Source organism: Mytilus edulis, chromosome 7 (genome assembly GCF_963676685.1).
Source record: "Mytilus edulis chromosome 7, xbMytEdul2.2, whole genome shotgun sequence".
In the NCBI taxonomy this organism is placed as follows: domain Eukaryota; kingdom Metazoa; phylum Mollusca; class Bivalvia; order Mytilida; family Mytilidae; genus Mytilus; species Mytilus edulis.
In genome coordinates, this window is record NC_092350.1 from 39025683 (window position 1) to 39085802 (window position 60120).

Below are 60120 nucleotides of genomic sequence, written 5' to 3' on the forward strand. Positions count from 1 at the left end.
ACAGGATACGTATACAGAATCATCAGAAATGGAATCACATTGAGCAAGTTCTCATAGGTAAATCATAAACAAAAAATACTACTTCAAATTTAAACAAGGGAATTTATTAAAAAAACAAAAACAAAACAAATAAATATATATAACATGTTTGTAAAGGCATTTACTTAACAAGGGGTATCTTAGTTATGTGAAAGTATGGACAAAACTCTATGGAGAATGATAAAAACAACTTCTATATTTTCTCAGTTTAATTTTTTTTTTCAAAATGCTTTTTATATATTAAAATCTGATCAAAACAATGAAAATAACAAAACAATAAATAAATAAATATATACATAAATTCATTACAAATTCAACAAAATACATAATGTAGATACTGCTATAAAAAAAGTATGACTCATGACTTAAATAAAATGATAATTGTGACTGAAACATTTTAATATTAAAGTTAGGAATGTCTGTTATAATACTTTTTTAAAAATGAAATGAGATCTGATTTATGGACATTTTTTATAACATTATTTTTTGTTATCACAACTCTGTACAATAACCATGTTTATCTTTTTAATTTGACTAGTGAATGCAGGTACATACAATCTTGTTTCTATTATTCTTCAACAATTTATTCTTTACCCGACTTTAGTTATTGAAAGTGTGTTTTGTTTGATTTCAGTTCTTCAAATTTTCTTAATTTCTTTTAAATTTCCTACTGTTATTTTGAAGTCAGGGAAAAATGCAACCATGTCTGATGATGTAGCATAGAAAGAACACATCTTTTTGCAGATCATTGGAAAAGAAGGAATAAGTTTGTCTGCATATCTTTTAAAAATCGTTAGAGACACAGATTCTACCACCAAATCTCATGCAACTTAATATTTCTCCACTTAAAAAAATGAATTTTCTATATTCTAAACCCTTGGTGAGCCTCAGGACATAAATATTGCATTACACTCAATGCAGTGGTATGATCTATATTTACATTTTAATCAAGTAGACATGAGAGAATATAATGTGTGTACTCTTTTACAGTAATGAAATATACACGATCTGACGTTTTTTGTTTACAGTTTATGTTCTTCACAACGCTATGAAAACATCTAAAAAGGATATATATGTAAATGAAGACAGATGTAAAAGTATTTTGCAGTGATAGTTTGTAGTTAAAAATACACAAAATATGACTTCAATAAAACAAATACCCTTTATTATGCATAAGGAGCAAAAAATTTGTCGCAAGTTTTAAGGGTGTAAAAGAGAATGAGTGAGTTTTATACACATCAAAAGATGGTAAGTTAAATAATTAAAACTTCATATGAAATCCTTACTTTCAAAATTTGAAGATGTATATTTGTTGCTATTTCATATCTAAAGAATTTTGGAAATGAAAAAACACACAATTTTGATTTATCATGATAGTCTGTTTCAAAGAATTGGTATTCAATTGCAAATTTAATAATACTGATCTTTTTTAATTTTCCAGTTGGCTATCTTGGCTGATTATCCATCATAGTTATCCTGATTTTCACAGACATTGTAATTTCAAAGATATGATACTTTTAAAATGTTTTGATTCAGCATTGATGGCTATGTTAATTTTTTTGCAGCACAACACAACATTAAATTAAAATATACATCATACATGTAATTCAGGTCATATCTAAGATATGGAATGTGTTACCTAACAATTGACCAAAATGAGACATGTATTAAAACAAATGAAATTGTGTTATCTGGTTATCATAGGTGCACATAGAAATCAAACATGGAGAAAAGAGTTTGTCTTCCTGATTAAAATTTTTTTTGGCATAGAACAGAACAATGTTATAAAGTCACAAAGGAAAGAAGTAAGTATATTTATATATGAAATATTGAATGCACTTTCAGCCCCCAAAAAAATCTGTAAATGCATTAAATTGCATGCAAAATCAAACAAATATAATTTAACATGTTTCTTTAAATGTAGATTTTTAAAAAATCTTTAAAAGCAATGGAATTGCTATATTTTCCCTTCAAAATGATCTGGATTTACAATTTTCAAGTTTTAATCCCATTATTAAATCAGACAATTTTTAAAAGCTTTCTGCCTATATAAATAAAGTTATTCTGTTAGATACAAAAATAATATTGAGAGGTTACTAAATAAATTATCAAATCATTGCACTAGATATATTTCAATAGCACCTTCTTTTAATATGCATTAAAAAAAAAAATTTAAAAAAAAACATAAATATGTATATGTAAATCACATTTCAAATTAGTACCTCATAAAATGCTTCATATAACATTCATATAACAACAAATGGATTTCAGTGAAAAGCAAAGATCGCCAAATAAAAAGCATTGCACAAATACAACATCTTGAAATAAATATGATACATGGTCCCTTATATTTTTAAATCAAAAAGTCTCTGTTTATATTGTACAAATCAATTATAGAAATATGTTTATTCTAAGATAAAACTTTAAAAGTTAAAATCTTTAAAGAATTTACTATCATTGTTATCAGTGTTTTGTATGTACCAATCATTATAAAAAAAATACACAAAAACATACATTAATTAAGAGGGTCTAGAGATAAACAACCAAACCTACTCCCTCCCTTTTTTGAACCAAAAAATATAAAGGATTAACTTGATAGCAAGAGAATATCCCATAAACACAAGGGACATTGATAATGTACTCAAACCAATATAAATTCTAGTAGTTCAGGATATCATTTGAAGATTTAGGCAAATGGTAATTCAAATTTGAGCTGACAACCTAAAGCAATCTCATAACTTATTTTATACATAAAAAGATCTTTCAAAATCACTGAAATAAAATCTTTTGATATTGATGAACAAGATTTCAAACCTTTTTCACACAGCCATATCTTGTTTTTTTAAAACTCGCACATTTCTTAAAAATTTGATTGTTTTTTAATAAAAAATCTGTTGTACTAAAGCTGCCATATCAATGTTTTTGTTGTCCTATTCTTTCTTTTTATCTAATATACACATTCATAGTCATTTACAGGGCACTTTGTCTCACATGCAGTCATGTAGAAAATCCCTGATGATCTGTGATATTACAAAGACATGGAACTTTCAACTTGAAATTGATAATACTTTGTTGTTTCTAAGAGTTAGAACACTAGAACTGGCTGTTGTCGTACATCTAAAACATCTAAAATATAGAAAAAATAATGTATAAATATGTATTCATGTTCATATTCATGGTTGTTGTTTGTTGATGTGGTTCATTTTAAAGTGTTTCTCATTTTCTTATATAGATTAGACCATTGGTTTTCCTGTTTGAATGGTTTAACAATAGTCACTTTTGAGGCCCTTTATAGCTTGCTGTTCTGTGTGGGCCAAGGCTTTGCATTTATTAAACATGTTTAAGACCGTACTTTGACCTACAATAGTTTAATTTTACAAATTACGACTTGGATGAAGAGTTGTCTCATTGTCACTCACACCACATCTTCTTATATCTATCTAGAACCGGGCAGATTGACATGTTGTAAAGTCAGTAAAGACATTTTACTGTTGAAGACATCTTTTGACAGTCATTAAACATTTATTGAGAAATTACTGTGTCATTGAATTAAACTTCATTCCCCACATCTCCTTTGATCCATATTTTCTTTCCAACAATTGCATCCGAAACCAAATATATAATAGATTGATTATAAATACCTTTTATTCAAAACAAATGGGTACCAATCTCAAATCATTATTTTTTCTATGGCATCTTTAATTTCATCTTTTTATTTTTTATATCACAGAAATTGGTAATTTTGTCAGGCTACTGATTTTGATGTGTACCACTTCATTATTGATAACAAAGCCTTAACTTACCAGCTATTATTCTATACCAGGGTAAAGTCACATATGTCAGATATGCATTTAATGCCACACTATTAGCTCTTTTCCTTTCTTTAAATAAATGCCATGCTTGTCCAAATGTCCTTCCTATAAATCCAACACTTTCTTCACCATTTTCTAATTCTGAAATACATCATTAATTAGTTAAAAGTCCATGTGTTTAAACAAAAAAATATTTAACAAGTTCTTAAACTTTTATGACTTCAACAGAACAAACTTTGTTATATATTTGCAAATAATTAGTGTTCAATTGTATGAAGTAACAATTACCAAGTTTCAATTTGAAGTGATGAGTTGTCTCCCCTCTGATTTTACAATGCATCCTTTTTTATTTATTTAGTTCAGAACAATATCACAGTGTAGATACTATTCTGTACGCTATCCGGAAGTCACGATTTTCGAAGCGAGAACTTTTTGGATCACATTTTAAATTTGATGGGTATACTGAATTAAACGGTAAGTTGATCATCTGTACATTGCTTAATCATTAATTCAGCCGACATCGATATTTTCAAATGGTTTAGAATTAAATTCAGCACATCCATTATTCGTATCTTTACCTTAATCAAGAGATTTTCAAGTGCATCACTAAGAAAAATCAGTCGGCGAACCTAAAAACAATCTTTTTACCCTCCATGCCCTCTTAGTGTACAAATTAACGTAAAAACCTGACTTAATTAACTAAATGAAGTATATTTCAAGTGGTGGTAAAAGTTTCAACCAGATCTTTGAAGCCAGAAATAAGAAAATTACACTTGTTTGAATTTCTCACTGTACGATCAGTCTCGCTTGTATATTTTAAAACTGTATGATCAGTCTTTATGTCACTGTATTCTAGTGATGATTTCAAAGTTATTTACGATACATTAGAAGGTGGCATTTTTCTAAAAAAACACAAATATATTTCAATACATTCACATCCTGAAAACTTATGAAACATGTTTTAGCTTGATGGGGTGTATTCGACTTACTACATTAAGTATAAGGATGTTTAAATGTTGCTTAAATAAGAGAAAGGTTTGATGTATACTAGTATATAAGTTTCAGAAATGTCCTCCATTATACTTAAAATTGTACAAACACACAGATTTAGTTGTTATATAAAAATGCATGTATTTACACACATTTGAAGCCGTACTGTAGCCTTTAATTGATCACAGTTCCTTCACTTAGTTTAAGATGTAGAGCTGTCTTTTTGACACTCAATTGTACACCACTTTGTCAAGCGGGGGATTATAGTGATAAAGAAGTCCGTCTTTCCGTTCGTCCATTGGACCAGTACAATATGTTTCGCCGGTTATGTAAGCGCATCTCCTCATAAACCACTTAATATACATTGGGGGTTCCGGCCATTTTTGTATGGAGAGGGGGTCCAATCTAGGAGAAAAGGGGATTCCAAATATATGTTCCCATACAAATGCATTTATAGTTAAAAAAGGGTTTCAAACTGCCGGATCCCCTTTTTTTGAATCCGTCACTAATATAACTATTAATTAATCTTATTCGGTTTCCTTATCATAAATGATAATGACTGTATTGTGCACCGTCTATTTCGAATTTTAGTAAAAATCATTTTATGGGGTTACTTTATATAAGATACGGACTTGAACATTGCATTATGTGGGGGCACCCATCAGGTATTTCCATCACCTCCTAAACCAATCGTTAAAGTTTTCTGAAATTGCTCCATTTTTACTCGATTAATGCTTTATGGACCTTCTATTTCTGTAAACTTACCAAAATTTTATCACATGAATTACCCTTCTACGCTAAACTGTCTTTATCAATTTTTTGTTATTTTAAAAGAGACAAGCTTGATTTATGTTATCATCAATTGGTCAACGGCGGACGGTGTAAATAATCTTTAAAAATGTAATAGCTAAACAGATAACTGTAACGATACACTATTACAAAGTCCACAAGCGAATCACGTATTACTTTTTAGGCATTTGATTTTAAATAAGACTGATGGAACAAAAATACAATTATTTTGCCGTCTAAAAAATGTATCAGAAATATATTTGTATTGTCTGAAGAAAGTAATTACATGTTATAGTTCCCTGGATAGTTCATAATATCACATATACACGTATACACCTTCAAATTGCTTTTGTTTTTTCTTCAAAATCACGACTGGTCATACAGTCAAAAAATCTGAAATCGCTTCTAGAATACAGTCAGTTCTAGACTGATCGTACAGTAATTTATTTTGGGATCCTCAAGGAAAACATATTTTTTATGGGAAATACGAATATTCTACTTAAATACGAAAATAATATTGAAACAGTATATATTTAACTGTAAACTGATGCAAATATTTGCAATAAAAGATTATTTGCTTTGTACTACGAGAGCAAACTTGTCCATCGATTTAACTTTTTTCTACCAAGTTGATGTGATGCACACATATATTTTATATTCTAATGCATGTTTTTGTTACAGTTACTCATATTTATGATGCTATATATACATTGAAGATGTTCAAAGCACTTTGTAGATATAGGAGTAAACAAATGATGAGAAAAGCTACCGTAGGCAAAACCGTCCTGTTAGCCAGTTTGAAATCATCGCTTCGAAAATCGCGACTTCCGGATAGCGTACAGGATAGTATCTACACTTTGAATATGAATCAAAATTATTTTAAACATAAGTGAACAACATTTATAACCAGATTTTACCAATGGTATAGTACAAGCATTAACTTACCTGTAAATCTAATCAGGAGCAAATATAAAATCAGCACAAATGAAACTAGAGGCTCTCAAGAGCCTGTGTCGCTCACCTTGGTCTATGTGCATATTAAACAATGGACACAGATAAATTCATGACAAAATTGTGTTTTGGTGATCATGATGTGTTTGTAGATCTTACTTTACTGGACATTCTTCTTGCTACAATTATCTCTATCTATAATGAACTTGGCCCAGTAATTACAGTGGATAATATATTCTAAAAATTTACCAAAATTTACCAAAATTTATGAAAATTGTTAAAAAATGACTATAAAGGGCAATAACTCCTTAAGGGGTAAACAGACAATTTTGGTCATGTTGACTTATTTGTAGATCTTACTTTGCTGAACATTATTGCTGTTTACAGTTTATCTCTATCTATTATAATATTCAAGATAATAACCAAAAACTGCAAAATTTCCTTAAAATTACTAATTCTGGAACAGCAACCCAACAACAAGTTGTCTGTTTTGTCTGAAAATTTCAGGGCAGATAGATCTTGACCTGATACACAAATTTATCCCCAGTCAGATTTGCTCTTAATGCTTTGGTTTCAGAGCCAAAATCTACATTTCGCCCTTATGTACTATTTTTAGCCATGCCGGCCATCTTGGTTGGTTGGCCGGGTCATGCCACACATTTTTTAAACTAGATACCCCAATGATGATTGTTGCAAAGTTTGGTTCAATTTGGCCCAGTAGTTTCAGAGGAGAATATTTTTGTAAAAGCTAACGATGACGGACGCCGTACGCCAAGTGATGAGAAAAGCTCACTTGGCCCTTCGGGCCAGGTGAGCTAAAAATGTTTAAAAATTGACTATAAAGGGCAATTACTCCTAAAGGGGTCAACTGACCATTTCGGTCAAGTTGACTTATTTGTAAATTTTGCTTTGCTGAACATTATTGCTGTTTACAGTTTATCTCTATCTATAGTAATATTCAAGATAATAACCAAAAACAGTAAAATTTCCTTAAAATTACCAATTTAGGGGCAGCAACCCAACAACGGGTTGTCAAATTCATCTAAAAATTAAAGGGCAGATAGATCTCAACCTGATAAACCATTTTACCCCATGTCAGATCGGACGGCAAGTGATGGGAAAATCTCACTTGGCCCTTTGGGCCAGGTGAGCAAAAACTGAAATCGGTGCAAATGAAAGAATGAAAAAGTTTTAAATCAGCACAAATGTCATAAGCCCCTATGAGGTTTATTAATAATTATCTGATTAGTGACCCATAGGATGGTGAGAAGCGGATTAGTTGTAATTATAACTTGTAACACCTGTTCTACATGTTAATTACCTGGGGTCATAAACTTGTCAAAAACATGAAGACAGGTAGATTTACAGTATTTTCATGCGAAAATATTTTTACTTTCCAATTTTAAGTGACGAAATTGATATGAATTACTTTTGTAATTTTGAAAACCATTTAGTAAATTACGAAAATGATGAGCGCTAGCAAAATCAGATTAATCGCTATATAATTCTAAGAAATTCCAACAGATTGGTACATGTATATAGAATCAATTTTCATACAATTTTGTCACTTCTTGATTTACACTTTATAGTGGCATCTACATGTTATCTTATACATTATCTTACATGTCAAAGGTTTAAGTTGCATCCTTTTCACTTTCCTTAATACATCACTCAGAAAATAAACAAGTATTAAATATATCTACCATCATGTACAGAGCTAGCCTCTACTTCATGAAAGCCGTCTGTCATGTCATCATTTATCCTTTCAGCTTCTGACCTTGACTTTTTCAAACTTAATCTTTTTATACCACCTCTGACAAGAGAGCCAAAAGAAGCATTTGGATCACTCATTCTTCTCTGTGTATACTGGTTTTCCTGTTAAAAAGATAGTACATGTAATGTAAATTAATACTTGCAATATCAGAAACACCATTAATTTAAAGTTATCTAATAAACTTATCATAATAAATGTGTAATGATGAAATCCATACTTCAATAATATTTAAACCCATAAATAAATAGAGAATGTTTCCATGGGACAAACATGATGCCCCAAACTTGCATATATTTTTATGAAGGGACATAAATAGAAATTGTAAAAGTAATGTCACCCAAATTTGAACTGATAACAGGTATAGTGTTGAAGATTTTATAACATTTGGTTGAGGCAAAATAAAGCTAGAGAACAGAAAAGAAAAATTCAGCAATTTTTCCATTTATAAAGGGGTACAACTTGCGAACAGTAAAAGTGACACCACCTAAATTTGACCTTGATCTGTTTTGTGGTAATAAGTATTGTGTATCAGTTTCATAATATTTGGTTGAGTTAAACTAAAGTTTATAGAGAATAGAAACTAATATGAGGACGTAGATATGGATGGATAAGGGTAACACTTAATGCCATCTCTGATACAATATGATCCAATCAACATGTTTTTCCTTCAGCTATCAAAAGCATTATCAATATTTCTGTTCTATGATTTTTTAGGCAAAAAGAACCATGCAAATCTGAGTTTGTTTTTTGTTGTTTTTAAGCTGCTGTCACATTGACCAAATACCAAGTCTCTAAGTCCTCTCAAATAATTCTGTCCGAAACATATGATGTATTCAAGCTAGCACCTGAATCATATTATTACCGTATAAAGCCTTGTATAGTCCGCGTTTTTTTTCTCCAAAATTGGACCTTCCAGAAGGGGTGCGGACTATAGAGTACAATAAGCAAGAAATAAGAGAACAAGTTCATTTTCGCGGCTGAGGTGGTTTGTTTAGGTTCCGACATCTTTGTTATTGATATTGTAGAGGGCGCTTTCATCATTTTTCAAACTAATAATTTTAACTCATCCATATTAATAAGTTATTTCTATTCAATATCAAATTAATACTGATAAATATAAAAACTAAACCTTTCATTACAAATTTCTCGTTTCTTTTCAATGCATTGGTTGAAATATACTGGTATCTGATTAATTAAAACAATACAAACATAGTAAAAAAGACAACTGTAAATTAAACCAGCTTAGAATTTGTAAACTACAAAACGTAGTCGGTTATTGTTCATTCTGTTTTGGTGTTTCATACTGACTGATATGGTTTGTATTAGCTTAAGACCCTTCAAACATTAATGTGATAGGTATATAAAAGACTGTTTTACAAAAGGATGGAACTGTTTTACTTTCAAAGTCGTATTATAGTGATATCTGTCATGTACGGATTTCGACTCTCACTGGTTGATTTCTTCTTTTACACATGCTTTTTAAACTTCCTGTTTAAAAACATACACACGTTTCTAAATTGTTTTTTAAGTGAATTAAACTTATATTAACAATCATGAAGCGTTCTAGAATCATTAACAAGCAGTTTCAGCTTCTGTTTGATGATGGAAAACAGGTTTTCCCAAGAAAATACCGCAAACGATCGCACAGGATTTTACCGTAGTTTCATTAGATCTTTTCTAACATTTACAAAAAGTTTTTTTCCCTAAAATTTCGTGGTGAGAAGGGGGTGCGGACTATGTATCAGTGCGAACTATACAAGCCTTTCTACAGTACTATTAGTCCTTTACCTCTTGTTGACTGTCTAAGTCTTCAAAATCATTGACTGGGAAGTTTTCAATGTCTGGTGTTTCTGGTCCTGACCCTTTTACTCTACTGACAGCCATTTCAGCATGACCTTTACTATGTGGACCTCTCATTCTTACAAACTCTACTCTCTTGTGGGACTTTGTCAACCAGCCTAAGGACATGGACTGCACCACTTTGGATGTAAGGCTTGCCTGTAACAAGATATAGTATTTACTGGTTTATAGATTATTTTAAAGATTTTTTTAACATTTATGAATCTTATATAGTACAAGTATATTGTACAAGTAATGGGGTAAATGCCAATAGGAAAAGACAATTTCTGATATATGAGTTATGGACTGACTGATTGTTGGTGACACTGATGTCAACAATGATAATGCAAATTGACTACAGTAACATAACAAATTCATATGCAATAAGATGTTGATTTATTATAATTATTATTTCAGAATGCAAACAGCATTTCTATGAGATTTATATAGAAAAGTAAGCATAGTTATATGCTTGTTCATTCAATTTTAATGTTTCGTGTCTTTGGGTATCTCACCAGTAGCTGTCTCACAATCACTTCAATGATAAAATTGTATCAATAGTTTTGGGGAAAGTCAAAACCACCAACAATTTGCAGAAAAGAGAAAGTAGCTAAACCAGGAAGTTGTTGAGTGATGAATCTGAAAAAAACATCACACGATATAGCTGACTCAAATTAACCATGTAACCAAATTTCAGAAATCCTTGAAATGTAATTCCTGAGAAAAATGTGACAGGAAATTTCAACTTTGATGTGATGTGTAAAATGATGTAAGTGTTCGGTAAACAGGAAGTTGTTGAGTGATGAATCTGAAAACCTATCACAAGGAATAGCTGACTCATATAAACCCTGAAACCAAATTTCATAAATCCTTGAATAGTAGTTTCTAAACAAGAATGTGTCCAAAGTACACAGATGCCCCACTCGCATTCTCATTTTCCATGTTCAATGGACCGTGAAATTGGGTAAAAAATCTAATTTGGCCTTAAAAGTAAAAAGATCAACCAAAAGGGAACATGTGTACTAAGTTTCAAGTTGATTGGACTTCAGCTTCATCAAAAACTACCTTTACCAAAAACTTTAACCTGAAACTCACACTTTTAATTTCTATGTTCAGTGGACCATGAAAATGGGGTCAAAAGTTTAATTTTGTTTTAAAATAAGAAAGATCATATCATAAGGAACATGTGTACTAAGTTTCAAGTTGATTGGACTTCAGCTTCATCAAAAACTACCTTGACCAAAAACTTTAACCTGAAGTGGGACGAACGGACGCACAGACGAACGGAGGCACAGACCAGAAAACATAATGCCCCTCTACTATCGTAGGTGGGGCATAAAAAGATGTCGAAAGAGGTCTAATTGGCACTCACACCACATCTTCCTATATCTAATGATATAATTAATTATACAGTTTAACTTGGCTTGATTTAGCAACAATCATTCCTTAATATTGAGCAGAGTAATAATTACAAGATTTTCAGTAAAGCATAAATGATGAATGCAGTATGATTCTAATTTGTTTGCAAAAAAATTACAAAAACTTCTTGTCAAATAATATGATAACACTCTGAAATCATATGCAAAAACAAAGAATAAAGTTTTCCTTTTACAATTCATATTCATTTAGTAATTTCCTACTAGAATACAAGTACTCACTCTGGCATCATAAACTTTTTTTAAGGATTCATATCTTATAGAACCAAGAAAGATAACTCCTTGAAAAACACCAGTTCTATCAGCAGCTTTTAATTCTACACAAACCATTTCACTATCTCTTACAATGATATCTGTAAAGGCCTGGAAAATAAATATAGTCTGAAAATACAGCTTAAATAGCTCAAACACTGAGCAGAATAAATAAAATAGGTTAGCAAGTTTCAATTAAGTCTGCAAAATTGTTAAGGATATTTGCAAACTTATTAATAGAGTTTTGATATAGCGTTTGTATTGTATCAATATCATGTAGCTATCTAAAGAAAAGAGGTATTTATTCATGCAAATATATAAACAGTATATTACTAGTTCCTCCTCCAATTTTGCTCTTTTATTTGTTACATTGTCATTTTGACAATAGTCATAAAATTTACAACTGTCAATATTAGTGACTAATTTTATCAAAATTCACACAAAAAATTACTGAAAAGTCAGTCTTAAGAATTTTGGTGAACTGGTGAATTCATGGATGAGGGACAAACCTTGTTGCACTAATTAACATTTTCAGAACAAAATGAAGGATACCATTATTATTTTTTTCCCAAATCAGTGACATTCACATCACAAATATTTTCTAACTTACATCATCAAAATTATCAACAGTAAAATATATATTTGGGTAGGCAATTTCTTCATGTGTTCCTTTACTGTCCATCTGTCTTTTACTCGGTGAAGGATATACACGCTGAAATAAAGATATTGCAAAAGTATTAATTATCTATTTTTTCATTAGGGGTAACATAAAGGATTTTTATTTGAGAAGTATAAAATAAATGAATAGATAGATGCTACAATAAATGTTATTTGTTTTTGTAAATTGTTTTGTTAAAAATAAGTAGTTTTTGTTTGTTTGAATTGTTTCACTTTTTATGTTGTGGCCTTTTATAGCTGACTATATAGTATGAATTTTTTTATTGTTCAAGGCCGTACAGTGATTATATTTGTTTACTACCACTACATTTTTAACTATGATGGATAGTTGTTTCATTGGCAATAATATAACATCGCCTCATTTTTATACACGTAAAATATAAATAAAGATAAAGTTTTTATGACAATGGAGAAAAATTACTATACTATATCTGGAGCTGGCATGTCAGTTAACTGCTAGTAGTCTGTTGTTATTTATGTATTATTGTCATTTTGTTTATTTTCTTTGGTTACATCTTCTGACATCAGACTCGGACTTCTCTTGAACTGAATTTTAATGTGCGTATTGTTATGCTTTTACTTTTCTACATTGGTTAGAGGTATAGGGGGAGGGTTGAGATCTCACAAACATGTTTAACCCCGCCACATTTTTGCGCCTGTCCCAAGTCAGGAGCCTCTGGCCTTTGTTAGTCTTGTATTATTTTAATTTTAGTTTCTTGTGTACAATTTGGAAATTAGTATGGCGTTCATTATCACTGGACTAGTATATATTTGTTTAGGGGCCAGCTGAAGGACGCCTCCGGGTGCGGGAATTTCTCGCTACATTGAAGACCTGTTGGTGACCCTCCGCTGTTGTTTTTTATTTGGTCGGGTTGTTGTCTCTTTGACACATTCCCCATTTCCATTCTCAATTTTATACAAGAGGATTGTAGCAATTAAACATCACTGACATCAATACTTCTAATCACAAACAAAAGAAATGTCTTATTAAGTGACCACAGGTTTACAGCAATATTTATTGTAAACTATTGCTATATTAATCTGGTTATTTTTAATCAAACATACCTGTGAAAATTTCTTCAAAATCTGCAACTCTTTGTTACTAGTTCTTGTACACACTGCACATGTAATTGTGTACTCAAACTAAAATTGAAATAAAACTTAATATTTTATTATCATTTTTTGTAGAAGCAAAGTTAATTAAGAAATAATTGATGCAAGATATACTTTATTGTAGTTTTAACATGGCCTACCCATGTTAAAACTACAATAAAGTATATCTTGCATCAATTATTTCTTAATTATAATTTCATTATATTATTTTTGCCTGAGCGATAGCTTGCATCAATTATTTCGATTCTGATTAGGACAATTAAGGTAATTTCTATGTCCGATGTGATTAGGTGTAAAGTGTTTGTGAACAAGAAAACTACTGGCAATGTGATTTTTAAGAGGGAGGAGTTTTGAACAGCCAGCATGAACGGATGTCATATATAGGTCAAATATGTCAATTTCGAATTGTAACACATTACAATCATGATAAATGAATTAGTAACAACATGTGCATCATTTAAGAGTTTGAAAGCTTTTTAAGTTAATGAATTATATTAAATGCATGCCAATTTGATAAAATTCATTATTCTGCAGTAGTCAATATACCAATGTGCAAATTAATTTTATTGGATTTAGAGCATGGGTTTATTCACAGAGCAAAAGAAGCACATCATATTAGAATTATATGCCATAATTTAAATTTGTTAGGAAAAAAATGTTTTACAACTGTAATAAAAGTAATATTTTTGAAGATGACAATTAAATGTATTTCACAATACAATGCATAAGGTATCACTGTTTAATAAATGCTTACTCCACATACTTGACATCCTTTACAATTAGCTATGAATTGAATAATGCAAAGAAAAGTTGAGTTTTTTTGCATGACACTTATCAGTACTGTACTACATGCACTCATAATCAAAAGAAGAGTACAGTTCTCCATCAACTTGCGGCAAAATCTTTCACCTCATTGCAAGATGGCCCTTAGCATTAGTTCAAACAGAATTCTTTGATAGAATTCAATCACACTACATCTATTTATTTTATGTTATACCTGGTGTAAAATGATATTGAGGTAAACTGTTTCTTCCCAGTCCACACTTTCATCTTGTAGTGATGGCTTCAACTTGGAATCTTTTCTGTAAACTTCAATCTCTGGCTACAATAATCATCAATAATGATATTAATTTTTTAATCAAATTTGTAGATGATAAGATCAACATATATGTTTAAAAAAATTCAACAAACACTGACTGGTGGATGCTGAATATCCAGCAACTAATATTACATGCATATTCAAGATGGTTACATATTAATATTCCATGTGTTCCCTTTTATTTTAGTATCATCAATTTATTATGTTGGATTTTCTTATCAAGTATCGAGTCTGAAAGTTGACAACTGAGCTGGAAAGATATTGATTGAAATATTGATTGTTGTTTGCAAATAGTCTATTGGCACATTTATCTGCATATCCAAGCAGTTGAAAAAAATATCATAAAATGATTCAATTACTTGCAATGTGTGCACATTTTCTTTTCTTAGTTTAAGCATATTGGAATGGTTTAAATATCTATAAAATAATATTATTTTTTTCCCCAAACAATTAAGTTTAAAAAGACCTACTAACCTTTAAGAAAGACTTGTTTTTCAAGTCTGGTGACTTTCTAATATAAAATAACATATCATCTCTACCGTCATCACTTCCAAGTGAACTCTTCAAGAAATATTTGGAAAACAGTTCAGTCCAGAATTTTGATACCTCGTTTGTAATCAACTCAAAATCTGAAGAAAAAAAAACACAAATCAGAAAATTGAAAAAATCAAATAAATGAAAGTGTTATAAGCACAGTCAGCTAGAATTCACAATGATTAATTTTTGAAGAAGATGCATGCAAAAATCTCTGAAATACAGACACATCAACATATGTTTGACAATAAACAAACTACCCATCTTATAAAAAAATCTGGAGTAGGAATTTTTCGCATGCAAACTAAGATGACCTATAGTTTTTAATTTCTGTGTCAAGACAACCAAATTCTTCAAATGTGGAATCTTTGGCCATTTGGCTAGGGACTTGAGTATACATCACTACATGTAAGTTGACCGGAAAAAAAACATACAGAAAGCCCAATTAATTGACATTGTGAATAAACCAATATTTCTAGAATCACCTTTTATAATTTTAATCTTTTTGCATAAAACACTGAAAAAATATATATTCAACATACATTGTATCTTATATGGGTGCTGAAACGACTACATCGATGCTGTTTAACCAGGTTACACTTTGACTAAGTGCCAATTAGAAAATACCTGGTACCGATTTGACTAGAATTCAGTGATACTGATTATATAAAGTCACTACTAAAAGATAAACCTTAATCAAAGAGCTGAAGAGCGCTGAAGAGCTCTGAAGGGAAAAGACAGCCATTGTTCCAATTTTTAGGGGGGTATCTTTTGATAGTCTACATACAAAGAATGAGCAAAAGAACAGCTAGAACATATAGAAAGGCTGACAATAATGAAACTAATTGTTGTTTATTGTTATTTCATTTCCTTAGTCAAGAATTCATCATAGAGACAATTTGGACCAATGAGATCTGCACCTTCTAAATCAAAACATTTGATTTAAGTTGGGAGTTAATTATCTAAAATTCAATTGAATTTAACAACTACTACATTATATTTTAAAATTTTAATTATGTACAACTGAACGGCAGGCTAAGACTATTTTCCATTTTTTGTGACAATATTCTCAAGAAAGTGAGGACTGAAAAATCTTTTCAGTTTTAATTTTCCATTGATAAAGTTCCCAGTTACAACTCTCATCACAGGGATACATGTACTTATAAAATCAAATATGATGGATATAAAAGCTGTGTGAAGTTTGTTTCCAGATCCCACATTTTGATATATCTGTAAAATTCATGAATAAAAAGCTTTAAACTACAAAAAGCAATATTTAAAAAAAAATGAGAAAAAAAAAATGACCACTACAATAATTATGTTGGTACGCAAAATTATTTTTTAATTGATGACTACTTATCACATATATACTTAATGTGACATTTTTAGTGTTCATATACATTAACTTTCATTTTAGTGGGTAATTACTCATCAATTGAGGTGCTCCTTAATTGGATAAAGATTCTAAAAACATAAATTTACAGAAAGAATGAAAACTGCAGTTGCTCTCCCCAATCTCAATAGGTATAAACTACAAAAAGCAACATTTTTTTTTTTTTTTTTTTTTTTAACCATTTCAATAATTATGTTGGTTTTTTTTTCTCGTTAGAAGACTACTTATCATATACTAAATGTCACATTTTAAATGTTCAGAAACATTTACTTTGATTTTAGTGTAAAATTACTCATCAATTGAGGTGCTCCTGAATTGAAGGAAAATTCTAAAAACAGAACTTTACAGAAACAATGAAAACTGCTGTTTCTCTCCCCAATCTCATGTATCCCCATTGACATTGTTTACCGCGAAAGTTGACCTACATATTATCTGATTATAGCCTCAGATTCAAGCATTTCATGTTGGTGTGTGAATCATCTACACTACAGCAAACATCATTAGGTTTATATTTAACAAATACAGATTTTAAATTAGTATACAAGTACTGTGAATGATTTTTATAATGAATAAAGGATATCCCTGTGTAGTGTGGCATTCCAACAATGACGTCACTAGGTTAGATATATTTAGAATATTGCGTAATACTGATTTTTCCGGACTGTAAAAGAAACGTATATAGTGTAAGAGAAAGCTCAATATACGATAATTTCATGAGAAACAGAAGGGAAATGTGTAAAAAATGTTTTTAAAGTCAATCTGTTCTCCTTGTCATCAATTTCAGTATGACATTTTGAGGGGGTTTCCAAACTATCAAAACAAAATGATTGACGTGAGGGAATGATACTCTGGCCAACCCCATTAGGGAATTGACGGCTTCAAGCCGTCTTTCCCCAAAAACTACAATTTTGAGTTTCATTGATTGTTGGTTGCTTAACGTCCAGTGGCAAATATTTCATGCATATTCAGGACGAGAACAAGTTAACAATAAATACAATAGGTAGGCTGTTGTAATAGAGGCCATCTAGGATGATGGTCGGGGAAATTTGAACTGCCACTGGAAAATGAGGGTATATTGGATAGGGACAGAAATTTGGCCTTGCAACAGGCCACCTACGGACCCCTCAAAGAGTTGTTGCAAGGGTTCTTAACGTGCAAAGAGCGTGGCACTCTCTTTACACGAGGCATCGGATTTAACGTCCCCCTTCTGACCGGACGTGACTGCGAACTTGATACATCCCGCACAGCCAAACGGACGCCCCACTTCAGCAACCGTTTTACTGCCGGTCGGGAGAAGACCGAGTGACCATATTTCTATACCCCAGTCACCCTGGGGTTTCAGAACATCAGTGACTATCTATCTACATGTAAATATACTGCACTGGATAAGGGACTCCCTTCAAAACTTAATAGTGATTCAAAGTGGGAAACAAATTATATATATATGTTATCAAATATGCATTTAAATTTACATTAGGCCTAAAAAAAAAAAGATATGTGTTTCCGGTAACATCATTTTGAAAAATAGGGTCGGTAGGTCGGAATTCTTTTTTTTTTTTTTTTTGACATCGTAAATGAAATCCGGAAAATTATCATGTTTTTTCCAAGTCCGGATCCGTAATTAGTTTCAAAAACCGGAAGTGTGCCATTTGCAATGTTTTCGAAGCACCTGCTGTGCAAATTTCTTGGATTTTAACCTATTTGGAATACCTTTTGACATTAATAAAATGTTTTACTGGCTTTCTATGCAAGAGGAAGCAAGAGAGAAAAAATATTATGTCATCTATCAGAAGCCTGTGTCAAAAACAGGGTCGGTTGATAAATTTTTTTTTTTTTTTTTTGGAAGATCCAATAAAAAAGTTAGGGTCGGGGCTAAAAAAAACAGGGTCGGTCGGGTTACCGGAAACACGGATCTTTTTTTTCTCGGCCTTAGTTATTTCTTTTACATTTAATAAATTATTAGTATACTATGAGGTGTGCTGTCCAATAAAGGGACCCAGTGATATTGTTGTCTTTTTTCAAAACTACCTCTACCGTTTTTTATTGGGAAAATTGCATATTTTTTATTGAAATTGGGAAATTTTTATATTTTTGATTCTAAACACATCTCCGATTTTTTGCTGACCTTTGCTGTCTTTTTTGCACTGTTTTTTCATGTATATTTTGGTTGTCAGACATTTTCAACCTGAAAGGTACTTTTCGAGAGGGGAGTGAAACCAAAACAATGATGGTACTTAATGCATTGAAAACCATGTGTCTTACAAACACCATGATGATTCTGATCAGAAAACTGGATCTCAAAAGTGCTTTCTAATATCAAAATAATAACATGAATACGAAATTTACAAACATTACTACCAATGCCATCACTGTTTTGGGAAAATGTTGAACTTTTTGGGAGGAATTTTAAGCCATTTTTTTTAGTAATTGGGAATTTTCTCTAGGGGAAAAGGCCGAATTTCGGCTGTAATTTGAGGCAAACAATATCACTGGGACCAGAGTAACAGACAATGGGTCATTTTACATTATATATTTTTATTATTACAAATTGCTTACTTCATTTGCTTTAATATTTTATATTAAAGAAATAATTCATGGAAGCCATAGATTTGTTGGAAATTTACACATGGCCTGGGCCGTGATATTCGAATTTTATCCTGAGCGTTAGCGAGGGATAAAATTAACGAATATCACGGCCCAGGCCATGTGTAAATTTACAACAAATCTATGGCTTCCATGAATTATTTCGATTCTAATAGGACAAATACGATCATTAAAAACTGAAGCGATGATGGGTATACCGTGTGTGTGGCTGTTCTATTTTACCCACTGTTCGATAAATGTAAAACAAATCTGACAAACCTGCATGAATGATTTCTTAACTAACCGCTAGAAAAAATGTGATTACTTTTTTTACTTCTCAGTAAACCCAACATTTGCAATTTTAGATTTGCATTTTTTATCGTAAGTTACCGTCAAATTCACTGTTGACATGTTGTAACCAAGGAGCCGCCATGTTGACTTGCTGAAATCAGTAAATGTGCGAATATTGCAATAGAACAGAAAACTAACAACACCTACCTCAATACTTTATTTTAATGCAATTGTATCCGAGTTTAGAAGGTAAACGCAATAGAAAAACCTTCAGATTTGACGTTTTCATTCGTATGACGTCATGTTTTGAGATGACGTTCATGCGCAAAAATCATTACTGGAATTTCGCGGAATTTTGATTTGTTTTGTTTTTGTCCATTTTTCCGTTCTCTAATGTGTAAATTCTTTTTGTTATGCATCAGAATCAGAATAAATGTTCTGTAGGGTTTTATTCAATTGTAATTGTTAACACAGCGAAATCCACAACCGTTTACACATAGGTTACGATACATGTGGATTTACGTGGGAGGCATATTTAAACAGCCATTTGTGTACATCTTGGAGTCTGCGCTAAGTATAGATATATCGAGAATTTTATCACGGTGTTGTTTACAAAGCGAAAGAAGCACGTCATATTAGAATAATCAATTAAATCAAAATCAATCATATTATGTACTTTGTTTAACCTATTTTAATTTACTTTACATTATGTTTGAAAATTATATTGTAATTATTCTGCTCATTTTGGGCGCCGTGATTGGAAAATAAAATATTTGTTTTTTTGTTTTTATTTTTCATGTTTTTGTTTGTTAAATTATATTCATTTTTTGTGTTTTTGTTACATCAAATATTCAAAGAGGCCAGAATCAGAAACCTGAATTTAGCTACTATGCTAACCAGACTAGACATGCTAGACAATTTTAAACTACAAATTATAAAGAGGGACAATATTACATTGAACGTAATATTAATTAACAGATTTGATATACAACTGTTCCTCAATCCAAATCTTTTCCAGCACATACCAAAGCACAAAGAGGAAAACATGCTAGCAAAACGTAGGAAAGAGACAACCTGCACATTGGGATAATTTGTGTCAAAAAGTCTTAAGATTGAGGATTGTGTTAAAAGTGGACACAGGACGTTTCGACCATGGAGCCATGCAGGTTGGCCTTGGTAGGTTAGGACTTGGTCGTTTCGTCCATGTACCATTTGGGCCATGTAATAAAAGTATAGTTACAGTCATAATCTATACTATTAAACGAGAAGACCTCATTTTGGGTGTCGCTTCTCTTCTTTCCACAATAAATTGATCAACACGCCTCTCTGTCCTATAGGTACAGTGCATAGTGCCATTTGTCATCCATTCATATGATTATTCAGATTGAGTTATTTTTGGAGAAAAACGAGATATAGGCATCCGGATATTGTCCCGTCATTGGACGAAATTTTATGTCAGATTATACTTCCGGTTTGCGTTTTTCTGTATACTTTGAGCATACATATACAAAGAATAAAGTGTATTTTCAGAATTCTATCTGCTATCATTTCCAAGTTTACTATCCACGGCAGTCACAGAGTTTATTAAATAGAGAGGGTCTGTAAACTGTAATGACCACTATGGATCGATTAGTAAACTTAGAATTGAAAGTAAATACACTATATTTACATAGTAAGGGGACGACCATTTGATATTCTGGGGGGTGGAGGGTGGGCAGAAGGATTTATTTTTGTAAACTGAGCGGACAGATTATTCATTTTTTGAACTATTGAAGCAAGATTTTTCCTTTGCATTACAGCAAGGGACTGATTATTCATTTTCGCAACTATATTTATGATATTCGAAAACACAATTTTTAAAGTATTTGTTAATTATGAAAAATACATGTTGTATAGTCAAGTTATTGTGTACCATTTAATCAAAATTAATCTTTATCCCCTGCAGACATTTTAAGATTCAAGATTTTATTCATATCCCCGGACACAAATTTGTGTACAAGAGGACAATATATATATATATCTATACAAACATATTAAGATAAAACATAGGGAGACAGGACAAACGAAACACATGCAAATGCATAGTATATTATAAAAGACAATGGGTATAATAAGTTTAAGTATTTTATACTTTTTCTTCGCAGAATGAATTACTATTTATATTCCCAACCAATATACATGTACTGCATACTATCATAGTATTAAAGTTTGGTTTTACCTAGCCTCTTTCAAAAGTATTGTAAACCATGTTACGCCGAGCGGAGCGAGGCAATTTTTTTTTAAAGGGTTTTGAAAATGCTGAAGGCCGAAGAAGCTATAGACCTGCTGAGTTATTTATTTTCAATACATTGCAAGTCAGGTAATTTATTTTCAAACTACCGAAGAACAAACCATTTACTTTTGTGATTATTAAGGCTGATTTATTTATTTTAAAAATCCTCCTGCACCCCCTCCCCCCAGAAAATCAAACGGTTGCCCCCTAATGAATGTTCATAATATACAGATAAGCGCTAAAGATATTCATGTGAACTTTTAATACCTTTTCTGAAATTCTCCAGTCATTAAATCTTTTACAAAATTCATTGATTACAAAATAAAGGCAACAGTAGTATACCGCTGTTCAAAACTCATAAATCCATGGACAAAAAACAAAATCGAGGTAACAAACTTAAACCGAGGGAAACGCATTAAATATCGGAGGAGAACAACAACACAACACAGAAACGGACCAAGCATCAGACAAAACACCACGAGAATAACAAATATAACATCAAAACCAAATACATGAATTTGGGATAGACAATTACCGTGCCACGTCTTATCTCAATATCTCAAAAATAAGAGAAAACACAAACAACTCAACGTTAAAATGCAACACACACAGAAAAAAACAATAATATAACAATGGCCATCTTCCTGACTTGGTACAGGACACTTTTAAAGGGGAATAAAAGTGGTGGGTTGAACCTGGTTTTGAAGCATGCCAAACCTCGCACTATAATGGCAAAGTTAAATACAACACTAAAATGACAACACAACACTACAGGACCACAACACAAACAAATAGGAGAACATATTAGACAAAGAAACAAAAAAAGAAGTTATGGTATGATTGCCATGTTGAGACAACTCTTCACAAGAGACCAATATGACACAGATATTAACAACTATAGGTTATCGTACGACCTTCAACAACGAGCAAAGCCCATACCGCATACTCAGCTTTAAAAGGCCCCGAACTGACAATGTAAAACAATTCAAACCAGAAAACTAGCGGCCTTATTTATGTACAAAAAAAATGAACGAAAAACAAATATGTAACACATAAACAAACAACAACCACTGAATTACAGGCTCCTTACTTGAATGTTCATAACATACTAAATGTATGTTCATATTGAAATTGATAGAAAACCAAAAAATGGGAATATTGGAAATAAAGGGGGAGGTATAAAAAAAAGCATTTTCCTGTCCCCAATAACCTATGACTTATGATACTTTTTCTGAAATTCTTCCAACAACATTTACATACTATAAACTACGCTCTGAATGCCCGAGATTTCGCGGGTGTTTTCTAGTATATTATTAAAGATCAAAAGAGTTGTTGTTGTATACACGGTATATGCGTGGGTGTTTCTAAAAATTAAAATACTAAGGTCGTCGGTTTTATTGAATTCGGACTAATTTACCACCACTTATGGAAAAACTTGGCTTTGATCGTTCTTTCGTTATTGAATCAAGCATTTGTTGCAGTGAACTGCTCTGTTTCATTTCGCTGTTAGTCACATTTCCACGATTTGGTTCCTCATCGTCGTCTGCCATTTTGAATACTGTTTACTTCCGACGAATGGGCCATTCCAATATACAGGAGAGAAGCTTTGTAAAAAAAAATGACAATCTGTTCATTTATTCTTAAAACTGATTTATTATTCTCCTGTTTTAAATTTTACTACTTTTTTCATCTTAAAACCCTTAAATTCATTGACAGTGAACATTTATTCAAATATGTGAATAAAAGAATAGTATCCTTTCCTCCTAAAATAATAATGGAAGCGTCTTCAAAACATCACATGACACAGTAAAGTAAAAATAACACGTGATACGATCTACTATATTTAGCTCCCTTTCTTGCAGCAATGATGGTTTTCACATATCTTACCTTATAAGTGAAATGACAACCAATATGGATTGTTGGAAATAGATTCCACTCATGTTATCACCAGCAATGGATGCAAAAATATCTTCAGAACTTGATAATTGTATAGTATGTCCAGTGTGTTCTACCAGGCAAGCCTATATATAATTTACATTCTCTCATTCTGCTGTCTGCAGCTGTAATTAATTAGAAGAAAAAAACCTGGTTGGAAGATATATTTTTTCTTGTGGTAGTCGCTTTGTTTAATCATAAGCTTAAAACATTTGTATATTCCACTACAGTGCATGGTCTTGTGGGTATACTGGGACCCTTTTCTTTCTTCTTCTTCAAGGTAAGGAACCTCTGAATGTTATTGGTTCTGTGGGAAACTTTACGCAGTTTCAGGCTACACAAAGTTCTCTCTCAGCTATTTACATTTAAAGACGTTTACAATATACAATTAATACCCTTCACCTTCCTAAGAGGGTTGTAATAAAATCAACGGTAACTTAATGGGGGTAATTGACCTTCATCACAAATAATGGTAAAATTTTTGTCAAACGATGTTATAAATTAAACAGTAATCTTTAGTTCACAACAATAAAATGTACACTTTCTTTTAAAAGATAAAAAAAATCGACTGATTTTGACAAATCACAGTAAGATTTTATTGTGATGACCATTGTCCTCCTCTAATCTTATTGAGGCATGCTTCCTTTTCTTTGGGCGTTTTCTCCTATCACACTTAGTGCAACTAGGGACATATGCCCTAACGTCAGACTGTATACCAGGCCAATAGTAAGACTGACATATCATCCCTCGAGTCATATGAGTACCTAAGTGATCAGCATACTCTGTGGCATGGCAGTATTCTAATACTTTCTTGCGCTCCGACATTGGAATTACCGCTTGTAATTTCACAATGTTCTGTTCCCGATTGTCATGTCGTCTGACTGCTACATCACGGTGGACCTCTAAACAACCAAACTGACTCCATAATCATGATAATGACCTCTTGTACAATATAATTATAATTACCATGCAGTTGTTGGAAAGAATATTATTAAAAAAGACGTTACACATGAATCTACTATAATTACTTAATTTGAGAAAAAAAAATGCTATTTCCATTTAATGATCATGCAGTATGAAAATGATGGTTAACTTTTATATATAAATGTATTTTTTTAATAGGCATCTTTGTGGAAAAGATCAGACAAAAGATGGAGTTTTTGCAGGCAACTGTGAAGGTTGTGGATATTTTTTCAAGTTTCGTGTGAAGTCTGATATTAATTCAGAAATCTCTGTAACTATAAATGGACAGAAATATACAGGTATTTAAAAATAAAATAGTATGAAAGTTCAATGCTTGCAAGTTAAAAACTTAAAATATTTGATTGCACAGTATTATAATGATGTATGTCTCAATCTACATACAGAATTTACTCATTTTCAAAAACTGTAGCTTATGCAAAAACATTTTTTTTTTTATCAAAAACGCAAATTACGTTTATGAATAATTCAAAATAACAAAATATGCTAAATGCTACTATTCAACTTGGGGATTAAACATGAAAAACTAATAAAACACCCTGATTATAAAATTGAGTTATATTTATCCACCTTGCTGTAATGATATAAATTAAACTAATTTTCTTATATTAAAGTTGGAAATGAATACCAACCATGGACTTCACTGAACACATATCTAAGGAAAGAGAGGATTTCTGTTGGTACAAAGGTCATGTGCCATGAAGGAGGATGTGGTATTTGTATGGTGGAGGCTAAGTTATATGAACCCATATCAGATACCATGAAAAGTTATCCAATTAATTCTGTAAGAACTGATGTATCAATGTAAATTTGCCTTGTTTCAGATCCATATGAAAATGTTTGAATGCAATTCTTATCTTTATGTCATCATCATGATTAAGATAACAAGTTCTTGTAATTTTTTTAACTTCTTAATTTAGTGAACACAGAAAAAAACACTTGAAACAAAGAAGCTGCTGGATGTACAGTATAAACTATGGGAATTATTTTTATAATTTTATGCAGAGTTAGTATGAATGGATGCTTGATATAGGGATAGCAAAGGACATACAATTTAGAATATATTGTTAATAGCAATGAGTGCCTAGTCTGAGATGGATGTTTTCACATAAATACATTTATTGATGTCTCACAATAAGAATTTTAAGTCCTGAAAAAGATTGTCAGAGACAATTATTTCACAAATCATGGTAAAGTGAACAAATAGGATTACACATTTATTATTTCTGTTTGTACAGTGCCTATGTCCATTATTTATGTGTGATGGGATGGAAATTACTACTATAGAAGGTGTTAATGATGTCATACCAAAACGACTGGCCAAGTATAATGGTTCTCAGTGTGGATATTGCAGTCCAGCCCAGGTCATGAATATGCATGCGTAAGTATAATATTTTCAAATCAACTTTTGTTTGTTATCTCCCCTTTTGACATATTTTATCATTTTTCATTGTCTCGAACAGAAGGAACTAAAACATAAATTTATACCAAAATATTTATCATTGTTTAAATTATTATTCAATTTGTTTAATATGCAATAATCTTCAGAGCTAAATTTCTTCTATTCAGGGTTTTTATTACAAGCCTTTTTGTGATCTTTTATTCATGTGTAATGAAAAAGTTGTGCTTTTCAGATTACTAGATTTCAACAAAGGATCAGTATCAATGAAGGAGGTAGAAGATGCTTTTGATGATGTTATTTGTAGATGTACAGGTAGGTAGAAGATATGTATTCAGATACATGTGTTTTAGTTATTTGATGATGCAATTTGTAGAGTAATAATACATTTGCTGATATTTTGATGCACCACATTTATAAAGTGTTATTGTCATTTCTAATAATATTCCTGCTGGTGGACTGCTAGTCGCCAAGTATTTTCATTGATTCTAAAACTTTAAATGGCTTAATTTGTTAAGTTGTATTATTTTAAAAACCTTTGATAAAAATTAAACAGATAATTGGTATGATAATCAATTGTTATGATTTCTGGAAAGGTTGTGTTCAAATTATGCCAAAAAAAGTTGAAACGGAAATTTTTATTTTTGCTAAACCCAGGCCATTGCATAGCAATTTTTGAAATAAATTAAAGCTATGAAAACATCTGAATTTACTTTTCATGTATATTTTCAGTTTTATATGTATTCATGTACATCTTATATTGTATTTTCCTAGTAAATGGTGTTTACGATTTTACAGTAAACAATGAGATCTTTGATTTTTTGATTTCCAATTCCTTTTTAAGGGAACTAAGATCAAATGAAGTGGTTTTTATTTTTTTACCATTCTTAGTATCTTACGTTGATGCTTATAACTTTAATATTTGATCTCTGACTAATTATGATCTTTCTGTAACATGGATACACACAAAATCTTGGACTTCTAGCATGTCTAGTTCCCAAGGGTATAAAAGATGGGACATTATGTTGAACTATTTTTTCTAGGTTACAGACCAGCATGTCTAGTTCCCAAGGGTATAAAAGATGGGACATTATGTTGAACTATTTTTTCTAGGTTACAGACCAGCATGTCTAGTTCCCAAGGGTATAAAAGATGGGACATTATGTTGAACTATTTTTGTAGGTTACAGATCAATATTAGATGCCATGAAATCATTTGCGACTGATTCTTCATGTAGAAGTAAGACAAGCATTGCAGATATTGAGGTAAGATTATATACTTTTTGTTTGTTTGTTTTATTGTTTGTGTTTAACACCAGTTTCAGTGGTAATACCATAGCAGCAAATTTTTATTGGAGGAAGCCAGAGTGCCTGGTGAGAAACACTGACCTTCAGAAGTTAAACTGTTTTGAGTTGAATATAGAATTTAGGTTATAGATATCCTCATATGTCATATAAATTTGTACTTTGCATGCTTTTTCAATGAAAATTGTAAGGTCACAATGCATTCTAAATATAACGAAAACCTATAACATGAGGATATGATTGTCAATGAAAAAAATATCAATCAAAGACTAAAGGTTGTCGAAATGGATAAAAACATACAAAGGTCATTGCATGACTTAACTATAAGCATGTTTAGCATTTACAAACCCACTTTTTTCTTAATTTCAAAGGAATTAGGAAAGACTTTTTGTCCTAAAACAGGTCAGCGTTGCCATGGTAAATGTCACCCTCAGATGGGACAACAACTTCAGGTGATTGGTGTTGAAACTGTGTGGTACAGACCAACGACCTTGGATCAATTATTTAAGATTGTTTCAGACAATCCAGGAAAGAAAGTTAGATTTGTATTTGGCAATACTGGCTCAGGTATCTATAACATATGATACTTATTTATTTTCTAGTTTCATTTCAATATGGGTAAATGTATTTAAGGTAACCATATAGAAAAAAAAATACTTTGTTAAAACAAGTAGTCTTTATGTTCATGTGTTTCAGTGTATGTGTGTGCAAAATTTCTCATTTTGCCTGAATCCCCACTTTTCCTATTAACAGGTATTTTTAAAAATTGAAATGGAACAAAATTTAGATTTAAATTAGGGTGTGTCTTTGCCTTCATAATATATTTTAATTTTCAGAGATGAGCTTTATTAGATGATAAAAAATGTACAAATATTTCTTGGTTTTGCATTATAAACTACTCATGATACTAAAATGATATAATTTAAGGTCTAAGCATATTTTAAATGCAAATAAACATAAAAATATGTTCCTGTAAATATCTATGCCAGCTTTATATTTGTAGGTGTATATTACAGAGATCTTGGTCTGGCAAACTTTGACATATTAATAGACCTCAGGGGAATCAAGGAATTATATGGTGTTGATGTAAGTGTTATATTTATCCATTGAGGAAGTACTCTGGAATCATTTGAATTTTCGTAGATTTAGGAAAAATTGCCACTTTGTAGATATTTGATTTTTCGATTTTCCAAAAGTTTGCTTACAAACCTAAAGAAAATGTGTACTGATACTTCTTTGAACATTTAAATTGTTGGCTTACCTATACATAGAAATCATGCAGAAACTTTTGATTGCTGTTTGTTATCATGGTTATGGAATACCAATTTAGATAGCAATATATATGTATTGAAGCAAAATGGACTTTCTTTATTAGATTTGACTGTGCAACAGTTATCATTATGTTTTCAATTTTTAAAATGGTTTTTGCCATATTTATTCAAATATGTGTAAACTGTTATTATGAACTTTATTAGTAGTACTTCTAGTTAATAAATTATGCTTCCTATGTGTTGAAATAACCATGACCAATTTCTACTTTTTCAGCACATAGTTCATTTTCAATTAAAGCTCATTTAATATTTTTGTAGGTTGACTCAACAATAATCTTAGGAGGTAACCTGTCCATTACTCAGCTAATTGAGACATTCACAAGATTCAAGCTGACAACATCATATGCATACTTCACACAGCTTGTAAATATGTTACAGAAAGTTGCTACTAGATCTGTACGCAGTGTGAGTTAAAACTGTTTTGTTTATGCTCTTAGTTAGCCAATATTAGAATCTATAAAAGTAAATATTTCATAGACTTTGACGCTTTAAAAAGGGGTAAAATTGTTTTAAGTTACATTGAAAAGCTCTAGAATCATACTGTTTTTTCCAAATTAAAATGTTTTGCTGATGAGCTATTTTGTTGTTATAGGTATTTGATGTTAATATAAATAAAATGGCAGATCTGTGATACCAATAGTCTCTGGAAAATTCAATTTTGACCAGTGATTCAACAAACAATTGTGCCAGCCAAAAATTAACACAAGCCTGTAGTTAAACCTTCAAATTACAAGCTTTCACCATATATTCAATCATATTAAGTAAATAATAAAATAAATAAATATATTATTTTAATTATTTTAGTAAAGCAGCCTGTAAAATCTGGTCATTTAATATCAGCTCTCTAGAATTAATTTTTATGTATTTGACAGCTTGGATGCTGGGCTGGTAATCTAATGTTAAAACATCTACATCCAGAATTCCAGTCAGATATCTATGTTTCTCTAGAAGCTGCTAATGTAGGACTTATGATTGGTGAGTATATTTTTATACGACCGCAAAAATTTTCGCAAAAAAAAATTTTTTGCGTCTTATAATGGTATGATGTTGTTGTCGTCTACGTTGTCGTCTGCATCGTCGTCGTTGTCGTCGTCAGAAGACGCATTTAATTTCCAGGCAATAACTTTAGTTTTAGTGAATGGATCTCTATAAATTTTTAACAGAAGGTTCAATACCATTAAAGAAAGGTTGGGATTGATTTTTGGAATTGTGGTCCAAATAGTTAAGGAATAAGGGGCCAATAAAGGGCCCAATAAGCATTTTTCTTGGTTTTTGCACAATAACATAAGTATAAGTAAATAGAAATCTATGATATTTAAAGACAAGGTCAATGACCACAATAGGAAGGTTAGGAATGGTTTTTGGAGTTACGGTATGAACAGTTAAGGAATAAGGGGCCCTAAAAATAAGCATTTTTCTTGGTTTTCGCACAATAACTTTAGTAAAATTTAATAGAAATCTATGAAATTATAACACAATGTTCATGACCACAAAAGAGAGGTTTGGATTGATTTTGGGAGTTTTATTTCGAAAAAGTTAAGGAATTAGGGGCTAAAAAGGGCCCAAATAAGCATTTTTCTTGGTTTTCGTACAATAACTTTATTATAAGTGAATAGAAATCTATGACATATAAAGACAAGGTTAATAACCACAAAAGAAGGGTTGGAATTGACTTTCAGAGATTTGGTCCCAACAGTTTAGGAATTAGGGGCCAAAGGGTCCGAAATTAAACTTTGTTTGATTACATCAAAATTTTAATTATTGGGGTTCTTTGTCTGATATGCTGAATCTTAACATGTACTTAGATTTTTTATTATGAGAGCAGTTTTCAAGTTCATCCAAATCGAGGTAAAAAATTAAACTTTGTTTGATTTCAACAAAAATTGAATATATGGGGTTCTTTGATATGCTGGATTGCACCATAGGTATTTAGATTTTTGATATTTGGGCCCAGTTATCAAATTGATCAGCATTGAGGTCTTAAGGGTTCAAAATTGAACTTTATTAGATTTCTTCAAAAATTGAATTCTTGGGGTTCTTTGATATGCTGAATCTAACCATGTATTTTGATTTTGGATATTGGACCAATTTAAAAATTTAAAAGTTTTTAAGTTTAAGTTCTTAGACCACATTCATTATGTGACAGAAACCTTTGTTCTGTCAACTATTTAATCACAATCCAAATTCAGAGCTGTATCAAGCTTGAATGTCCATACTTGCCCAAACTGTTCAGGGTTCGACTTCTGCGGTCGTATAAAACTGCAACCTGCGGAGCACCTGGTTTGTTGTTGTTTGGAATGTTTATAATTTTATATGAATTGAATCTACTTCAAAATTTAATTTCTGCAATTTAAGCAATATGTCAACTATATAAAAATAAGAAGATGTGGTATTATTGCCAAGAGACATCTCTCCACCAGAGATAATTTTTGTCCATATTAGGTCGGTTTCTTGTATGCCATATGCAATTATCAGGTACTCAACTATCTTTGGAAAATGAAATGATTGTTAGGTGTACATGTCTGCCTGGGTGGGTTAATCTTTCCATGTTTCCTGTATCAGGTTTAAATTATTGGTTTTTCATGGCTCACAAAATGTGATTTGCATGAGTTGGACATCAGTTGTCTTATGAACACATACTTTTGTTTACCATTATAGTTTGACATGATAAACCCCTTTTACAGCTGACAAAACAGGATCTAACCAAATACCTATAGGCCAGTTTCTGAAGACAGATATGACCAACAAAGTTATTGTAGCCATGATATTACATTCCATGAGTGATGACCACTTTATAAGGATGTACAAAGTGGCACAACGAGCAGAGGTAAACTAATGATTAATAGATTTGTTTTTGGAAAATGACGCAGTCATTGTTCCATAACTGCCGACCTGATTTCTCTGCCTACCGCGCTTGGTTTCGTATTTACTAATTTCAATACAAACTGGAGGAATGTGCTTGTGTTATCATTATGCATGAGCATTGTGTAGTAATCAGCCAGGAACCAGTTTACAAACTAACTGGTTTCTGTTTGTATTCCACTACAGTCGAAGAAAGTGTTGTAGTTTGACAGGAACCAGTCCAGAATTTTGTAAACTACAAAACGTAATCGGTTATTATCATTCCGTTTTGGTGTTTCATACCGACTTATATGGTTTGAATAAGCTTAAGACCCTTCAAACATTAATGTGATAGGTATATTAAAGACTGTTTTACAAAAGGATGAAACTGTTTTGCTTTAAAAGTCGTACTATAGTGATATATGTTATGTACGGATTTCCACTCTCACCGGTTAATTTCTTCTTTTACACGTGCTTTTGAAACTTCCTGTTTAAACATCGCAAGTTTTAAAATTGTTTTTTGAGTGAATTAAACTTATTTTAACAATCACGAAGCGTTCGGGACTCATTTCAAGCAGTTTCTTCTTCTCTTTGATGATGGAAAATAGGTTTTCTCAAGAAAATACCGCAAACGATCGCAGAGGAATTGAAACGTACAAGTCAAGTCGGCACCTGGTTAAATTGGCATCTAGTCAAATCGGCACCTATTTGACGTCAATTCGGCTTCCAATAATATTTATTATAATATTTTCTATTCAATTAATTAATAACTGTTACCAAGTACATAGTGAATATTAGGTAAACAACGAGACCAAAGTGAATATGTTGTTGTGTATAAAAGTAAACAACGAAGCTATTGTTTTAACCATTAGACAATTATTAAAATTAAATGGAAAACTATGAGTCCCTTTCAATAAATCAAACTTTCATGCCAAATAATTAGCAAATTTAAGGTGTTTTTTTTTCCAGTAATGTTTAAACAGCATTAAACAAACAATCCTGTAAAAGACTCAAATGGTTAAATAATGCATAAAAATATCCAATAAGGCTATTTTATTTTTTTCTGGGACGCCTTCCTAAGACGTTCGTAGGAAGGCTTCCTAAGAAGGCGTCCCAGAAAAAAATTAACATAGCCTTGTGGTCATAGGAAGGTGTCCCAGAATAAAATTTAAAAAGCCTTGCCAGACTTAATAATTATTTGGACTACTCATATATATCATTAAAAATACACCAAAAAATTCATGTAGTTGAGAAAAATAAATACATTCAAAATGTACATGAACATCCAAAAAAGTGAAAGTTAGTATTAACTCTTTTTGCTTTAAAAATTTACAACTGCATATAAGTATTGAATGCTTTTTTTGTAAATTCATTGAGGTGTAAAAGCGTTGACCGAAGTACTTTTTGTATGAAGCGCATAAGCGCTTCATTCTAAAAATGTGCACACGGTCAACGCTTTTGCAACCCTATGAGGTTACAAAAAGAAACATTCAATACTTATAATTACTTTTTTTAGCTAGGATCATGAAAACACGAATTTTATAACTTTTTTATTCAATTCATCTGTGCACTTTATTGTGGGACCACGTGTTATCATGAATGAAAAGTTTTATTGAGTGATGCAATTGCTTGAGGAATAACATGTGATGTGCAGTTAGCCAATCAGAATAAAGTATTATAATGAAACATATATCAAATGTAATTATAACAAAATACATTACGTTGTAAGAGTTATCTCCCCAAACACTGTTTTTCTTGTGGCCACCTCTCCTTCGTAACTGTAAAAGATTTTATTTTACCAAATTGCTCGTTACATATTTAGGATAAGAATATTCGTTTGAACCATAGCTCTATGGGGACTCCATATGAGAGTTATTCCCCCTTTTTCATTTGATTCAAGCGATATGCATTTTCAACTGGTAAACCATAACTGATAGAGACCTAGGGTCTTCATGAGGTCATTGGTACTAAAAATGAAAATGAGGTCAATGTCAAAGGTCAAGGTCATATAATAAATTTTGATTTTGGCTTATTTTCACTTCTTTTCAAATACTGTATGACATTTTGACAAATAATTTTTCATAAATTATTAGTTGCGACATGTCCTTACTTGTGTATTTTGGTTGAAAGGCTGTGCATACAATAAAAGGGAGTTTTTGTCCATCTTACATTTAAAATTACGCGTCAAGTGGTAGTTCTCATTAACCAAACATATTAAAGACCTAGGATATTTTGATTCAAGGTCCATGGTTTGTGACCTTGAAATTGAGGTCAAGGTCATAGGTTAATAGGACGTCATAAAGCCATAGGAACTATTATTTTAAACTGATTTTTCATATTTCAATATAAAAATAGATCTTTTCTAGTGGAAAGACTTCAATTATTCTCTGAACAATTTGTTTTTAATTTACATCATATTTTGTGGGAGAAGGGGGTTCAGACTATGTGGTATCAGGTCTGTTTGCGCCCAATACACTTTCGCACCTCGCACGTTCACACCCAAGGTCCATTCGCACTCTACTCATTCGCGCCCAATTTTAATTCAAATTCAAGTTGAATAATTGGAAAATCATGATTGTTGTTTTAAATTGCTTTGGTGTAAATACTGAATGTATTTTTAGCTTGGTATGAGTAAAACATTGAAGATTTTAAAGGAAAAATACAAAAGATAATTGTTTTTAAGCCCTTTGATCTGAAACAACGAAACAATAAAATATAGGAACCAAAATATAGCAATCCACTATTATAACCAAAACATGATAAAATTTATTCAACACACAGAAAAAAAATAGTCAGAATCTCACTTCATTATGAAAGAGGTCAATGAAACAAAGTATAGCAATACACTAACCAAAACATGATTAAGAGTTATTCAACGCTAAATAAAACGTTGACAAAATACCACTTTATTTAGAAAGGATTATTATTATCTTTAACAATACGCTATCCAAAACATGATTAAGATTTATTCAACACAAAAAAAAATGCTGTCTCACTTTATTTTGAGACAATGACAACAATTATACTTATAAGAAAACACTTGCTTACAGAGTTATTAAACACAAAACCAATTAAGATTAGTTGCGAACATGTAGGGTGTGAAAGTGAAAGGGGGCGAACATGAGTTGGTGCAAACGTGAATGGGCGCGAACGGACCCGGATTCAGCCTATGTACCAGTGAGAAATATAGAAGCCTTTCTACGGTATTTATTTGTACAATTCAGGTAGTCTTGACCTATTCATTTGTCTTAAAAAAAAACCCAGCCAGTTGGCACCTTCACTTCACACACACACATATACGAATATCAATTATATGCTTACGAGACATGTTGCATTGTTAAACTAATTACGGTATGTGAAAATCAAGACTTGCATAAAAACTATCCCAATATTAGAGACAGTGGCGTCATTTTTCTTCAGAGCTTTCAGCTCTTTGATTATATTCTATTGTTAAATGGTTATAATAAAGATAATTGATTGATTTCATTTTAAGGTTATTTTGTTATGACATATAACATAGTAGTATGTATTATATTCTAAGAAATGATAAAATAATCACTTTTGTTAATGATGACTGAACATGCTGAATGAATTGGTTTTAAAACCCTTCCCCAAAACTTACTTCACAGATTTCTTTTATGTAAAAACCTTTCAAATTTGTCTTGAATTTAGTCTTTTGGAAGTAAACCATCTCTGTCCTGTCTGTCCTTTACAAAGTGGCAACCTTTAGAAATTTTGGTCCTCAATGCTCTTCAACTTCATACGTTATTTGGCCTTTTTAACTTTTTTGGATTCGAGCGTCACTGATGAGTCTTTTGTAGACGAAACGCGCGTCTGGCGTATATACAAAATTTAGTCCTGGTATCTATGATGAGTTTATTTACACATGCAGACACTCACACATCTTGTTCAGTAGAAGATAATGCCAGCTCGCATCTCTTAATCAAATTTTAAAAAAGTTGTCTGAAACATTACCACATTTAAAGCTTTCTGAAATTAATATACTCCCCAAAAATAAGTTTATTTGACACATTTTCCCTTTGTCCCTCTGAAAATTTGTTGTCTTGTCACTTTATTTGAAATATTTTGCTTTAATAAATCTTAAATCCCTATTAGATATTCATATATTTACTTTTTATCTTTCAGAATTCACATTCATTTGTTAATGCTGGAATAAGAATGCAAATTGACAAGAGTAACAAGTTTGTTGTGAAAGAAAAACCATGTATTGTTTTCTCAGGAATTTCAAAAGATTTTGTAAGTGAAAGCCTGCACTATTATTTTCCAAATTTATAACTAGTACAAAAGTTATACAGCAATATCATGATACATGTGAACTCTTTACATAATTAATATTGGTTTAAAGGTTGTTTTTTTCTTCATTTGGAACGCATTATAGTCATGAACTTTAGTTGAAAAGACTTTGACTGATACTTCTAAGTCAAGTCAACACAAAAATTTTAATGGTGTTGTTAAATTAGTTTTTACTGAAGCAGAGAATAAAGAAGATTTTCCTAGAGGACAAGGAAAAGAAAGGAGATGGAAATGGTTTTCCCTTTTAATGCAAACAGTATTTTATTCTTTGATAAACACATACTATACTGAATTGTGATATAAACAGTAGAATTCATGAACAGACATTTAAGACTTATGCAAACCTGTCTGGTTCACTAGTTCAGGAGTAATTTAAACTTTACTTTTTATCCTTTATAAATAACACAGATTCTGAATTTTATATATGGCATTCTCATGTAAAATCTTACTGATTAACAGGTACATGCTATACAAACAGAGAATTATTTACTAGGAAAGGAGCTTAGTGATGTGAAAGTTATCCAAGGTATGTTACTATTTATTTATGATTTCAGTTCATCAAGTACAATGTACAATCATATTAGAAGTCTCCTCAATGAAATGTGTCTTCTGTCTTTAGGACTGTAACTTTGATTTATATGTACAAGAGACCTTGGTTAAATGTGTCTTCTGTCTTTAGGACTGTAACTATGATTTATATGTACAAGAGACCTTGGTTGAATGTGTCTTCTGTCTTTAGGACTGTAACTATGATTTATATGTACAAGAGACCTTGGTTGAATGTGTCTTCTGTCTTTAGGACTGTAACTATGATTTATATGTACAAGAGACCTTGGTTAAATGTGTCTTCTGTGTTTAGGACTTTAACTATGATTTATATGTACAAGAGACCTTGGTTGAATGTGTCTTCTGTCTTTAGGACTGTAACTATGATTTATATGTACAAGAGACCTTGGTTGAATGTGTCTTCTGTCTTTAGGACTGTAACTATGATTTATATGTACAAGAGACCTTGGTTAAATGTGTCTTCTGTGTTTAGGACTTTAACTATGATTTATATGTACAAGAGACCTTGGTTGAATGTGTCTTCTGTCTTTAGGACTTTAACTATGATTTATATGTACAAGAGACCTTGGTTGAATGTGTCTTCTGTCTTTAGGACTTTAACTTTGATTTATATGTACAAGAGACCTTGGTTGAATGTGTCTTCTGTGTTTAGGACTTTAACTTTGATTTATATGTACAAGAGACCTTGGTTAAATGTGCTTTTGCTTTCAAATCTACACAATTTAACATTTAACATTGCAACACAGGACACAAAACAATGCATTACACAACCACAATGTTAAAGTCTGTCTGAAGAACTAAGACAAATTTTGCATGTGTATGTCAATGTGATAAATTATCCAGACTTTACAATTTTGAAGAAATATACCATTAGAAAATTGACAAATTGAATTATTTTTTCCTGGAGTTAATCTTTTATCCTCTTTACTACATTCATTTTTTTTTATAATGTACCCTAAATAAACATTGAACTGAATATGAAATTATCAAAAATGTATGATACAATTTGCAGTAATTTATAGACTTTATTGTATTTTGACTGTTTAATATTTTGTAGGAGCTTTAACAACTCTAGCATCAGAACTGGATCCTGACCCTAACATTGACTCTGTGGAACCAAGTGCTGGGTACAGAAAAAATGTTGCCATTGGATTCCTGTACAGTGTATGTCTTTTTCTGTTTAGTCAACACACTTGCTCTATCAATGGAATTGTGTAATATAAGTGATTATCAGATACTTAGACTAAATAACATATGATTTTTACTGTATGATAATAGCATTAATTTAACGTAAATTCCATATTTTTCGAATTGGTGCTTAGCGGGCTGATATGAAAGTTTATCACATGCTTCAAGTGTTATCACATGCCTTTCCGTAACGTTATCGCATGGCATTCTGGTGATACTCTGCAAATTCCGGAAAATACACCTCAATGCTACGTTTTCACTGGAAAACATTACAAAGTAGTGTACAACACAAATATTTGGATACTGGAAAGTATATTTTGTAAAATAATAAAAAAAAAAAACCACAACAATCAAATTATTAAACAAATGCATTTTTTCAAAAGTTTCAAACATAATTTAGAAAGTTACTTTGAAAAAAGTTGACTTTTCCAAACAGTGTTAATTATGTATATTGATGAATTATTTTTTTGTCGTTCCGTCCTTATTAAAATGTTTTTCTATTCTGTTGAGACATATGATAGAAAGATTTCATATCGAATGTACTAAATTTGGGGTCCTACGTGCATGAACTTTTCACTCTTTAAACTTCTATTTGAGAACCATGTAAAAGGATCAATATATATGAAACTGTTATTTTTCTCAATTGTTGAAGCATATGATAAAAAGATCATAACATGTCATTTTTCATATCGCATGTTTTATCAGCCCTCGAGCCATGCGGCTCTTGGGCTGATATTGAACCTAGGGCTGATAATACATGCGATATGAAAAATGCCATGTAATAATCTGATATTATCTTTTCTTAATAAATTTGAAACTATATAGCAACAAAGGATTTTGAAAGTCAACAGTTTAGCATATATCCATCTGTTTTATTATTTTTAATGATTTTAGATAAATTAACTCTTATATATCTGTTCAAAAATTGGAAAATAACATGTTTAAAAAATTTATTGCATTCGAAGCGCTTTTCTGGATTTACCTTCATCAGGAACGCTCAAAGCCAAACATTTGAAATCTGAAGATAGCTATAGATAAGTACCGAAAACCGTTGAAGAGCTATATGTCAAAAATACCTAAAATAACTAGCCAAATTCATCTAAAGTCAACTTTGCTTGAGGGAGTTGAAACCTTAGTTTTATAATAATTTCAAAATTTATATATGGACAATTTTAGTAAAGTTTGTTAAATCATGTCAGTACCGAAGCACTGACTACTGAGCTGACGATACCCTAGGGGACTGATAGTCCACCAGCAGAGGTATCGACCCAGTGATGTAAAAAATGGAAAACAACATGTTTATAAAAATGTATTGCGTCCAAATTTAGGATAATATAAAGAATGTGCTCTTACCCACTTTTCTATATACCTTTTGTTAACTTCATTTCCAGTGCTCATTGTCTCTTTAAGGGCAGTTTGATATTCAATGTTAAGGCAGTTATGGTAGTTGTTTCATTATAACTTTTTATTAATATCCAGTTTCACAATAAATAGCAATCTATTATTAACAAATATTCTAGTTTAATACCAACCATATTATTGTAGTTGTTTATATTTATTTCAGTACTTTCTAGACATACTAGGAGATAATGTTGGATCTAAATTTAGAAGTGGTGCTGTGCCTCTACAGAGACCCCTATCCTCAGGACAACAGTCATATGATACCAAACCAATGGAGTGGCCCCTTACTGAACCCCTGATGAAGTTAGAGGCCATTAATCAGGTAATATGTCATACCTCTTTAGAGACCTTAATGCTCAGGACATGATTGTATATCAAACCAATGGAGTGGCCCCTTACTGAACCCCTGATGAAGTTAGAGGCCATGAATCCTGTAATGTTCCATACCCCCGTAGAGACCTTTATGCTCAGGACATGATTGTATATCAAACCAATGGAGTGGCCCCTTACTGAACCCCTGATGAAGTTAGTGGCCATGAATCAGGTATAAATTAAAATCATAATCAGTTTATACACAGTGAAAGTAAAAATGTCCTGCAAATCCTAAATTAAATTTTATATAGTATATTTAATATATTGAGAGAAAAGCTAGGTAATGTGCAATTCACTGTATACCAAGTCTGTGTACACATGATTCTAGAAAAAGGAATGAGTGACTGTCAATGGCATTATCTATTAACTGATATCATTATTTAAAGTTTTATAAAGTCAAAACTTGATTAAAAAAAATTCTGCTTTCTAAGACCATGATCATGAAATGTAATACCTAATGTAAAGTTTTAAAGTTCTATTGCATTGTTTAATGAAGAAAAAAATCTAGAAAATTTAATTTAAACCATCAAAAGGATTTACCACCTATCATAACATTAGCATCCTCCATTATTTTGTTTTACAACATTGAAAGGGTGAAAATCTGTCCTTTATTTATCTTAGTCTAAACATGATATATTTAATTTCAGACAACTGGTAAAGCCCAGTACATAAACGACATACCTCTACATAAACCACTGTATGCCGCATTTGTTACTAGTACTGTTGGTAATGCTAAATTAAAGAGTATGGATCCTTCTAAAGCCTTGGTATGTTGAATTAGATTGTTTTACCCTTTATTTTATTGTATTTTTAAGGGTTATTGGTAATTTGAATGATTGATTGTTATAATATAAAGAAATGTGGTTTGATTGACAGTAAAACAACTATCTGCCAGAGTCAGAATGTTGTAGATGGAAGCAAGCATAGGTCACAATGCATCATTTGACAATAAACATAACCCATACATATATTCAGATATAAAAGTTTTTAACATGACAAAATGTGAAACAATTGTAACAAAAAAACCCAACAACCTGAATTATGACAAAACAAAAAACAAATATGGCAGGAAGCAACCAGGTTTTGTAATGTCCAGTGGCAAATATTTGATACATATTCAGCTAGATCAGAACAAATTCAAAAGAAAACTAATTTTATTAAAGTAGGTTCTGCACAGTGGGGATGAGGGTGGGAATTGAAGACTGCCAGTGAACAAAATGTTAGCCTTGCAACATCCTATCTAGAGATTTTGTTTTTAGAGTCTTTTTTGGTTACACAAATGTCTCCATAAGTTTTTCAAAAGTTCATAATTGTAATTATAAATGTTTATACTATCGGTAACAGATTTGATATAGATAAGTTAATTTCCGAAATTTATGAACTAACTGATAAACAGAGATACTTTTATATCATTCTTTGACAAAATGTCAAGTCTACTTTATCTTCATATTATGACATTATATGATATTCATAGAATTTCAAAATAAGTTTTAAAATTGTCTTTTCCAGACTTTGCCAGGAGTTTTAAAGTTTATTACAGCGAAAGATATACATGGAGAAAATAACTGTTTTCCAAATTCTATGGCAGAAGAGGTAAGTTGTTCTTTTTAAAGTGGTGTGATTTGAAATGCAAATATAGAAAAAAAAATCTGGTTAGCCCTCTTTATACAGCTTTTTTCTTATATTCTTTTCAGAAAGGGGATAATTAGTTCCTTCTGATGCATCTATATTACCATAGGTATAATGATGAGGGTACCATAAAAAACAATATCTGCATTGGCTCATTATATCACATAGATTGTTGCTAAAAATCTGAATTCCTACAAATTTAAGATTAATTATTGTTTAAATAGTGTTGCTGGGAAGCTTTCTCATTTACTCAAATTGGTTTAATATACCAGAAAATGTCTTATTTGTATTAAATTATTTTCAGAATTGCAGTTAGAGATAGTTCTTGACTTTCATTATTCAACATGGTAAATTATCAAATCATTCTATTTATCAAGTATAACTTTTTTTATCAGTATCTGATATTATCATACTCAAAATAATAAGATATCTGTTTTTGAGGAAAAAATGTTATAAAGAAAGCAGCTAGAAGAAACTAAGGTATGCATGTATGCACCAACGGGTCACTTAACTTATTGTATCAACTATAAAATGATTTAAAGAGCATACAGTACTTTTGATCATTAAATGGTATATTTGTATTCATCTTTATCTTGTAAACTATATTTAATTTTGTAGGTTCTATGTAGTGGCGATGTGGTGTATGCAGGACAGGCCTTGGGGATAATAGTTGCTGGTGTGTATTTTCATAAAATTTAAAAAAAAAATGATCATTAAAAATTATTATCAATTTTGTACTTTGAGGACAGAGTACAATTTTATGAACAAGGTGAGATCTTTTTTTATAATAATGTATCAATTCTATTGTGAACCAATTTTCAATATGATTTAACCATAGAACTTATATAGCAAAGTCAAAGACCATATGCCTCATTTTCAATTCAGATGTTTGTTGGCTACATATAATAAGATGTTTGATCATTTTCATTATATAAAAGAGTGGCGAAAGATACAAAAGTGACATTCAAACTCATATAAGTCGAAAATAAAAGAACAAAGCCATAACAAGTAGACAAACAACAGTTTACAAAATTAAAACACAGCATAAAAAACTAAAAACTGAGCAGCACAATCCCCACCAACTTCTTGGACTGATGGGTTGATGTTTTTTAGTGAAGATTCAGCTATGAATGAAGATTGGTTTTCAATTAAAATTGTATGAATGTTAGACTAGTACCCAGCCGTAGTTGAAAATCTTGACAATATTTATATATTCAGAAAGCATACTGAATAGTATACAGAGGGAACCAAACTACATGAATGTAAAATTGATTTTTTAAAGTATTAACTGAAAACTATAGATAGATGTTTCATTAGAATATACCACTGTTTGAATATATAGATGATGAGGAAACAGCAAACAGAGCTGCAGGACAAGTAGAGGTGACATTCTTAGACCAACAACAACCAATTCTTACTATAGAGGATGGTATTAAAGCTAAATCTTTCTTCCCAAATCCTGGAGATGTGGTTACGGCTGGGGATGCTGATGGTAGGTATAAACTACAACAGAAAATTATGACTGAAATATAGTTTTTTAAACAGTTCTTTAATTAATATGATTATCAGAACTTGTCATATCCAACAATTATAATGATATAATAAAAATAGACAATCTCTTAGAACAATATTCAGAGGTGTGATTCCCAACTAGTCAAGATAAGTAATTATTATTCCCATTAGCATATGACTATATATATTCATTGGACAAAAACTGAAATGTATTATCTTTCTACTGGTAAGTGACATTGTTAGACACTTGCAAAAGGTAGCTAGTATACCTTGGGTAACCCAGTTTTCTGTAGTACTAAAACTAAGTAGTTTGTTCTTGTACAAAGATGATCTCATCTCTTGGTGTTTATTCGTTCAATATAGTATTAGGGCTGAAAGTATGAAATGTCTATAAGTTTTATTCATTTTTTTTAAATTCATTCCAGCTGCCATTGCAAATAGTCCCAAAAAAATAACAGGGAGTATTAGTTTTGGAGAACAACAACATTTCCAAATGGAAACTCAGGTAAATATTAAAATTAACTTAAAAAAGGTATGAGTTATGAAGAAATACTTTTCCAGTTAGTTACAACGATAAATTTGAAAAAGGGTCATTATTTGTTTAGTTTTATCATTTCCAAATTGATTTAATAAATATTTTTTTTAAAGATGAAGTATCAGTTTATGAAACCAACAAATATCCAGAAAACTGTGGAAAAGCAAAAACTGTTTTGTTAGATACTTTTAAAGAGCTTATTGTGTTGAAGTGGCCTTAAATTTAGTTGTACAACCTAATTCAGATCAGATGTTCAAACTTACATACGATCCTACACAGTATAGTTTGATTTAAGGATGCATCTAAAGGAGTAAAATAGCACCCATAAAATCTCCAACACAATTAAGGAATGACTGTAATATTTTTTTGTCTATGAAGAAATAACATAAAAAATGTGGTGCACACTGAATAAGGCGTGTAGCGGGTTATTTTAAAGTGTGCACCACATTTTTTATGTTATTTGAATAAGACAGATAAAATATTACAGTTATTTCTTATAATTTAATTCTTAATTCCATTTAAACCAGGGTAAACCATGAAAAAACGTTGATGACGTCACGGTCACATGACTAAATTATGTCTATGATAAACTAAACAACGTCAGTCAATCAGAAGACGCATTACATCCAAAATTAAATTATTTTAGTTTAGATCCAACTTCTAAAAATATTATATTAGGATGTACCTGGAGGAGAGTAAAAGTTCCCAATAGAAATAAGTCATCCCTGACTTAATTTCATCTTCACTGACTTATATTTATAGACTATCATTGATCATCTCAACGAGATTGATTTTCTCGCTTGAGCAGGTACTTCGAAGGTGAGAAAAGCAATCGAGTTGTGATTACCAATGATAATCTGTTTATTGCTATTTTACCTATGACGACGATGTCAATTTTATGTTTCTAGCGATGTTTCTATCTCAAGCGAGTAGCATGATACCAAAATGTATCACAAAAAAAGATCAAAGGGAAAATGCACAAAATAGCGATAATATGCTTTACAGACAAGTTAATGGAAACTTCATGACCCACATTCTTGTCTTCTTAACTTTGAAATTAAATTTCTATGACATATTAAAATGTTATGACAAGTTTTAAAACACTTTTTGGAAACAAGGCAAAATTTGTAGTCAAAGATTAACCTATATTTTAATTAGTGCAATTGTCATTTTTTTTTCTTTTTCAGAACAATGTTTCTTTGAGTTTTAGATTATTTCGTCTTGTGATTAAATTTTACATACATGTTTAAGTTATTTATAATGCAATGTATAATGATTACAGATCAGTATTTGTACCCCAACTGAGGATGGTATGGATGTTGAAGCCTCTACACAGTGGATAGACCTAACTCAACAATCTACTGCCATGGTGCTAGGGGTACCAGAAAGCAGGTATACAGTCTTCAGTAGTTTAATATGAGTTGTCCCAGTCTGAAAATGAATATTGAAAAGTTACAAGGGTGCACTTGAAATGTAAGTTATTTTTTTTATAAAATTCAATTCAAACCACTAACATATTGGTCACTTTTTATGTAATAGAATACCTCATTTTAAGAGAGGTCTGTGTAATATATTAGCTTTAAAAGAAGCTGTAAAATAGGGGCTGTTGTATTTACAAATATTCATTAAATGTTTTAAGCATTATGCATAACATCTTTATATTGACCTAAAAATGTTAATTTTCAGTATAAATGTCAGAGTGAAGAGACTTGGTGGAGCTTATGGCAGTAAGATTACTAGGAATTTAATTGTGTCAGCTGGCTGTGCTATTGCTGCTCAAATCATGAAAAGGTATGAGTTTTTATATCCATATGTTTTCAACCGGAATAAGCAATAAGCATCTTATTCCAACTTCAAGCATGTATCTATAAGATTACATACACATTTAGTGTAACTATGAATTTTGAAGTTATTACATATTTCTTAAATTTTTCAATATAATTTTGGGAGGATTTGCTATTTGGGGCATAAGCACAGAAATGTAAAGGTATAATACGAAATTTGTAAATTTTTCCATCTCTCATGGATGCCAATTCAGTGTATAGTCAAGGAAATGCTCAGAATTGTAGGAATTTATGGCTGTGGCAGGATATAGACGGACTTGATATTTAAGACAGTTATATTTATTACAGTAGAAAAATATACTGTAAATTCAGAAATTATTGGGTGCATTTATTATTGCAATTTTTGCCATTTAAGACTAATATGCGATTTTATCTTTACGATATTTATAAAAATCCTGTTTATTCATATACATTTTGTACAAAATTTATAAATGCAAGTTTATTTTTTTGTGATTCTAACCCTGTCGCATCAATAATTAAAGCTTCTCAATAATTTCTGAATTTACAGTACCCCACTCCAGTACTCCACCAAAGCACTGATTATAATCTTGATAGGTTTGATCCATATCATTTCCATTACCAGAAATACTCACACTTTACGCTAAGTTCTCACATCATTTTAACATTTTATGAGCTAACTGGATCCCTGTATAATTAAACTGATAAAGCATTTGTGACAGCTTGACATTTTACAAACACCAGTCTTATTTCATGTGTACCCCGGTACATAATCAAATCCTCATAATGAAATATATGCATTCTATAATTTAAAACCAGTTATTGAAGCAGTCATAATAAAGGTATCCCCATTAGAGTATTCATCCCTTAGCTCAATGTACTGATGTATAGATTTTATGCCCAACAAACTTACAAATGACATCAAATAACGTGAACTTTGACGGAAGGGTAATGCTTTAAAATCAAGTGTATAATGTAGCTAGTTGACTTTCCTGATGTGATCTCTTTTAAGAACTTTCATTTTAATTTAAGGACTGTGAAGTTAAATATGGAATTTCACACCAACATGAAAATGGTTGGAAGACGATTTTCTTACAGAGCAGACTACACAGTATGTAATGACAAGAGCTTTTAATCAATGCTTAAAATCATAACATTCAATTAGTCTTTACACTAAAAACATAACATATAGTCATGCTTTCTTCAATTAACTTGCAATTATTCTGCAATTATTCAAGTATTTTACCTGCAATACTTTACTAAAAGTTATAACAGTGTTGTATATAGAGTGTTGGAGGTAAAACAAAAATCAACAGCAGTGATTTGTTTGCTTCATTAGATTGTTGCAGAAGTGGTCATTCTTATTGCGTTGAAAATTCTTTGCTTTTAGCATACCAATTTTACATTCTATGCAGTGTCCTTAACAATTGCTTAACACTCTAAATTACTGTAAATTCAGAAATTTTTTGACAATATAGACTAAAATGCGATTTTAATTTTTGCAATATTGAGAAAAATCCTGTTTAATTCCTAATTTGCTGTAATAAAAACATCGCAATAACTTCTGAATTTACAGTAACATAAATCAGCTAAAGCTGATTTTACTAAATACTAACCGTCTAATCAATCCATTAAAAATATCATATTTTAGTACAACTACTACCAAACAATGGAAACATGTATTCTTAAATATTTAAACAAATTGAAGTATGACATTTTGTTTCAGGTTTCAGTGTCCAAAGTTTTTATCAATTCTTAAATTAAGTTAAGATTTTTTTGTTGTAGGTTGGTTGTATGCAAGTTGGTAATTTGAATGGAATAAAGATTCAGTTGTATTCAGATTTGGGATGTTTACCTAATGACAACAACCTCCCTGTAGCTTTTATGTTTATAGATAATGGTAAAAGTCTTATATTAAAAAATTACATAGCCTACAAGACCTTGATGAAAAATTTAGCATGGAATAAACAGTGTCATCACTTCAAAACTTGCAACAGATATAGTAACAAGAATGTGTCCATAGTACACGGATGCCCCACTCCCACTATCATTTTCTATGTTCAGTGGACCGTGAAATTGGGATCAAAACTTTAATTATGAATTAAAATTAGAAAGATCATATCATAGGGAACATGTGTACTAAGTTTCAAGTTGATGTAACTTTAACTTCATCAAAAACTACCTTGAATAAAAACTTTAACCTGAACTTTGCACTATCATTTTCTATGTTCAGTGGACCATGAAATTGGGGTCAAAACTATAATTTGGCATTAAAATTAGAAAGATCATATCATGGGGAACACGTGTATTAAGTTTCAAGTTGATTAGACTTCAGCTTCATCAAAAACTACCTCGACCAAAAACTTTAACCGGACGGACGGACAGACGGACGAACGGAGGCACAGACCAGAAAACATAATGCCCCTCTTCTATCTTAGGTGGGGCATAAAAAATAATGAATTTCTGTTAAAGTTATAATGGTACAAAAATAATGATAAAGATACTTATAGATTATCTAAGGTTCTGAAAATGAGAAGGAATTGTTCTGCTACTATATTAACACAGAGATGAGATGTAGTAGAGAAACTTCCTCAAGTTGTAAAAAAACATTGATAATCTGATCATGGATATTTTTACAGGCAATGTTAATGACCATTCTCAGTCAATAGCTTGAGATAAAAAATTTCACACAGAAAGAAATAAACACCTCAAAAAGTCAATACATCTAAACGGATTTAGTGAATTATATATTGTTTGACATTGTTTAGTGATTTGAAAATTTATGCATTTTACTGACCGACTACAGAAACATCATGGTTTAACTTTTTTTTAACTGTTTACATGTACCTGATTTCAGCTTATTATTGTGAAAACTGGAAGCTTACACCAGTAGCAGTGAAGACAAATAAACCAATGAATACATATTGCAGAGCACCAGGTACAAACTTTTTACATAATTTTCCCTCACACATGTTCATGAAAACTAATACCTCTTATTTACTAGATACATTTTCAACTAAATTATTATTTGCACTACATACATGTGAAGGACTCAGAGGTTTGATGGGGATGCCACAATGTGATGGTCATGCTGAAGTGCAATGTTCAGCGCTGAAGTTTGATGGATCTTTCACTGATGTTTGATGGGTAGTTTAAAATATTCAAATAATCAATTATTACAAGAAGTAGATTTCTTAATAGTTTAAATAAATGTAAATTAAAAATTTAGATGTGTCAATTGTCTATTTAGGAAAAGCATAGAAATTATAGTCTGTGTAGTCCATCACATGTTCAGTGTGATAAAAATTGTACAATTGCACAGCAATATGATCATTGCAGTTTGACGTACCATTGCAGTTCAGAGTCCTACATATTCATTTGAAATATTATATACATTTTTGAGTTGATGCACTTATAAGATCACTGATAAATTCAGCATGAATAAAAACTGTTTATGTTTTATTTATTTGATATCATTGATTTTGAAATAAGAAAACTCCTAGTCTTTATAGGATAATTTTTATAGATCTTAGTTACCTTAGATAAGTATTTTGGAAGATGACCTTGAAAAGTTGACTTCTGATTGAATAGGTTCTACCCCAGGAATATTTGTGATGGAATCAATCATGGAACATGTTGCTAAGGAACTTGAACTTGATCCTACATATCTCAGAACTGTCAATCTCTACAAAAAAGGACAGGTATTTATAAATAAAGTTTCTTTCCATTTTTGAATTCTTTATTTTGTAGTACTGTGCGCAATAAATTTTCTCATATTAATAACTAGTAGTTAAATATGAGCAGCAACTGTCCACTCGCTATTATGCAAAAAAGAAGGACATTTGGGTATAAAATAATCAAGAAAACTTATTTACTTTATATACACATACTCTCATAAAATTAGAATAAACCAAAACCTAAAGCGGTTGCTGAAACCTTAATTAATTACTAGTATGGAAACCTCTAGAGAAAGACTCATAACTTGTTTGTAATTTTTCCGCAACTGGTCAATTTAATTTTTTCATAATTTGCCAATTCTATGTTCCCATTGAAAATCTACATTCATGGCAAAGGTTTCAGGTTTCTTTTGTTGTTTTTTTTTTGCTTCTTAAAGGTGCAAGAAATTGTGTATTATTTGATTTTTTTTTTTTTATCCATATTAAATATATACATAACTTTTAAGTTCCATAATAAAGTTGTGTCTAGATATTAATTGTGTGTTGATATTGTCTTCAACAGAAAACACCTTTAGGTGGTACATTGAAGTACTGTAACATCATAGAACTTGTAAATGACCTTGCGACTTCATCTGAATTTGGAAAGAGACAGATGACTGTTGAGGAGTTTAATAAGGTATGTTCTATAAATACACTTTACTTGCAATCTTTTAGTTTCTGAATGCAAAATGAAAGCCTGCTAATGAAGTTCACTATTAACATTTTTATGCCCCACCTACAATAGTAGAGGGACATTATGTTTTCTGGTCAGTGCGTCCGTTCATTCATTCGTCTGTTTGTTTGTTCGTTCGTTCGTCTGTCCTGCTTCAGGTTAAAGTTTTTGGTCGAGGTAGTTTTGGATGAAGTTGAAGTCTAATCAACTTGAAACTTAGTTTACATGTTCCTTATGATATAATCTTTCTAATTTTTATTAAGAGTTCTGACCCCATTTTCACGGTCCACTAAACATAGAAAATAATAGTGCGAGTTAGGCATCCGTGTACTATGGACACATTCTTTTTCTGATAGTTTTGGCTCTAGATAAATAAAATTGTCAGCTTCTGAAATACAAAGTTAAAAGTGATTTGAAAGGTTCCTGGAAGAATCACAGATTTTGGGTAGCATTCTGTATGAATTTCATTTATATTTTTTCTTAAATAAGGCAAATAGATGGAAGAAGAAAGGTCTGTCAATTGTTCCTATGAAGTTTGCCCTGACCTATGTGGGGGTACATTTTAATGCCATTGTAAACATCTATGCTGGAGATGGCAGTATATCTATATCTCACGGTGGCATTGAAACTGGACAGGGTATAAATACTAAGGTAAATATATAAATATATATGGATTAAAATTACTAACTAGGAATGATCCTCATGAATAGTTGGGAAAGTTAAGTTTACCAACTTAGAATATAATGATTAAACAGTTTCTGAAGGAGAAAGCAGATGATACAAATCTCTTAACTTCACTAGGGATATAGTATATTAAAGACTGTTCAAATAGACCACTTTCGAGTTCATCCGTCACCGGCAAAAACTCGTCAATTATACACGCCTTTATGACGTCATTTACCAGATAGAGGGGCTCGCCTGTATCCCTGCACTATTTACGTTCATCAAGCGTCTTAGTGATCGTCTTTGTGCAGGATAAACTAGAAATAATGGTTGCTTTGTAGGTACTTACTGACATTTCCCTAATGACAGCAGTGTTGATTGTCAATTTTGAGAATTCAATTTGCCGAATAATTCGTACAATATAGAATTATAGTTTTCCAACCACTCGCTCAACATTGGAAGGAAGTGACGACGCCCCCAAACGCACAAATGACGATGATAAAGGCGCGTATAATTGACGAGTTTTTTCCGGTGACGGATGAACTCGAAAGTGGTCTATTGAAAACCGTTAGGACTTAGTATGTATTGGACCACATTTATGTTTTAATTGGTTGAAATTATACAGTATTAATTGGTTGTCCTGGTATATTATTTCAGAGAAAACAGATTTCTACTTTACATGGGATTTGTGAAAAAACGGTTTCACTTCATGTCAAAACACTGATATAAGGCAAAATTGCATGAAAGGAAATATTGGGTATATGTCAAAGAGAAAACAACCCAACAACACAAGTAACCAAAAGACATTAAGAGGTCAATATATTAAAAAACAATTGTTTATCTCTAAATCATTACAAGAGTTGATGAAAGATTACAATAAGCAGAAGCTAATTTGTGGAAATCATGAGAGATCCTGCTGTTAATGAGATACCATTAAAACAGTTGCCTTTATTTCAATTTTTAATGTACATTAAGGTAGCACAAGTATGTGCTTATGAACTTGGTGTACCTATGGATTTGATTAAGATCAAGGCCAACAGTTCCTTAACCAATGCCAATGATTATACAACAGGAGGTAGTATTACCAGTGAGCTCTGCTGCTTGGTGAGTAATATGATGAATATCTTGTAGCATTACAGCCGATTTCAATGAGTATGTAGCTAAAGGTAATATCTTTGGTTAGCTTGCTTGCTAGCTGGACCGTGAAGTCATTGTTAGGTTAGGTAAACTACCCTCCTTTAATAGTAGACTAGTCTGACAGATAACCAAACTATCTGTCTGCAGGACTAGGGTACTTCGAAAGGAGGGTAGTATACCTCAATTTACAATGACTTCATGGTTCAACTAGCAAGCAAGCTCACCAAAGATATTACCTTTAGCTACATACTCATTGAAATTGGCTGTAAAAGTAAAAATATTCTTAACCTAAAGCGCCTTTTTGAAGAAAAAAATAAACAGAATGGCAGCATATTTGTCTGTCAGAATTACAGACATGAACAAACAATATTTTGCAATGTTCAAAGGTTTTTATTTTGTTTTGGATAAGTTATAAAAAAGATCTTTGAAAAATAAAATGCTATTTTTGAATAAAAACTCAAATCTAACATATCACATTAGATAAAATGTGTATAAATGGCTTAAGCAACTGGAATAATTTTAGACAAAACAAAAATTTAATGGAAGGATAGGACTAAACAGAAATCCAATAATTAAAAGATTGTCAAAAATGTACAAACTGCAGTGCATGTATAATGAATATTTTTGCTGACAAAAGTAATTGATATACCTAAATGTTTTTTAAAAAGGCTGTGATAAACTGTTGCAAAGAACTGAAAACAAGAATGGCACCAGTGAAGGCTAAAATGAAAAATCCGACATGGAAAGAATGGACACAGAAATGTATAGAAGACAAAGTAGATTTGTCTTCAAGATATTGGTAATTTATACATTATTTTTAGTTTTGATAGCTTCTAAAATGAGAAATTTAAATACCTTTGTATTTGTCCACTAACAAAGTCATAGAAAGGGAGATAATTTGTTGCACTGAGAGAAATGTATCTACCATTGCATTAAATACAGAAATCTAAATATATCCACTAACAAAGTCATAGAAAGGGAGATGCTTTGTAACATCCAGAGAAATTTAACTACCATTGTATTGGCTACAGAAATCTTAATATATCCACTAACAAGTCTCAGAAAGGGAGATAATTTGTCACACATTAAACTAACATTGTATTAGCTACAGAAATCTAATATGTCCACTAACAAGTCTTAGAAAGAGAAATAATTTGTTACAATGAGGAAAATTAAACTAACATTGTATTAGCTACAGAAATCTTAATATATCCACTAACAAGTCTTAGAAAGAGAAATAATTTGTTACAATGAGGAAAATTAAACTAACATTGTATTAGCTACAGAAATATTAATATATCCACTAACAAGGCTTAGAAAGAGAAATAATTTGTTACAATGAGGAAAATTAAACTACCATTGTATTAGCTTCAGAAATCTAATATATCCACTAACAAAGGCATAGAAAGGGAGAGAATTTGTTACACAGAGAAACATTTAACTATAATTGTATTAGCTAAAAAAATCTTATTATATCCACTAACAAAGCCTCAGAAAGGGAGATAATTTGTAACAATGAGAGAAATCAGCTATCATTGTATTAGCTACAGAAATCTTAATATATCAACTGACAAAGTCTTAGAAGGGGAGATAATTTGTTACACTGATAGAAATTTCACTACCATTGTATAAGCTACAGAAATCTTAATATATCTGCTAACAAGCCTTAGAAAGGGAGATAATTTGTTACACAGAGAGACATTAAACAAAATTGTATAAGCTACAGAAATCTTAATATATCACAAGCTACAGAAATCTTAATATATCTGCTAACAAGTCTTAGAAAGGGAGATAATTTGTTACACAGAGAGACATTAAACTATCATTGTTTAAGCTACAGAAATCTTAATACATGTATATCCACTAACAAAGTCATAGAAAGGGAGATAATTTGTTACACAGAGAGAAATTTAACTACCATTGTATTAGCTACAGAAATCTTTTGATACATCCACTAACAAAGTCATAGAAAGGGAGATAATTTGTTACACAGAGAGAAATTTAACTACCATTGTATAAGCTACAGAAATCTTAATATATCCACTAACAAAATCATAGAAAGGGAGATAATTTGTTACACAGAGAGAAATTTAACTACCATTGTATAAGCTACAGAAATCTTAATATATCCACTAACAAAGTCATAGAAAGGGAGATAATTTGTTACACAGAAAGAAATTAACTACCATTGTATAAGCTACATAAATTTTAATATATTCACTAACAAAGTCTAAGAAAGGAAGATAATTTGTTACACTGAGAGAAATTTAACTACCATAGTAGCAACAGAAATCTTAAATTATCCACTCACAAGTCATAGAAAGGGAGATAATTTATCACACAGAGAGAAATTAAACTACCATTGTATAAGCTACAGAAATCTTAATATATCCACTAACAAAGTCATAGAAAGGGAGATAATTTGCTACCCTTATTTCATTCTGACAGTATGATGGTCGGACTATCCTACATATTTGATCTTATTGATGAATTGATCTGGTAAACACAAGTCATTGTCCTCCATTGCAAAATCTGTATCATAATAATATGTTGTTGAATTTGATTCTTACATCTCATCTTGTTCAAAGAAGATTAAATCAATGCTCTGTAATAATTGTGATTTTAAAAATATTTCAGTGTATTCCAGCCTGGTACAACTGATCCTTATTACAACTCATATGGAGTAACCTGTACAGAGGTAGAATTTGATGTGTTGACAGGTCAACATTTAATCTCCAGAGTAGACATACTATATGATTGTGGAGAGAGGTAAGGGATTATTTTAATGATACATTAAATATTCATTGTAAAATACCTGTTGAATATATAAGTATTTTTCTCTATAAGTTAGATGTTTAATTTGTAATAATGTAAATCACATGATATTAGTTTTACCAATTTTTAAGAACAAATCGGCAATAGATTTTTACAAATTCTCCATGTTATTTTTCTGTATTCAACTGGTCAATTGAACATGAATATTTTGGTAGTCAATATAACTCTTTTACATAGACAGCAACATTTAGATATGGGACACAGGGTCCATAGAATTATTTTCAATTTATTTTTATAGAAACTACATTTTTAGTACATTCAGGCTTTGAATTCCCGTTTGAAAGGTTTTACACTAGTTATTTTGGGGCCCTTTATAGCTTTTTGTTTGGTGTGAGCCAAGGCTCCATGTTGAAGGCAGTACATTGACCTATAATGGTTTACTTTTATAAATTGTTATTTGGATGGAGAGTTGTCTCATTGGCACTAACACCACATTTTCCTATATCTATTTGATTCATTTCATTGAAGATTTTTGACTGCAGTATTTTGGTTTTGTATTTATTTCAAGATAGTTTCTATACATATATTGACCCTACTAAAGGTACTGTTACGTCAAACCTCATGAAAAGGATAAATATTTGACATAAAAACAGAGCATTTGTACTGGTCATTTGATACTGCCTTACACAATTATAATACATTGTACATACCCGCCAACTGTCACAATTTGCGGGGGATTTCCCCCATGAAAGCTCCCAAGTGGAAATTTTGTAAGAGCAATTTTGTCCACTATTTTAAAGAAAACAATTAATTTATCAATGGCTATGAGCTTGTTAAAGCACGAAGAAACCAAAAAAACACATTAGAATATATTTGAAGGTCCCTTGAAGGTTTTGTAGGACTATAAGAACCATCTTTCACGTAAAACCCTCATGGGCATTTTGTAAAGTTGGCAGGTATGATTGTACTTCTTGATATTTTTAGTATGAACCCAATGATTGATGTGGGACAAGTTGAAGGTGCTTTTGTAATGGGACTTGGATATTGGCTGACAGAACAAGTCAAGTTTGAAAGCACAACTGGTCAACTGTTGACTCGCAGTACCTGGGTTAGTCCTTATAAAAATTTGACCAGAAAGTAGTTCTGTTTTAATAGTAAAAAATTTATAGCCAAAGATTTATAAGTTTTATCTGATGGTTTGAATGATAATAATTACTACTGTAAATTCAGAAATTAATTTATTATTGCTAATTATAGAATAACTAATCGAAGAATTCAAATAGAGAAAAATATTCAACGAGTGACCGAACAACACATTAATTCACGAATGGGCGTAGCGCATGAGTTAATTATCAGTGTTGTTCGGTCATGAGTTGAATATTTTTCGATATTTGAATTCTTTGATTAGTTATTCTTTTTATTACATTGGCAAATGGCTCTTTTTTTATGAAATTAATGTAGAAAATGTAAGGAACTATATGTTTTTCCTACGCATGTTTTGATCCGACGTTATCGACGTCTTGACAACGCCTTTTGTTGTATGACGTAAGAGAGTGAAATAACCACGTTTATTTCACATGTGAAATTATCGGTTTTTATTTGACTAGGAAATCAATGTAATTCATTACAACCAATGTAATAATAACTGATAATCATACTCACACCCAGAAATAAACCAATCAAAGTACTTCATTCAATGTTTCTAGGACAAGTTTTATACTCTGATTACTAAGTACAGTTTTATGACTGTTAGGCCCTGACATATTAAATATATTCACAGGAGTACAAACCACCAATGGCAAAAGACATACCAATAGATTTTAGGATTCAGTTACTGAAAAATGCACCAAACCCAGTAGGAGTTCTGAGGTCAAAAGGTACTTCATTTTTTTTGTCTTTCCAAACATAAAATTCATATTGTTATAGCTGGATATATTCACAGGGGAAAAGGGCTTAATCTAGTCATTGTTTTAATGTTACTTGTTAGTTAACTTGGTTATATTTTTATACATAAATAGTATTTTGATTTTATATCTATTCTGGTCGATAAGTTGAAATCTTTTATTATTACAACAGTCTTATAAGTGAATGTAACACTGAGCTTTCTATGACAAAAGTTTACGAAAAAATGTTATATGTACTGTTAGCTGCGAAAACGTAGCTCTATTGTCCTTTTGATTTTTTTTTTGCCATAGATCTATGGTCCGCAAATATCAAAAATCATCAAAAGGACCTTAAGAGCTACGTTTTCGCAGCTAATGTACTGTATGGAATTATATTTTTAACTGGTTTTAGAAAAAATAAAAAATTTACAATACAAATGCTGAAAAATAAAACTTTATGTCCTGTATGAATGCAATCAAACAGTTCATGGCATTGGTTATTTATTGTTTATTTTTGTCTTGAAGTCATTGTGATATTTTAATCATTTATATGTGTCCTCATCATCATGCAAATAGGTTAAAAAAAAATTTAGTAAAAATTATTTAAAAAAAAAAGAATATTTTCTTCTTTCTTTGTCTTTATGTAAACTCACAGGTATATTATTATTTTGTCTCTGGTTGTGTAAAATTTCAACTCAATGCAAGGTGTATTTTATTTTGATTTTTTTCAGCTGTTGGAGAACCACCATTATGTATGAGTTGTTCAGCTTTGTTTGCATTGAAACGATGTGTAGAAGCTGCCAGGCAAGATATACAGAACAACACATTCTTTGCACTCGGTAAGTTCACATTCTTTGCACCTATTTTTCTTATATTTACATAAAAGATCATTTTTTAAAGCAATTGCTTTTATGCCGTCGCGTATGGCCATCTTTGTGACCCAGATCAGAGACTCCGCCCAGATCAAGCCATAGTATTTTGTTAAACAGGCTCCTGGTCAGTCATTCTTTAACACCTATGTATGTTTTCTAATGCAATACATAGCTTGAAACTTTAAAAAAAAGTTAGTGGATTTAAGAAGTTTCAGAATATGTTCTTGTAGATGTATTTTTGTATTTAAAGGGTCAACCGTTTGACTATCAAATAACATAGAAGTCCAAGTGAAAAAAAGTACATTTTTATAAATGCGATTCTGTTTTCCGCCGTTCGTACGATGTTTCAACAAAATATGGATTCATTTCAGTTGTTGATTTAGTATTGAAAATTTAACTGAATTATCTCCTAATAAATACGTTTTTTTATGTTTAATTTGTGTTTCTTTAAGAGGTCAGGTGCTCTTGTTCATTCATAAAATTATCGTTCATTCATACATTTATCGTAAAATCAAAATCACTACACAGGTTAATGCGTAGTGTCAAATTATTACCTGTAATCTAAAAATAGACAAACTTTATTTGCGCAAATAATTTAGCGGAACGAAGCCCTTGTTGAAAACACATAACAATAAGTTCGTTTTCCTTTTCTGTCAAAACTCCGTAATATTTATCGATCACCTTACTAATGAAATGGACCCGTCCAAACGTAGTAGATGCCAAGTCGGTCCAGATGAAGAGATATTTACAATTTGGAATTTTCTAGTTTATTAATACATAGATTGAAAAAAAGTACGTCTTTTTAAATATCATGATCAAAACTGGGTTTGCATAACAAATGTCAGATGAAACCATTATCCTGGTCTTTTCAGTGAACAAGTCTACTACGTTTGTTGACACTCGACGGTCCACCGTGTTAGCAATTTTATTTCACATGTTTTCGAAATATTGAAGATCATTTTTCGCAATGTTTCCTAAAAATTGATAAATATCAAAGCAACGTAGAGCTGTTTGTTCTTGTTCATATAATAAAATTGAGAATGGAAATGGGGAATTTGTCAAAGAGACAACAACCCGACCATAGAAAAACATACAACAGCAGAATTAAGGTCACCAACAGGTCTTCAATGCAACGTAAAATTCCCGCACCCGGAGGCGTCCTTCAGCTGGCCCCTATACAATATATATACTAGTTCAGTGATAACGATTTAATGTCATGTTTGTCTGTGATGACCCCCCTTTTCGGGATTGCATGAGAATTGTAGTTATCTCATACCCACATGCACTTGTTTCTATCCATAGGAAGGTCGACTATCCATATAAAACTATTTATATGGATAATCGACCTTCCTATGGATAGAAACAAGTGCCTGTGCTCGTACCGCATCAGAAGGACACATATCAACTTAGTTTTAAAAATGATGACAAAGTAACATTATAAAATATTTTTATTAAGCTGAAATATACATTTATTCTTTACATGTTGATGTCTTGTAAGATATTTTATTTCTTTCCCGTTTTTTAACATTTGCGTCTGGAAAGTTGAAATGTTTTTACTTAATCATTTGTGTTAATGGTTAAATATAAATTAATAATGAAAATTGTTAAAATTAAATCAATAAAGGAAATTATTGCCAAGGAAGTTACAAACACTACCAGGGGATTATAATCCATGATGATTTCTTTTTGAGTTATATGTTTCAGCACATGTATATTTGACCCCAACTTTAGCCTTGTAAACGTGTTGTCTCCTTGTGAAATATAAAAAATATTAAAAATGACTTTCTGCTTAAGTCTTTTATTTATATAAAGTTAAAACCTTCTTACTTTTAACTAGACAACACTCATGTCAGGTTTAATTCTTGTATATATGTGGATGAAAAATAAAAGTCCCCAAACATTAACATGGCAGCAATTGCTTTTACAGCCTTTAAGGCTTTGATTTAAATTGGGATATTTCCTGAAATGCAAGATTATTTTACTTAATTTTCTCTAATTGACATTTGCTTCTTTAATGATGTCTGACAGAAAATGCTGCATTCCTATTCAGCATGAGAATAAATTGTTTTATAAATCAGTTATTTAGGTTATATAAAGTAAAGAACAGGGTAACTGTAGAAATCTCAGAATCCAGTTAATTTTGAACAAGAAAGTGTATATCTTTTTTTTTTTTTTTTTTTAAATTTATAATTTCTGGATTGATTAGTTTTACCTTGACATTTAATGTCGATACTCTTTACTTTCAGATGGGCCAGCCACTGTAGATAAATTACAGGAACTTTGTCTGGTAAATCCATCTCAATTTGTGATCTGAATGTGTTAGCATAAGCAATCAACTGATCTGGCAATGCTGGGCATGATGTATATATAGGACTTATAACATGTACTGCATCCTTTTGAAATATTTGCCATACAAGTGTTTTGATCCATATTTTTTGGTTTACTGAACATGGAAATGTGACAGTATGACTAGGACCTGAACACATATTCTTATTAAATATGCATGTTTAATTTTTTTGTATGTTTACTTTGTTAGAAAGTACATTGTTTTACACACAAACTATAAGTTGTTAAAGCCTTTTATTTCTTAATCTTATTATTATAGGATTAAAATCCTTCTTTAATTTGACTGATTAATAATTTTATATTTTTATAACTTGTAGTTTGTACTCTATATTAGATTTATTCTTTATATTAGATATATATTTTTTTATTGTGTGCCATATCAGTCCTTTTTATAAGTAGACTGGTCAGTGTTGTGCCATATTATTTTCGTTTGTCTTGAATGTTATGTTCAAGCCAATCTTAATATGTTATACCTCCTTTTATATAATGCCCAATTTTTTTTAAAATATTTTTTAAAAATTGCTTTAATCAAATGCTTTAATGTATTTCTTTAAAAGCCTGTTAACATTGTCTCCCATATAAGACAATCTAGATCAGTTCTCTTGATTACTTTCCTCAGTTAAACATATTTATGGATTATGGTTATTGAAAGCTGTTTTGTTACAAATTACATACTTCTAAGATGACAGTTTTCATTGCATAAGGTTACAAACAAATCTCTATAGCCTCTACCATATTTTGTGAGAATACATAAATTAGTGCTTTGAGGTTTATATTTTTTTCAACCTATCTATAATCATGTATAGTAACTTATAACTGATGTATCTGCTCAGGTATCTTATTTACTTAACTCTATTTACTTGTTATCTATCTATGATGTATTTACAACTTTTTAAAGATATGTATTTTTAATGTTAAACATTATTTGATCTAATAAAATATTATCAGGTACTGTACAGTTTATATCAGTTTATCACTCCCATTGAGGCCAAATAAAATAGTATGTGTGGTTCAAGTTATATCTAAAAAAGCATGTATGGGTAGGTAGGTAGGGCATTCTTTTAGTAAATGTTTTTTTTTACATTGAGTCTATGAAAGC

General features: G+C 31.1%; 2 protein-coding genes across 3 annotated transcripts; one reads left to right on the forward strand and one right to left on the reverse strand.

Moving 5' to 3' along the window:
• Window positions 1–233: 233 nt before the first annotated feature.
• LOC139482670 (uncharacterized protein KIAA0930 homolog) lies at window positions 234–23429 on the reverse strand. Its single transcript, XM_071266679.1, has 10 exons — window positions 23263–23429; window positions 15247–15401; window positions 14671–14775; window positions 13626–13703; window positions 12493–12594; window positions 11853–11993; window positions 10144–10353; window positions 8285–8456; window positions 3843–3992; window positions 234–3165 (listed from the first exon to the last, which is right to left on the reverse strand). Exons 1-10 carry the CDS (start codon window positions 23393–23395, stop codon window positions 3125–3127), a joined length of 1287 nt encoding a protein of 428 aa, XP_071122780.1. The 5' UTR covers window positions 23396–23429; the 3' UTR covers window positions 234–3124.
• Window positions 23430–23662: 233 nt separating this feature from the next.
• LOC139482674 (xanthine dehydrogenase/oxidase-like) lies at window positions 23663–59385 on the forward strand. Of its 2 annotated transcripts, XM_071266686.1 has the most exons (35): window positions 23663–23860; window positions 24903–25042; window positions 25376–25545; window positions 26000–26142; window positions 26396–26475; window positions 27343–27425; window positions 27836–28031; window positions 28468–28550; window positions 29054–29200; window positions 29668–29770; window positions 31480–31622; window positions 35783–35893; window positions 36410–36476; window positions 37575–37681; window positions 39270–39428; window positions 40126–40245; window positions 40988–41071; window positions 41726–41783; window positions 42450–42599; window positions 43045–43124; window positions 44437–44546; window positions 44841–44945; window positions 45989–46067; window positions 46742–46856; window positions 47814–47894; window positions 48548–48657; window positions 49196–49309; window positions 49835–49996; window positions 50984–51112; window positions 51814–51944; window positions 53783–53914; window positions 54905–55028; window positions 55701–55797; window positions 56535–56642; window positions 58922–59385. In XM_071266686.1, the coding sequence occupies exons 1-35, from the start codon at window positions 23784–23786 to the stop codon at window positions 58987–58989; spliced, it is 3966 nt and encodes a 1321-aa protein (XP_071122787.1). In that variant the 5' UTR covers window positions 23663–23783; the 3' UTR covers window positions 58990–59385. The 2 variants fall into 2 exon arrangements, 1 of the variants encoding a protein (XP_071122787.1); XR_011654908.1 differs by lacking the exon at window positions 55701–55797 and having other exon boundaries at window positions 23679–23860; window positions 58922–59051.
• The last annotated feature ends 735 nt before the right edge of the window (window positions 59386–60120 follow it).

What these genes read in the sequence shown, in the direction of transcription:
- LOC139482670 (XM_071266679.1), bottom strand. Translation starts at nt 23,395, where the DNA reads ATGGCAGACGACGATGAGGAACCAAATCGTGGAAATGTGACTAACAGC. An exon ending in TCAATATCATTTTACACCAG is followed by an intron (nt 13,704 to 14,670) that starts GTATAACATAAA and finishes TTTCAATTTTAG; the next exon opens with TTTGAGTACACAATTACATG. An exon ending in ACTTAGACAGTCAACAAGAG is followed by an intron (nt 8,457 to 10,143) that starts GTAAAGGACTAA and finishes TCTTTTTAACAG; the next exon opens with GAAAACCAGTATACACAGAG.
- LOC139482674 (XM_071266686.1), top strand. Translation starts at nt 23,784, where the DNA reads ATGTTATCACCAGCAATGGATGCAAAAATATCTTCAGAACTTGATAAT. An exon ending in TGTTATTTGTAGATGTACAG is followed by an intron (nt 26,476 to 27,342) that starts GTAGGTAGAAGA and finishes CTATTTTTGTAG; the next exon opens with GTTACAGATCAATATTAGAT. An exon ending in TGGATCCTTCTAAAGCCTTG is followed by an intron (nt 40,246 to 40,987) that starts GTATGTTGAATT and finishes TGTCTTTTCCAG; the next exon opens with ACTTTGCCAGGAGTTTTAAA.